This window comes from Mobula hypostoma, chromosome 25 (assembly GCF_963921235.1).
Source record: "Mobula hypostoma chromosome 25, sMobHyp1.1, whole genome shotgun sequence".
Taxonomy (NCBI): Eukaryota; Metazoa; Chordata; class Chondrichthyes; order Myliobatiformes; family Myliobatidae; genus Mobula; species Mobula hypostoma.
In genome coordinates, this window is record NC_086121.1 from 20,410,408 (window position 1) to 20,482,496 (window position 72,089).

Genomic DNA, 72,089 nt, shown 5'->3' on the forward strand with positions numbered 1-72,089 from the left:
GTCAATCACAATTAAAGTGTTTCAAAAGTCATTCAGAAGGAAACTCAATAGGCGGAAAAACTGATAACAGAAAGGGCATATGAGATTAGGAGATTGATAAGATTAAGTGGAATGAGGGAGAAGTGACCTCATAAATTGAGAATTCATAGGCAGAGATGTATGGAAGAGATTGTGCAGACATTAGCAATGATCTTTCGAGGATCAGTGGATTCTGACATGGTTCTAGAAGACTGGAAATTTGTAAATGTCACTCCACTCTTAAAAACCTAGAAACATAGAAACATAGAAAATAAGTGCAGGAGTAGGCCATTCGGCCCTTCGAGCCTGCACCGCCATTCAGTACAATCATGGCTGATCATCCAACTCAGAACCCTGTACCTGCCTTCTCTCCACACCCGCTGATCCTTTTAGTCACAAGGGCTAACTCCCTCTTAAATATAGCCAACGAACTGGCCTCAACTGTTTCCTGTGGCAGAGAATTCCACAGATTCACCAGTCTCTGAGTGAAGAAGTTTTTCCTCATCTCGGTCCTAAAAGGCTTCCCCTATACCCTTAATCTGTGATCCCTCGTTCTGGACTTCCCCAACATCGGGAACAATCTTCCTGCATCTAGCCTGTTCAATCCCTTTAGAATTTTATATGTTTCAATAAGATCCCCCCTCAATCTTCTAAATTCCAGCGAGTATAAGCCTAGTTGATCCAGTCTTTCTTCATATGAAAGTCCTGCCATCCCAGGAATCAATCTGGTGAACCTTCTCTGTACTCCCTCTATGGCAAGAATGTCTTTCCTCAGATTAGGGGACAAAAACTGCACACAATACTCCAAGTGTGGTCTCACCAAGGCCTTGTACAACTGCAGTAGAACCTCCCTGCTCCTGTACTCAAATCCTCTTGCTATGAACGCCAACATACCATTTGCCTTTTTCACTCTCTTCAAGAAGGGAGGGAGGCAGAAGAAAGGAAATTACAGGCCAGTTAGCCTGGCCTCAGTGGTTGGGAAGATGCTGGGGTCAATGGTTAAGGATGAAGTTTTGGGGTACTTGGAGGCACAGGATAAAATAGGCTGAAGTCAGCAAGGTTTCCTTAAGAGAAAATCTTGCCTGACAAATGTGGATAGTGTGGATAGTCAGAGGCTTTTTCCCCAGGGCTGAAATGGCTGCCACAAGAGAGCACAGGTTTAAGGTGCTTGGGAGTAAGTACAGAGGAGATGTCAGGGGTAAGTTTTTTATGCAGAGAGTGGCGGGTGCGTGGAATGGGCTGCCGGCAACGGTGGTGGAGGCGGATACGATGGAGTCTTTTAAGAGACTTTTGGATAGGTACATGGAGACATGGAGCTCAGAAAAATAGAGGGCTATGGGTAACCCTAGTAATTTCTAAGGTAGGGACATGTTTGGCACAACTTTGTAGGCCGAAGGGCCTGTATTGTGCTGTAGGGTTTCTATGTTTCTAAATCTGTTGGAATTCTTTGAAGAAGTAACAAGCAGGATAGACAGAGGAGAATCAGTGGATGTTGTGTATTTGAATTTTCAGAAGGTCTTTGACAAGGTGCCACACATGAAGCTGCTTAACAGGTTAAAAGCTCGTGGTATTATGAAATATACTAACATGGATAGAGCATTGGCTGATAGGCAGGAGACAAAGAATGGAATAAAGGGGGCCTTTTCTGGTTCTCTGTCAGTGAATTGTGGTATTCCACAGGTGTCAGTGTTGGGGCCGCTTTTTACGTTATATGTAAATGACTTAGATGACCGAATTGATGGTTTTGTGCCAAAGTTACAGATGAAACGAAAACAGGTGGAGGGGCAGGTAATGTTGAGGGAGCGGAGGGACTACAGAAGAAGTTAAATAGATTAGGAGAGTGGGCAAAGAAATGGCAGATGGAATACAGTGTTGGGAAGTGTGTGGTCATGCACTTTAGCTGGAGAAATAAAAACAGACTATTTTCTAAATGGTCAAAATTCAACTATCTGAAGTGCAAAGGGACTTGGAAGTCCTTGTGCGGGATTCCTGAAAGGTTAATTTGCAGGTTGAGTCTGTGGTCAGGAAGGCAAATGTGATGTTGGCATTCATTTCAATAGGATTAGAATATAAAAGGAAGCATGAAATGTTGAGGCTTTATAAAGCACTGGTGAAGCGTCACTTGCAGTATTATGAGCAGCTTTGGTGCCCTTATCTCAGACAGGATGTGCTGACATTGGGGAGAGTTCAAACGAGGTTCAAAAAACAATTCTGCTCCTGTATCTTATGGAGGGTGAGACATTTAAATTTCAATTACATTGTAAGGATAGATAAGAGCATCTGGGTTTGTTCTTGGAGAGGTGAAATCAGTGGGATTTGTTAGAGGTGAGCAATACCATGATACAATGATACAATCATAACACTATGTTATTTGAACTTTATGATTTCAGGATTGTTTCATACATCTTGGAAAATGGTGAGTTCCTGAAATTAGTTTGGCATGAGTGTTGCTCAACTCTTTTCAGCAGAATTTAAAAAATGCAGCAAGTGAGGTTTGGGAAACAGAATGAACCAGCTGCAAGTGATTAAGATATTAAGTCAAAACACACATTTGGTATTCATTGGAATTTTAATGGCTTTGAATCAATTTCAAAATTTGGAGTATTGCATTCAGTTCTGGCGGCCCCATTATGGGAAGGATGCTGTGGCTTTGGAGAGGGTGGAGAAGAGGTTTACCAGGATGCTGCCTGGTTTAGAGGGCATCCACTATCGTGAGAGGCTGGATAAACTTGGGCTGTTTTCTCTGGAGCACCAGAGGCTGAGGGGAGATCTGATAGAGGTTTATAAGATTGTGAGAGGCATAGATAGAGTAGACAGGGAGTATCTGTGCCCCAGGATTGAAATGTCTAATACCAGAGGGCATGCATGGAAGGTGAGAGGGGGTAGGTTGCTTGGGATGTGAGGGGTAAGTTTTTTTACTCGGAGAGTGGTGGATGCCTGGTATGGTAGAGGCAAATACTTTAGAGGCTTTAGAGAGGTGTCTGGATAGGTGCGTGAACATGAGGAAGATGGAGGGATATCAGCATGTGTAGGTAGGAGGAATTAATGTTTGGATATTTCTGATTTGCTTTTTAGCTAGTCGGCACAACATTGTGGGCTGAGTGGCCTGTTTCTGTGCTGTAATGTTCTATGTTCCACATCAGTCTTGCCAAGCTACATCCAAGTTTGCTGCCAAAATGGAAGATGTCTTGATGGTGAACTGGGCTGAAAAATGGCATATAGAATTTAATCCACACATGTAAGGTGATGCACTTTGGGAGTTCCAATGAGGCTAAGAAAGATAGAGTGAACAATGGGTCTTATGGGAAATTGAGGAAAGAGAGACTTGGGAGTAGAAGTCGATAGGTCCTTGAAGTTGGCAACTTGGTTGGTTGAAGTTGGTAGATAATGTGGTTGGAAGGCGCATAGGATAGTGGTCTTCATTAATCAGAGTATTGAATACCGAAGTAGAATCAGAATCAGGTTTAATATCACCGGCATATGTTATGAAATTTGTTGTTATGTGACAACAGTACATTGCAATATATAATAAAAACTGTAAATTATATTTTTTTGAGTTAAATAAGGCGAGGAGGAGGAGAAGATGGCGACGCGAGGCAGCGCGCGCGGCCTCTCCGGTGAATGATATCTGTAATCTGTCAAGTAGGGTACCGTGCACAATTCTGATTTGATGGAGACAGACGTGAGAGCACGGAGGAACATCTGGAGAAACTTCTGAAATGCCCGCTTCGCTGCCGCTGCTACTGTGTGGTAACCGGAATCTCCGGAGCAGAAGGCCCCGAATCCTCGGCTTTGCTTGTTTCGGCGGCCGGGGCTAGGTTGAAGGCGCTTGGCAGAGGATGGCGCTCGGGAGGCTGCATCAGAGGGGCTGGTCGGAGGCTCGAAGTTTTCGGATGGATGGACTCGGTGTCGGCTGTGGTCGGCTGTTTTCAAGGCATCGGCAGTTGTCGGTGCCTGGAGGTTTATGGCAGGGAGGTTCTCCCTTTTGCCGCCTGCTATTGGGGACTTGGGAGTCGATCGGGACTTGAGACTTTTTTTTACCGTGCCCATGGTCTGTTCTTTATCAAATTATGGTATTGTTTTGCACTGCTGTAACTATATGTTATAATTATGTGGTTCTGTCAGTGTTAGTTTTTGGTTTGTCCTGTTTTCTGTGATATCACTCTGGAGGAACATTGTATCATTTCTTAATGCATGTATGCACATTTCTAAATGACAATAAAAGAGGTCTGAGTGTTCTCATAATCTAATCGCAGTAGTGCAAAAAGAGAAAAAAAGTAGTAAGATAGTGTTTGTGGGTTCAATGTCCATTCAGAAATCGGATGGCAGAGGGGAAGAAGCTGTTCCTGAATTGCTGAGTGTGTGCCTTCAGGCTCCTGTACCTCCTTCCTGATGGTAGCAATGAGAAGAGGGCATGCCCTGAGTGGTGGGGATCCTTAATAACGGATGTCGTCTTTTTGAGACATCGTTCCTTGAAGACAACTTGGATGCTGGGGAGGCTAGTGCCCAGGATGGAGCTGACTGAGTTCCCAACTTTCTGCAGCTTATTTCGATCCTGTGCAGAGGTCATGCTCCAACTTTATAAAGCCCTGGTTAGACTTCGTCTGGAGTACTAAGTGCAGTTCTAATCACTACACCACAGGAAAGCTCTGGGAATTGCAGAGAGGATTCACCAGAATATTGCCCAGGATCAGTTCAGTTATGAGAGAAACAAGTAAAGTTAGGGTTGTTCTCCCTGGAGTGGAAAGGGTTTAGAGAGGACGTGATCGATGGAGAACGGGTAGACTACAGTGTACCCTTTATCAAGTGTCAGAGGCAGATAAAATCAGAGGGTATACAGCATGTTTACAAAAAACAGGAAGAAATTTAGAGGCGATATGAGGGTGACCGCCTTCACCCTGAGAGGGGTTGAAACTGGGTCACCGACAGCATTTAATGAGTGTCTTGATGAACATTTGATTCACTTAGGTACAGAAAGCTATGAACCAAGTACTGGGAGATGGATTTAATAGCAAGCTTTCTCACTGGTCAGCATGGGCACATTGGGCCCAGTGGCCTGTTTCCATGCAGTACAATTCTATTGACTTATTCCTGACTCTATGATCTCTGCCCCAAAGTTAGTTGGAAGGCAAGTTGAATGAGCTCATAGTGGAAAAGATGAGTCAGATAAATGAAACAGGTTTATTATCTCTGATATACACCATGAACTATTGTTTTGAAATTGCGGTCTGGTGAAAGACTTAACATTATCTTAAATCCCACCAATGAATAAGTAGTGCTAAAGAGAAATAATGAGGTAATGTTCAAGGCTTCAGAAATCATTCAGAAATCTGATGGTTGGGGAGAAAAATGTTCCTAAGTTGTTACATGTGGCTCCTCAGGCTCCTATACCTTCTCCCTGATGGTAGTAAATTAGTACAGTATAGTACAATACAGGAACAGGCCCTTCGGCCCACAATGTTGTGCTGAACCAATTAAATTAGCAATCAAAAGGCCAACAAATCTCTTCAGCCTACATAATATCCATACCCTTTCACTTTCCTCACATTTGTGTGCCTATCTAAACATCCCTTGAAAGTACCTCATGTGGACACCACGGTGGTTGGTCTGATCAGAGGGGATGACGAGACGGCCTACAGGGACGAGGTCTGGCACCTGGCCGCGTGGTGTGCCGACAACAATCTGGCCCCTAACACCCAGAAGACCAAGGAGGTCATTGTGGACTTCAGGCATGCTAGGAGCCACACTCACGCCCCCATCTACATCAACGGAACTGTAGTGGAGCGTGTATCAAGCTTCAATTTCCATGGTGTCCACATTTCCAAGGATCTCACCTGGTCCCTGAACTCCTCCATCCTGATCAAAAAGGTGCAACAGCGCCTTTATTTCCTGCAGAGCATCAAGAAAGCTCACCTCTGTCCCAGGATACTGACGGACTTTTACCACTGTACCACTGAGAGCATACTCACCAACTGCATCTCAGTGTGGTATGGCAATTGTCCCGTATCAGACCACAAAGCACTCCAGCGTGTGGTGAAAACTGCCCAGCAGATTATCAGCATCCAATAGCCCACCATTGAGAACATCTACCATAAATGCTGCCCAGGCAGGGCAAAAAGCATTATAAGGGATGCATCTCACCCTAACCATGGTCTTATCGCTCTCCTCCCATCCGGTAGGCGCTACAGGAGCCTCCACTCCCGCACCAGCAGGCACAGGAAGAGCTTCTTCCCTGCTGAACCTCTCATCACAGCGCTAAGCAGTATTGCATCTGTATTATACTGTCTCAGTACTTTTATATTTGTGTGCTGTAGCACTTTTTTATTCGCAGTTATTTTGTAAATAACACTATTTTTTGCATTTCTGGTCAGATGCTAAATGCATTTCATTGACTTTATAGACAATAGACAATAGGTGCAGGAGTAGGCCATTCAGCCTTTTGAACCAGCACCACCATTCACTGTGATCATGGCTGATCATCCACAATCAGTATCCAGTTCCTGCCTTATCCCCATGACCTTTGATTCCTCTATCTTTAAGAGCTCTATCCATCTCTTTCTTGAAAGCATCCAGAGACTTGGCCTCCACAGCCTTCTGGGGCAGAGCATTCCATATTTCCACCACTCTCTGGCTTTGTATCTGTACTCGGCACAATGACAATAAAGTTGAATCTAATCTAACCTAATCTAATGTGTCTACCTCTATCACCACCCCAGGCACCCACCATGTTCGGAGAGGGCATGTCTTGAATAGTGAGGGAGCTTAATTATGGATGCTGCCTTCTTGAAGCACCAACTCTTGAAGATGTCTTCAATGGCGAGAAGGTTTGTGCCCGTGATGGAGGTGACTGAGTCTACAGCCTTCTTCTGATCCTGCCATTGGAGTCACCCCCCCCGCCCTACTGACAGACACACCAGGAAACCAATCAAAATGCTCTCCACTGTACGCCTGTAGAAATTTGCAAGAGTCTTTGATGATTACAAAAACTCCAACTAGCTTGCCTTCTTCATGAATTCTTCAGTGTCGGGCCCAGGATGAATCCTCTGAGACGCTGATGCCCAGGAATTTGAAGCTGTTCAGCTTTTCCACTGCTGGACCCTCAACGAGGACTGGGTGCGTTCCCTCGGCTTTCCCTTTCTGGTCTACAATCAATTCCTTGCACTTGCTGACGTTGAGCACAAGGTCGTCTTTGTGCCACCAGATAGCAGGTTAATCTCACTCCTGCGCACCCCCTTGTCACCACCTGAGAATCTGCCAACAACAGTGTCGTTTGGTGAATTTATACTTGGCACTTAAGCTGTGCCTAGCCACATAGTCATGAATCTAGAGAGAGTAGAGCAGTGGGCTAAGCACGCGTTTTGAGGTGAGCCTGTTGATCGTCAGCGAGGAGGAGGTGTTATTACTGATCTGCACTGACTGTGGTCTCCCGATGAGGAAGTCAGGGATCCAGCTGCAGACAGAGGTACAGAGGCCCAGGTTTTGAAGCTTATTGATTAGTACTGAGGGGATGGATGGAGCTGAGATGTAATCAATAAACGGCAGCCTGATGCATGTTTTGCTGTTGTCTAGGTTCTCCGAAGCTGAGTGGAGAGCCAGTGAGGATGCATCTATTGTAGACCAATCATGGTGGAAGGCAAACTGCAGCGGATTTAGGTCCTTGCTCGGACAGGAGTTAATTCTATCCATGACCCATCTCCCAAAACCCATTATCACGGTAGATGTGAATGCTACCCTACAATAGTCCTGGAGGCAGCTTGAGGCTTTTCATAGGCACTGGTATGACGTCCTTTTGAAGCAAGTGGGAACCTTCAACTACAGCAGTGTGAGCTTGAAGATGTCCTTGAACACGCCAGCCAGCTGGTCAGCAGAGATTTTCAGTTTCCTACCAGGTACACCTGCGGGACCTGATGTTCTTGCAAGGGTTCACCCTCTTACAGGATATTCTAACGTCCACCTCCAAGGCAGATCACCAGGTCGATGGATGCCGGGGGGGCGGGGGGCATGCATAGGTGTAGTGTTGTTCTCCCTCTCGAAGTGTGCATGAAAGGTGTTGATCTCATCCGGGAGTGAAGTATCATTTCCATTTATGTTAGGCTTCACTTTACAGGAAGTAATGGGATGCACACCCTGCCACAGCTGTCGTGAATCTGATTGTGTCTCTGTCTTCACACTGAATTGCCTTTTTGAGCAATTTCAAGTTCCTAGGTGTCAACATTTCTGAGGATCTATCCTGGGCCCAGCATATCGATGCAGCTATAAAGAAGGCACAGCCGCAGCTGTATTTCATTCTAGGTGAGGCGACACTTCACCTGTGAGTCGGCTGGGGTGATATACTGCGTCCGGTGCTCCCAATGTGGCCTTCTATATATTGGCAAGACCCGACACAGACTGGGAGATTGTTTGCTGAACATCTACACTCTGTCCGCCAGAGAAAGCAGGATCTCCCAGTGGCCACACATTTTAATTCCACATCCCATTCCCATTCTGATACGTCTATCCACAGCCTCCTCTACTGCAAAGATGAAGCCACACTCAGGTTGGAGGAACAACACCTTATATTCCGTCTGGGTAGCCTCCAACCTGATGGCATGAACATCGACTTCTCAAACTTCCGCTAATGCCCCACCCCCCCCTCGTACCCCATCCGTTATTTATTTATATACACACATTCTTTCTCCCTCTGTCTCTCTGACTATACCCCTTGCCCATCCTCTGGGTTTTCCCCCTTCCCCCTTTTCCTTCTCCCTGGGCCTCCTGTTCCATGATCCTCTCATATCCCTTTTGCCAATCACCTGTCCAGCTCTTGGCTCCATCCCTCCCCCTCCTGTCTTCTCCTATCATTTTGGATCTCCCTCTTCCCCCTCCCACTTTCAAATCTCTTACTAGATCTTCCTTCAGTTAGTCCTGACGAAGGGTCTCGGCCCGAAACGTCGAATGTACCTCTTCCTAGAGATGCTGCCTGGCCTGCTGCGTTCACCAGCAACTTTGATATGTGTAGCTGTATTTCATTAGGAGTTTGAGAAGATTTGCTCCGTCACCAAAGACACTCACAAATTTCCATAGATGTACCGTGGAGAGCATTGTGACAAGATGCATCACCGTCTGGGATGGGGAGGTGGGGGGTGCTGTTCGTGCTACTGCACAGAATCGAAGTAAGCGGCAGAGAGTTGTAAAGTTGTAAACTTAGCCAGGTCCGTCATGGGCACCAGCCTCCATAGTACCCAGGACATCTGTGCCTCAAAAAGGTGGCGTCCATCATTAAGTGCCCCCATCACCCAGGACATACCCTGTTCTCATTGCCACCATCAGGAAGGAGGTACAGAAGCCTGAAGGCACATACTCAACAATTCAGGAACAGCTTCTTCCCGTCTGTCAACAGATTTCTAAATGGACATTGAACCCATGAACACTACCTCACTACTTTATATTTATCTATTTAATGTATATACTTACTGTAATTCACATTTTTTCCTGTTATTATGTATTGCATTATACTGCTGCTGCGAAGACAACAAATTTCACGACGTGCTGGTGACATTAAAAGTGATTCTGATTCTGAACTACAGCTGAAATCTTCTTGTAATCAGTCTGTGACGAATGCTCTAAGTACAACTATTGCCAAATCAAATGGTGCACTTTAAAAATTCCTTTTTAATTAAATTCAATTGCTAAGCAAGTGATTTCAGCAGCAGTAACCTCTACACTGCCTAATGAGAACTAGTTTCTCTCACTAAACCTCTGCATACCAGTTTCTCATTTTCAGTTCTTCCCATCTCTAAGCTAATATTAACATGCTCACAAAGGCCAAACAGCACTTCATTGCCAATCACTCCAATCAATCGCAAACATACAGAACAACTTTTAGAAAACACAAATAGCAAATATGTTTTACTATAAAAGTTTTTATTTTGACATTATATGAATGACGATTAGGGCCTCACAATTTATCAGATTTTCCTTTCCACCTGTTTTCCTCTGTTCATTTCCCTGGAAAGAACCTACCCACCCTAAACATCAGGGGATTTTGTTATTGCGGAGATTTGGGTGCACGGCCAATTTTTATAACCTGCTGAAGACAAATTATTTCAACTTCCAGGGCTGGTGCTTAAGCCTCCTACATTTCTCAATCCTGTAAAAAGTCTCAGTTGAAATACTCTACAAATGGAAACAAGAAAATCTGATATTTGGAGGGAAGTCCTAAAGACTGTCGGTTTTTACGCGTTCAAACACCTCCGCTCTTCACAGCTTCCCCATCCAATTTGTTTCTGTCTCCATTTATTTGTAAGTTTTCCAATGACGTTATAATTCTTACTAACTCCCATAAACTGCTTTGCCAGCACAGCTAATAAAACTGGATGAATACTGAAGCTCTCAGCGCAGCAGAACACTAGTGTTAGCATTTCAGTGCAAAGCGGGGAGTCTGAAACTACACCTTCAACACTTATCTTCTGCTTAGAGGTGAAACCACTGATTTCTGTGATGGGAGGTTTCAGAAACAAAAATGAAAAGAAGGTAATAATGATTGACGAGTCTTCGACTGTAATAAATGAAACCAAGGCTAGAGATTGGCAGGCAAAAACAATATTTGATAGTGTATGCACAACGCTTGAAATATTCTCTAAACGTACTAATGCTGAACAATAGTTCAGAGAATCTAGAGGCAGTAAACACCAAAAACCTAATGACAGATTGTTAACAGGGTGCTTGGCAGTTTACACAGAAAGAGAACCAAATTACCTTCTTGGCCTTTCTCCATGCACATCTAACCTTCATTTCACAAGCAATTATTTCTTTTAACACTTTGCAGCAGTGGCTGTAATGTTTGTGATCCTTGCAAAATTTATGTGAAGAGGTAGTTCATGATTTCTTGTACTACTGGCTTAATCAAACTTTGCTACCAGTTATTCGCAAAGTAAGTGCAATGCACAAGCAGATCCACTGCCCAACCCCTTCTGCGAATCATAATAATCAAATCTTTTGGTTTGCTATCCCATTTCCTGGGTTGCTGCTCCATGGATGGTAAGAGTACAAACATCAGCAGGAAAAGTGAAATATCACAGCTAATGATATCCTGTCATGCCATGGTCCACAAGCATGTCTTGTAATCACACAATCAAAGCCAACTACATTCACTCCTCGTTCACTCCAACCACATTAAGTTCAGCAGCATAGACTGGGGACTGAAACGCAGGACTGATGCAGAGCTAAAATCTGACTGCTCCATTACTACTGATCCCAACCCTCCCTCAACTCAAACCAAAATGGGATGAACTCATGGCATCGGTACCTCCAGCATCTATTGGATTCAGATCTGCTAGTTACTATGCAAAAGTTGGCCTACGCCTCCAGAACTGCTAGATAATATCCTCCGGTTATGATGGGATGGTGGAGTTGTGTACCTCCAGGATCTCCAAGTTAGAAACTCACTGATTATTATATGATGGCATGGACCCAGGCTCCATGATTACATACTCTTTGGTTATAATTGGATGGAGTAATCTCATACCTCCAGGATCTCCTGGTTACCACCCCTATGATAAGTAATGGGATGTGGTAGACTCCGGAATTCCTACATCATTGATCTTAATTCAAGATCCTTGATTGGTCAGGGTATGGAGGGATATGGGGAGAAGACAGGAGATTGGACAAGAGAAAAATTGGATCAGCCATGATGAAATGGCAGAGCAGATTCGATGGGCCAAATAGACTAATTCTGCTCCTATATCTTATGGTCTTATCATATACTGTCGGGTTACTATCGGATGTGGACTATCTGTGTTACATGTCACTTTCCTGGGATTTGATTATTATTATTCAGATCTGGACCTTCACAACTGGCAAATGCACCTGCATATAACTACCCCTTAGAACATAGCACCTAGAGAAATTTATTAACCACTATATACAGAGCAGGGACATGAACTGTCCATGCTGTAATACCTTAAAGAACAATAGGTTGAAGTTTGTTGCAAACTGACATCGTAACAGCTTCCACTGCATGCAATTAGGCGCTAAGCATTTTTAAGGGTCAACAAAAGAGACAGCAATGTATCGTGTTCCACTGGTGGTTGGAAGACCCTCATGGTAATGCGTCAGTCTTCCTGGGTGCATGAGGGCCCAGCCCTTCCGAGGCGCTTGAATGGAACAGTTATACCTGAGGAACCTGCAGCCACCTCCCTGAAAAAGACAGAACGATCATTTTAGTTTCAATAGCAACGTCCACCACTTAGGAACAAATGCAAAATGCACAATGATCAGGTGTCACTGAAACTGGTGTACTGCTAAAAGTACCTTGGTTACAGACAGGGGATAAGGAAACATAACAAGAAATGTACCAGTGTTGACTCCTGTTATACACTGCTAGGACGATCAGTCCTGCGGTACGCAGTGTACACACAGTAAAATGTACACTCAGAACCTTACAGAACTAACTTGTACACTGAGTTAGTTCTGTAAGGTAACACCGGGCAGGCCAGAATAAAATCTGGATGCAGTCTAACTGGCTGAAGTCAAATAGCAAGAGGAAAACCTGAGGAAATGTGTATTTGGACCCTTAATACAATTATTCTCAATAAAAATGTAGGCAATTAATAAATTAACAATCATCATGAACAGATATCCACAGGTAAAAATGGTGATGTAGGAAATAGTTGGCTGAAGGGAGGCAGGATCTTCAGCTACACTGGTCTGAATTGGAGGCAGAATAGTAATTCCACCTTGTGAGTCAAATTTCTCCTTAAAGATGAATCAGTGTTATTTTATCAGCCTTAGAAATATCAATGAGTAGCGGAACTTCTTCCCAACATGGTGAAAATTCGTGGAAAGATCAGATGAGCAACGTTGGCCTTTCCTAACACAACACCACCCAACCATGAACTCAGCACATTCCCTCTTCATGTTTCAGATACTTGCAGCTTTCAAAAGCTATAAAAGAACATTGCCCTTCAGAATGTCACTGAAATTGAAAAGCATCCTCATAAGTAAGTTATTAAACAGATCAGCAATTTCCAAAGTAACATGGAGGAGTTGACCTTCAATTTAGAATTCTTTGTCTTCTGGCTCACAGAAGTGAACCTCATCCTTTTTTTCATGTTTTCTTATAACTGGAGTGTCATATTTTATTTCCTTGGGGATGCTGGCTGTTTGCATGGTGAAAGTATTTGCCTGCAGTAATCCCTCAGTTAACTTGAAAGGATAATTAGAGGGCCATCCCAAAGTTCAGGTACAATGACAGGGACACACCAAGGGTCATATGGACAGATCACAGCTGTCATCCTCTTCGAAAGGCAAAAGTTAACTCCCTAACTATTCCACATCAAATAACAGTTGTTAATATTGGAATGAAAACCAGAAATACTTTATTCATTTCAGTCCTCACAATCCGTATCATCCTGGAAGGAGAAGGGCGAAGTTCATCTGATCAACTTTAGTCCACCCGGATTGTGGTAGGAGATGCAAGAGGGCAGAAAAAGGGCAGAACTGGATGGAAGAGGAAGTTCTGCAAATGAATTACACATTACAAGTAAAAAGGTCACAAAATGATGTTATTTTCACAGATAACATATGTGGCTGCACGGACGCATTCGGTGTCAGAACCCAACATCAAAAAACTCATAGTTGGTTACAGGAGTTGTGAGTCAGTTCACCCTGTGGGGAAGATTGAGGGTGTCACAAATAAATATTAACAATTACCTATGAAAATCAAGGGGTATGCATTATCAATTGACTGTTTACCAGCATTATACCGTTAATGGTCTAAACCTGAATCATGACATGTCCTTAGCTTTCCCAGTGTATTAAAGACACTCATTAGTTGGACAATCAAACATCAGTCCTCACTGAACATTAATGATTAGGAAAACCATGCATTCGTTGAATTTGGTACATTCCACAGCTCAAACACATCCTCGGAAAGTTAAACATGCAAGACCAGAACAAAGAGGGAGAATCAGTTTAATACTGATTTGAGAACTTTGCAGGGAGCCACACAATAAATGTCAGTGTAACTATCAGAGCCATGCTTCAAGTCCTAGTGCCGGCTCCTGTCGAGCAACCCATGACACATGCTCCTTACTCGTACAGAGTGATCAGATTGGTCCATCCCTAGCATCAACTTACAACTTACCTGATAGTCAACTCCAACCTTGTTGAGCGCAATGTTTACAGTAAAAGTAGAAGCGTCATGATGTGGCATTAAAGATGGCTGTTCATCAGGTTTATATCTAACTACAAAGGCCAGGTCAAACAATGCCTGCAAGAAAGAAGAGGGGTGTGAAGCAATATCATGCAGCATCCATTAAAGAGCGGGTACTGGTTAGAAAGAACTAAATCTCATCTTACAAAGCCCTGTGCTCCCAGGTTGTGTCTGCACCTGGGCCTCAGCTATCTCCATTGTCATGACAGCCCGGGCCTTGCACCTCTCCTGTACCTAGGTCTCAGGTTCCTCCAGCATCTCAGGCAACTCCTCCTGACGTATTCCAGTGAGACTGAACTGGTTTTACCTCATAATCAACTCCTGCCCTGTTTAGAGCTACGTTAACAGTGAAGGTTGAGGCATCGTGATGAGGTTCAAGCGAGGGCTGCTCCTCAGGTTTGTATCTCACTACAAAGTTCAGAAACGAGTTGGCCTGAGAGCAAAAGTTTAACATGGGAGAAACAAAACCAACATTAGTAACCATGGTGACAACAATCATCAGTTATAACAGTTTTATTATTAATTTATAATAGGCTTTTATTGAGTCCTTTTGATCTCTGTCCTTAATTGCAAGTTTATAAATTTACTAGTTCAGTGTAATACTAAACTGGAATAGTCTGGCCATAGATTTCTTTATTATTTTCACAACTACTTTCCCACTGTCTCCTCTGCTCAGACCCACAGATGTTTTCTCTTCTGTTCTCTATTCCACTGCTGAGAATGCTAACAAACTACAATCATCCATGCAGAATGCACCAGAATCGAGTCCAACCTGGGCACGGGCCAGAAGTTCACAAGTACTTTCCATCAGAGCTAGTGGGAAAGGTCAGAAGATCACCACCCTTTACATACTCTTGGGAAATAGAGAAAAGAATGTGTGTTTATGTGTGCACGTGAGCACGCGCGCAGAGAAGAGATTTTGATCATTCTTTTAACTGACTGGGTACTCCAGATGATTGAAAGTGAATCTCTTGATCCACAGCAGAAAACCAGAATGAAAAGCCTCAGCAGTATTGAAATGTTTCTTCCATTTCTTATCAACTATTTTCTCACTAGTTCTAAAAATTTTGAAGGAAAGGCTGGCTAGATCAGGCATTTTATGATTAAAACACCCGATTTCTTTTCTTTCAACTTGGGCCTCAACATCCCAGCCTGTATGTAAAATGCCCGATAAGTAAAATTGGGGTCACAGGCAGACTGAAAATGAAATTATTTTGCTGCATGTTAGTCAGTCCAATAGTCAAGATTTATAAACAAACACCATTTAAGAGGAAGATCAGGAACTTTAAACAGATTTATATGTCCCTGCCTCAATTCTGCAGTTCATACCCTCGGGTGCTGATTGACTTGATAATCCCAGGCTCTCCTGGAACAAGCACCTCCTCACTTATCGCCATCTCTATGTTTACAGTTTCAGGCAGGCTTTATCATTAAGCCTGGTGATGCTGTGTCATCTGGAGAGATCACTTACCGATCTGCTTTCCAAGAAACTTTTAATCTCACGCTTGTTCCCACATGCCTCCCCTCTGCAACCTGAAAGCACGTCTGCCTAGAAATTCAATCACTTAATCCCATTCTTTTCAGGTGAATTTGGTAACAATCGTTACCAAGTTGTTTCATGTCACCCCAGGCCATTTCTGCGTGAGAGCACCTTTCTGTCTCCAATGTGAATTCCACATCAGAGATGTATTGGATATGTCAATCTCCATTTGGAGAACTGGGGGGGTGGGGAGTGAGCTTGGACGATATTGTCCCAAGACTAACCACTGTCGGGCATATCTAAAACAAGCTGGACTTAATCCCATACAGAGCTTTCATCCTTCTACCATTCCCACAATCAAGCCTTCCCCCTCCAAATCACTATCCCGCCTCTGCATCTACTCAAGGCCTACCACCTTGAACCTTCAATCCCTGACTCCCGAATTCCTGCCTCCATAATCCATGCAGGGTTTAACAAGAGGCCTCAATCTCCCATTTCCAGCCCATTAACTAATTCTGGACACAATTCCTCTTTCTATCACACCCAATCCCTTCTGCCCCATCAATGTAAAAGCTCTCAATATTTCTTCTCCAATCTGAACCCCCACAACTAAACTCCTGACATCTCTTCTTCCTATAAGAGGATGCAAGATCTTCATACCTATCGATCCCCACCACCCCAACCGTTACAGGGAGAGTACAGCCTCTGAAACCAATATGTCCTTTCCAACATGGGCCTGGGCATTTCTGATCACCTGAATCTGGCCTCGGAACCGGCAGCTAAACAACATCTTTAGGGTTAAGAATACTGAGAAGACCAAAGCCACTGTCTTCAATTCCTACCACAATGTCATCCCTCATTGGAGATCCCAGCCGTCTACCAGACTGAAGCAGAGACATGGCAACCAAGTCAATAGTTGATCTAAGATTAACTTTGGACCACAATACTAACCCTACTTTCACCTCCATGACAGGCTCTGCCTCAGCTCTCTTGATGAAACTTGATCACATCCTTCTTAGTTCCAGAATATTCCAAATATCCTCCTGGGCCAGCCTCCCCTCTTCCACTCTCCACATGCCAGTTTATCCACTGTACTGAGTTCTGCTCACCCATGTTTATTAGTACCAGGTTCAACAAGACGTCAGTATTAACATCCTAACACTGCTTGCGCACTCCATTTTGATTTTATTCCTCCCCTACTCCCTGTAATCTCCTCCCTACCAACCATCTGCGATCTCTATGCTGCAGTTCTAACCTCTTCTGCAACCCTAATTTCAGTTGCAAATTTTAACTTGACGGTCGATATTCAGTAATATGGTTGCTTTCTGCGTTTAAACAGAATGATACTCTGATGGCAATGTCACCCAAGTGTTGGAGCAGCAAACAAGCACCCAACCCAAAAGGTGGACCACAATAGGGCAGATAAAACTGACCTTGGTGTAGTATCCTGGGTAGAACTTTTCTGTTAAAGGTGCAATGTACTCTCTTAAAAACTTCTGCCATTGTTTCTCATATCCAATCTGATTCATGTGAATGTCGATCGTTGGCACATTTTCATATCCACCCTGAATACGTACGTCCTAGGACAGAGATGAAAATGACATTGGAAACATTTCGCAGTCATGTTCAGATACTCTCAGTCACCTCATCCTTGATTGTTGTTTCACTGACCTCATTGCCTCCGGTTGACCATTGCCCGTAATTTTCCATCTCCTCAACGAGGTCATCGCAGGCTCGGTCAGTAAAAATAGGGAACCAGTAAACATCTGGACAAGGCTGTAAAACATCGTGAAACAAGTGTACTGCTTTGAATCTGTACCATACAGGTGAATGTATCCTCATGCCCACGGCACCCACTCCATTGCCCATTTATTAATCCTCTCTTCACTACGGTACAGAACTGGATGGTATTGACAAGACTTCATTGTGGCGAGAGTATTTACACCCATGACTGTGTGGCTGGGTGTAGCTCAAACGCCATCTATAAATTTGCTGATGACATAACTATTGTTGGCAGAATCTGAGATAGTGACAAGAGGGTGTACAGGAGCGAGATAGATCAGCTAGTTGAGCGGTGTCACAGCAACAACCTTGCACTCAGCGTCAGTAAAACCAAAGAACTGACTGTGGGCTTCAGAAAGGGAACACACAACAATCCTCATAAAGAGATCAGAAGTGGAAAGAGTGAGCAATTTCAAGTTCCTGGGTATCAATATCTCTGAGGATCTATCCTGGGCCCAACATATCGATGCAGCAGCAAGGAAGGCTATATTTCATTAGGAGTTTGAGGAGATTTGGTTTGAAACTAAGAAGGACACTCGCAAATTTCTACCGATGTAGTGTGGAGAGCGTTCTAACTGGCTGATATAGGGGCGAGGGAGGAGGGCTACTGCATAGGATCAAAATAAGCTGCAGAAAGTTGTAATCCTAGTCAGTTCCATCATGGACACTAGCCTCCATGGTATCCAGGACATCTTCAAACAGCAATGCCTCAAAAAGGTGGCATCCAGCATTAAGGACCCCCATCACCCAGGACATGTCCTTTCCTCAGTGGAGGTACAGAAGCCTGAAGGCACACACTCAACGATTCAGAAACAGCTTCTTCCTCTCTGCTATCCGATTTCTGAATGGACATTGAACCCATGAACACCACCTCACTACTTTTTCTTTATTTTTATTTTTGCGCTACTTATTTCATTTAACAACTTAGTATTATATATATGCAAGGGGTTTCTTCTTTTATGTTACTGGTAAGGCTAATAAAAATGGCTTCTTTGTTACGTTAACTGCTGAGAAAGTGCTTCCCTCTCACAGCTTGTTTGGGTTAAAATTACTGATAAGAAAATCGTATTCATTTGCTAACCAATTGGGATAGATGTTATTCTTTCTTGTGTGTCTGTAAGCTATTGTTTTTCGCAGGCTTTGAGGCGGAAGGCGCGATGGGGACAGGGAGAGGAGACACGATGCTGTAAGCTGGGCGGCGGATGGACCCCGAGCGGGAGTCCGAAGCCCAGGGTCTTCAGCGAGTAGAGGAGACAAAGACAGACTCGTGTAGAGCATCTGGTTGACCACCGTGGATGGTCCCAGGCGGCGGGTCGAGGGGGTCGGAGGGGATCGAATGGCGGAAAGAAGTCTCCACTAATTGAGCTCCAACTGTTGTGCACGAAGTGGTTGAACTTTGATAAGTTTGGCACCTTTTACCTTCCTTTTATATTTTATCTCTATTAATTACATAGTTCCAGTAAGTTCTATAAAGTGTAATCTTTTAATCGCATATGGTGTCCTGTCTGTTATTTGGCGGGGTGGGGTACATCACACAGCATCCACACAAACTTGATTACCCAGTCTGACGGGGCTGAAGGCTGCTCCCCCCAGATGAAAGCGAGCTGAGCGAGCCTGAGGCTTACCGGGGGCCACATATACTTACGATAACTCACATTTTTCCTTCTATCATCATGTACTGCTGCTGCAGAGTCATCAGATTTCATGACATATGCCAATGATATTAAACCTGATTCTGATTTGTGCAACTGTCATTGGAGATTAACTGTACTCTAGAAAACATGCATTCATTCCTCAATCACACTTTATTTACATGTGCACAAGGAGAATTATGTGGCACATGTCACCAAATGTTTGATCAAAGAAATGCCATTTTTACACAGCAATTGACTAATTGGATACAGATATTGACAAATTGATAACCTTGTGGTTAAAATCCTTATTTGCATAATCAATCACACTACAATAACACCAATTTAACTAACCAGTAAAATCTACATGCTAAACACCAATAGCTTACATTACAAGGCCGTATGCCTGGGAAACGCAGGAAAGGAAGGCAAAGAAGAAAATATATGGACACTGTGAAAGAACTAACAGATCTAAGTGTGCAAGATATCGTTGACGTTGCGAAGGATTGTTTGATGTGGACAGCCATGATTGCCCAAGCGTGTAACGCGCAAAGCACATGAGGAAGAAGAAACACTAATAATATTTCAGAATTAGGAAAGCAAATTTTATTCTGGGATCCTTCATTTTCATCTTTGTCTTGATATGTTGAACTTTTCTGGCCCCAAACAGTGCAAAGGGAAGCGATGCTCTTCAAAGCTATGCCTCGCTCTACTGCACATTATTTGTGAACTACCCTTGCCTGCAAATTATTTTAACCCTTGCCTTGCTGCAACTTCCACATTACCATCCACATTGATTCCAAAACGTGTGGAATATCAATGGCTATTCAGCATTTGTAGTTGGTGGACGCCGGGCAGTCTCTTCAACGTTGGAATGTAAACGCAGCACTACACAGGTTAATGATAACACATGCTGATGGAGACTACTGCTACACCAAAGCTTTGCACACTATCATCGTGCTGTACTGAATTTTATGAAGACCAGAATGAAACTATGTTTGCAATGTGATAAACTGTGGAGGTGGGAGAGAAGATGTAAAGTATCAATGTTGGAGCAAATGGGCAACAGGGACTTACATTGAACTCAGTTTCTCCAGAGCAGATCACACTTTACAGTTAATTCATTTTTCTTCTCTCTCTCTCTCTCTCTCCCCTCAGCAATGAAGGTCTTCCATCTCTGTCAGTGTGCATGGCTTCCTTCACAGTGTCAGTAGCTTCCAATTACTTTATCAGCTCGATTGGAATGGGAAGAGTTCCCAATCTGGACTCCTTACACCACACTTTGCAAAAACTTCAGTCTTCTTACCTGTAAGAAGATTTTCTCTCTGAAGGTTTTGCTCCAGTTGGAATGAATGTACTTTTCCTCCCAATCCTGCAACGTCACAGAAAGAGAGGTGAGAGGGACGCCGTGTCTCCTGTGCCCTGCCCACTGCTCCTTCTGAGATTTACTGACCTAGGTCAGTGTGCTCTTAGTGTGTGGCTACATCATGAGCACATCCAATGCAGGAGGAAGATGCTTGCAAACATTATCCATTTTCACAAAATTCATTTTAAATTGCATCTTTAAAAAGAAATTACCTAAATATTACAATAATTACAGCTCAATGCTCCAAACTCTATTGTTTCTTTCTCTATGGTCCTGTTCTCCAAGTGGCCACAAGTTCCATACACTTGTTCCCCATTTCTCTCAACAATAGGTCCTGCTGGAAACCGACTACCCGAGCTAAAAGTTACTGGTCTTAAGGACTCAGGCCCACAATTTATGGGGGATCAATATTAAACCAGCCACAACATTCACCAGCCAGTCCCATTATTCCATATGAGAGTCAAATGACTGCGCCCTGCCAAACTCTTTCTTCGAGTCCCTCCCATTAACGTACCTGTTGGTTTTCAGAGATCTGCCAGAGGTCATTGTGGAGGCTACCAGTGTGACAGTTTGCCACGGAGAGAATGTGTCCAAACTCGTGCCTGTTGGTGACATACATGAAGATTCCCTGAAGAAACGACGAGTGGATTAATACCGAAACTGAAGGATATCAAAACATCACCAGTAATCAGAGCATCAATTAACATCCGTCACATTCTTGCAGTTTTGTTATCCTTGGTAAGGAAGAAATTGCTTCACGACAAGGAAATTCTCATTGCTGTGGTAAGCTGAGACTCTCACCTGCTCTCTGATGTTGTGACAGAAAGCCATGTCTGTGTCCAGCTTGTTGCTGTGATAAAGATCTTTGTCAGTCAAGTCTGACCGCAGCAAGGTGCCTCGAATCAGGTACGCACTGGAGATATAAGGGACATTCCACACACCTCTGCATAGAAAACACCAGAAGGAAGCAATTTAAACTCTACATATTTGCAGCTCCCAGCCCACACAGAGAAGTGCACAAGCATTAAATCCTACATCAGTTCCAGTTTGGCACCGTGCATGCCCAGAGCCTCGGCGATCAGCAACAATGCTTCAGAGAGGTTCACTGTTGCCCCGCAGGGAAACTGTTCCATTCCTCGGTAGCAATATTGCCATGTGGGGCGTGTCCTAACACCTCTGTTCTTCACTGGAACCTGGGTTAAAATCTAGCCCAGAATCCTGAGATGAGAACGTTCTTCTGCCAGACTCAAAGAGGGCAGACGGGGAGCACCATGGAAACAAGGAGTATTGGCAGTGTATCCGCTTGGATTACCTGAAGAAATGGGCGGTAGCAGAACATTGCATATGCAACGATACAGGATTGACTTCAATGGCACCAAAACTACTGCGCCATGCCAATGGCTTTTGGAACTGCCTGGTAAAGGAAACCATTGAAATAAGACCAGAGAATAAGAATTTTAACAAAGACGAATGTCTCGCTCTAAATAAGAACTGGAATACAATCTTAAACAAGGTGGGACAGCAGAAACCTGACTGGTTGAGGAGTAACCAATCAGGAGTGACGGATGACAGGAGTTGCGTATATATATCACCGAACTAGAGGTGCCCAGGCATCCCCCTTGATGAAGATGATGGAATTTGTCAAAGAAACATTGGTTAAAATCATCACCTGTACCCGGCTGGCAGCCTGAGAACAGGCTTGTGTGTCATATACGTCAGGAAAGCACTAGGTGCTTTTTCAAAGAGGAACACTCAGATTGGATTCATTTCAGTTATTATGCAAACCTTCTTGGACAAGTTAAATAAAGGAACATGGAAACAGGGAGCCCCTTGTATCTACTAAATCTTGAATTCATGGCTGATGTGAATCCTAAATCTACTTTCTTGCATTCAGACTGCAGAAAACTAGAAACCTCTGCACATCAAGCGTTATCACCTCACACAGAGCCAGTCGCAGGACAAGGTGGGTGTTTTTACCAAACTAAGGACGAGAGTAGAATGTTATTAGCATGACCCAATTTGGGACTTTTCGTGGACAAATACCTTGTTCACAATCTCATGGTAACTTTTTTGTAGATCAAATTACAGTGGGGTCAATTCCCTCCAAATCCCCTCCTCACTAGACCAATATAACTAGAAAAGCACTTAGAAGCACATTACATAATAGGCCCAAGTCAGCATGGTTTCCTTAAGGGGAAATCATGTCTGACAAATCTGTTGGAATTCTTTGAGGAAATAACAGGCAGAATAGACAGTGTTAGTGGATGTTATTAACTTGGATTAAGTAGGCTTTTGACAAGGTACCACACATGAGGCTGCTAAACAAGAGAACATGTAAAGATACTAGCATGGAAAGATGGCTGGCAGAAGGCAAAGAGTGGGAATAAATGGAGCATTTTCTAGTTGGCGCCTGGTGACTAGCGGTGTTCCACAGGGGTCAGTGTTGACTTCATTACCTTTCAGATTGTACAGTGCATTGAAGAAGTATTCAGCCCCTACAACTATTTTCACATTTTACTATCTCATTTTCTAAATTTAAAATATTTTGAAGTAGGATTTTTTTGAGCGAATCTACAAAACATTGTGCATCATGTCAAATCAAAACAAAAATTGCAAAACCTGTCAACAACTTACTAAGAATTAAAAATCAGAATTGTGAGGCTGACAAAGGATTCATACCATTTGCATTACTGTGCTAACTTTCTTCAGGTGCAATACTGTATATTACCTTACTAACTCACCCAATTTGTTGATGTAGAAAATTGGAGGATCACCTGAATAAATACCCCTCTCTCTGGAAGGTCCAACAGTATGGTAGATTTTCAACAAACCAAACCAAAATGAAGACAAAAGAGCATTCAAGGCAAGTCAGGGAAATGATAATAGAGAAACACAAATCTCGGGAAGGGTACAAGACCATCTTAAAGGTACTAAACATACCTCAGAGCTCAGTACAGTCCATTGTGGAAAAAGTGGGAAAAATAGGAAACCGTAACCAAACTGCCTGGGTCAGGCCATCCCTGTAAACTTAATCGCTGGAGAAGAATGGCAATTGTAAGAGAGGCTACTGTGACACCAACAGTCACTCTGAGTGAGCTGCAGAAGTCAGTAGCTACAACTGGAGATGAACTTCACGGCTCCACAATCTCTAAGGCCTTGCACAAAAAAAGGGTAATTATGGAAGACTGGCAAGGAAGAAGCTCTGGCTAAAAAAAAAAGCATCACTTAGAAGATACCGTAAAGATGTGGAAAAAGGTCTTGTGACTAAAGGATGAGACTAAAGTGGAAATTTTTGGCCTCAACACTAAGCAGTACATGTGACGTAAATCTAATACTGTGCACCAGCCAGGTAACATCATTCCTACTGTAAAGAATGGTGGAGGTAGCATCGTGCTATGGAGATGCGTGGACTGGAAATCTGGTCAGGATTGATGGGAAGATGAATGCTGCTAAATCCAGAGAGATCCTGGAGAAAAACCTTCCAGCCTCTGCCAGAAAACTCAAACAGGGGAGGAAGTTCATCTTTCAGTAGGACAACAACCCAAAGCACACTGCCAGAGCAATCATGGAGTGGCTTCAAATGAAGAAGACTGATGTCATTGAGTGTCCCAGTCAGAGTCCTGATTTTAACTCGATCAAACTTCTCTGGCAAGACCTCAAGATTGTTGTGCACCACCGCTCCCCAACTAAACTGGCTCGGCTTGAGCAACTTTGCGAGGAGGAGGAACGGGCAAATCTTGCTCCATCACATTGTGCAAAGCTAATAGAGACTTATCCAAAAAGACCACTGGCTGTAATAGCTGCGAGAGGTGTTCAACTAAGTACTGGGTAAAGGGGGATAAATACTTTTGAACTGCTGAAATTTCAGTTTTTGAATTTTTAGTTTTTCTTGCTTTACAATTTTCTGTTTTTTGGGCTCCACTGTGAAAAAAGGAGCATGTGATTCACGAATAAAAATGATCAGTTAAGTCAATCAAAATGCCTAGTTGTAATACTCATTTCTGTGACCAAAGCTTTGGGGGCTGAATGCCTTTTACAAGGCACAGTATGTTATTAATATGGATGATGGAATTGACAGGTTTGTGGCCAATTTGTAGATGATACAAAGATAGGTGGAGGGGCAGGTAGTGTTGAAAAAGCAGGGAGTCTGCAAAAGGACTTGGACAGATTAAGGGAACGGGCAAAGAACTGACAGGTAGAATACAGTGTGATGAAATGCACAGTCATGCACTTTGGCAGAGGGAATAAAAGCATAGTCTACTTTATAAATGAGGAGTGAATTCAGAAATTGGATCTGCAGAGGAACTTGGGGGGTGCAAGATTCCTTAAAGGTTAACTTGCAGGTTGAGCTGATAGCAAGGAAAGCAAAAGCAATGTTAACATTCATATTCAGTGAACTAGAGTTTAAAAAGCAAGCACATAATGCTGAGACTTTATAAGGTATTGGTCAGACTGCATTTGGAGTATTGTGTGCCGTTTTGGACCCCATATCTAAGAAAGGATGTGCTAGCATTAGAGAGGGTCCGGTGGACATTTAGAAGAATGATCTTGAGAACGAAAGGGTTATCGGATGAAAATTGGTTGAGGGCTTTGGGCCCGTGTTCCCTGGAGTTTAGAAGAATGATCTCATTTAAACCTACCAAATATTGAAGGGCCTAGATAGAGTGGACGTGGAGAGGATGTTTCCTATCGTGGGGGAGTCTAGGACCTTGGGGCTCAGAATACAAATTTGTCCCTTTAGAACAGAGATGAGGCGGAATTTAGTTAGCCAGAGGGTGGTAATCTGTAACTCATTGCCACAGACATTTGTGGAGGCCAAGTCTTTTGGGTATATTTAAAGCAGATGTTGATAGGTTCTTCATTAGTAAGAGTGGGAAAAGGCAGGAGAGTGAAGTTGAGAGGAAAAATGAATAAGCCATTATTGAATGGCGAAGCAAGCTTGAAGAGCTGAATAGTCTAATTCTGTCCCTATGTCTTATGGATTCATAATTAAATTCATTCCATGGGAACAAAATATTACCCAATTTACAACTGTGTGAAGCAGATGTTGTCAGCAAAGAGACATATGTGGAGAGGAGTCACTCTGGAACATTCACAAGTTAATTAACAAAAGGCAAGATGTACGAGAGCGCGCAGAACCTGAATACAAGTTGGAATGATGAGGCTCACATTCTCCGTCGATCAACAATATCCACATAATCTTCCGACCGAGCGTAATATCCGTCAACGCTCATTGCCCCCCAGAAGTTAGACCACAGCTTCTTGCGACGGCTGACCAGTGGAGCCAGTATCGATCTGCAAAGACCAAAATTGTCAGCCACAATTATAATGAGGACGACCACTTCTGCACCAGAACAGGTTTAGAACTCCTCAGTTTTTGGTTTAAATAAATTCCTGCACCTAAGGGAATATGGCTCGTTATTCTTTACTAATTTAATCTGAATGTTCAATGTTTTTAAATCAATTCTTATTATTAATCTGCTTCAGCTGGTTAAGGTTCAAGTTTACAGGGACTTATCAATTCACCACTATTCCATGAAATATAAGCCTCCTTATCATTATCTCACATCGAGAAGACAGGTAACAAAATAATTAGAATTCCAATTAATTCTGAGAAGTGTGCTACAGCCCGGGGCTGGCTCTGTAAAAGCTTCCTGCACAAATCAATATGGTCATGGCAGGTCCTGACCTTAGTACGACTTGGATATGTTCCTTATTATGACAATCTGATAAAATTCTACTTATTTCAGATTTTTAATCAGCATCAGTGTTTTTAATGAGACCTCCACACTCCTACTGTCTTTTGTTTGAAGGATGGCTTCTTACCTTGTCTTCTGGCTTGGTAATGTCTCATTTTCTAGATTCCCCACCAATATAAGTTCAACTCTTTCTTTCTCACCAATTAATTCCCAAAACCTCTTTGACCCTCTAGCTTCCAGACAGAGAATTTTAACCCTCGGAGCCCTGGTATCATTCTGTTATATTTAGGTTATGCTCTTTGCATAACCTGTATGTAATTTATCACATGTGATGTTCCATACCTGTATGGAACAATCCATATTCCAAGCCTATACTGGTATCCGTCCCCCACTTTTCCTTCACAACATCTATGATTGCATTGGCGCTGCTTCCTGCACGCATGCTGAGCTCGTTGACTTCATTAACTTTGCCTCCAACTTTCACCCTGCCCTCAAATTTACCTGGTCCATTTCCAACACCTCCCTCCCCTTTCTTGATTTTCCTGTCTCTATCTCTGGAGACAGCTTATCTACTGATGTCTACTATAAACCTACAGACTCTCACAGCTGCCTGGACTATTCCTCTTCCCACCCTGTCTCTTGCAAAAATGCCATCCCCTTCTCACAATTCCTCCGTCTCCGCCGCATCTGCTCTCAGGATGAGGCTTTTCATTCCAGGACGAGGGAGGTGGCTTCCTTTTTTAAAGAAAGGGGCTTCCCTTCCTCCACCATCAACTCTGCTCTCAAACGCATCTCTCCCATTTCACGCACATCTGCTCTCACTCCATCTTCCCGCCACCCCACTAGGAATAGGGTTCCCCTGGTCCTCACCTACCACCCCACCAGCCTCCGGGTCCAACATATAATCCTCCGTAACTTCTGCGAGTTCCAACAGGATCCCACCACTAAGCACATCTTTCCCTCCCCCCACCGCCTTTCTGCCTTCCACAGGGATCGCTCCCTACACGACTCCCTTGTCCATTCGTCCCCCCCATCCCTCCCCACTGATCTCCCTCCTGGCACTTATCCGTGTAAGCGGAACAAGTGCTACACATGCCCTTACACTACCTCCCTCACCACCATTCAGGGCCCCAGACAGTCCTTCCAGGTGAGGCTACACTTCACCTGTGAGTCAGCTGGGGTGATATACTGCATCCGGTGCTCCCGGTGCGGCCTTCTATAATTAGTGAGACCCAATGCAGACTGGGAGACCATTTCGCTGAACAACTACGCTCTGTCCGCCAGGGAAAGCAGGATCTCCCAGTGGACACACATTTTAATTCCACGTCCCATTCCCATTCTGATATGTCTATCCACGGCCTCCTCTACTGTTGAGATGAAGCCACACTCAGGTTGGAGGAACAACACCTTGTATTCCGTCTGGGTAGCCTCCAACCTGATGGCATGAACATTGACTGCTCTAACTTCCGTCAATGCCCCTCCTCCTGTTCTTACCCCATCTCTTATTTATTTATTTATTTATTTATTCATTCTCTCTCTGTCCCTCTCACAATAACTCCTTGCCTGCTCTCCATCTTCCTCTGGTGCTCCCCTTCCCCTTTCTTTCTCCCTAGGCCTCCCGTCCCATGATCCTCTCCCTTCTCCAGCCTTGTATCCCTTTTGACAATCACCTGTCCAGCTCTTGGCTCTATCCCTCCCCCTCCTGTCTTCTCCTATCACTTCGGATCTCCCCCTCCCCCTCCCACTTTCAAATCTCTTACTATCTCTTCTTTCAGTTAGTCCTGACGAAGGGTCTCGGCCTGAAACGTCAACTATGCTTCTTCCTATAGATGCTGTCTGGCCTGCTGTGTTCCACCAGCACTTTGTGTGTGTTGCTGTAATTTCTAAGGTAGGATCCCTGGCATTGTATCCTCTGCCTCTGTATTCCAGTCTTCTAATTAGGAAAATTAAATATTCTGAATTTACTGACACCTTTTAAACTTTTTTTTTTCTTTAGTATTCTCTGTTAATATTTCTACATACTTTGCTGCAACAGAATTTTGAGGACTATAAAGTTGTATCTAAAGCTTCACTTTCAGAAATTTGAAATTGGCCTTTATACAAAACAGTTTTATTGACTCTCAAAATTATTTAAAATATGGTTTGGTAGACTAGTTAAGCAATAAAATCAGTTTGTACTTCAACCTGAAGGATAACATCTTTAATTTGGAGCCTTCCTGGAACAGATGAAGATTACGAAGAGTTTGACCTGACCTGTTCTGTTGAACAAGAAGCTTCAGGATGTCACGGTTCTGAAGCACAACTTCCATGTCAACACTGAAGTAATAATCACAGGTCACATCTTGACGGCACATATCACTGAGGGAGACAGGGAGGTAATCACAGTTATGTATTTATAATATCTACTGGGCAAATTGCAATTCCACTTTACACAGTTGCAACAGCATGTTCAAACACGACATTGATAACAAGAAAAGCAGAAAACGTGAAATCATCTTCAAGGAGCGGTGCCTCAGAAAGGCGGCATCCATTATCAAGGACCCTCACCCCCCCCCAAGGCACGGTCTCTTCTCATTGTTACCATCAGGAACCCAAAGGCACACGCTCAGCGATTCAGGAACAGCTTCTTCCCATTCTGAAATGGACATTGAACCCATGAACACCACCTCACCTACTTCTTTTAATTATTTCTGTTTTTGCACTACTATCTTTAATTTAACTATTAAATATACATACTGTATATATTTACTGTAATTCATTTACTGTTTGCTATATTTATCAAGTATTGCATTGTACAGCTGCCGCTAAGTTAACAAGTTTCACAACATATGCCGGTGATATTAAATTTGATTCTGAAATAATCAGCAGGTGTTGCAACTTTTAAAAACTTCTATTCTTTCTTCCCCTGTCCAGTTTCTTCCCATTTATAACTGTGATTAGCTCTGACACTCCACGCCACTTTGACATTTCCTAGTTCCTGCTCACAGCCTTAACAGTTTCACCGTGAACATTTAACCCCATCACGCCTCCGGCCCAAATCAGAATGGCCTGGGGTCCCTTTGTTTCTTCTCTCAACCAGATCATACCGCCACCAGCCCCCTGCACTGGGCTGAACTCATTCTCACATCGAAAAGCTTCTCGTTGAACTCCAATCGCATTATCCAAATCAAAGATGTTCTTGTGTCTCCCTTTTTGGAAAAGAAGTGGAATAGTCCTTACTTCAGGCCAATGACGGCCCTCCCTTGCCTCTTTTCCTGGTGCACGAGTGATTGTTAGTGTTGGTCCTCACTTTTGTACAGGGCTTGGTTGCTTCATCAGCTCGCCAGATTACATCCTTCCCTTACTTTCACTCTTCCCTTTCTCGACTTATCTATCTCAGGAGGTCAGTTAGTGTCCAATATTCACTGCAAACCCACAGCTACCTCGATCACACTGCTCCCCACCCTGATTCCTTTAAGAATTCCACGCCATTTTCTGTGTTACAGCATCCATTGCTTTTGTGACGCTTTCTTTTATTCCTTAACTGCAACTTTATCTCTGCCATAGTTGTCACACTTTTCAAGCCCATCTATTCATGCCCCCCTCTCCTCTCGCCTCCTTCCCTGGTCCACACCATTTATCCTAACAGCCTCCATGTTCAACAGAAATTCCTCAATTATATCCACCTCTCTTAACAAAATGCCACTACCAGACACATCCTCCCTTGCCCTACCCCTCCCACTTTAGTGCCAGAGCAACCATTCCCTCCAATGATGACCTGGTAACACCCTTATCCTTCCTCACGGTCACTTCCCTTGCAACTACACGAGAAGCCACACGTGTCCTTAACTTCTTCACTTCCTACCATCCAGGGATCCCCACGTACCTTTAGGTGAAACAGCAATTTGCTCATGACTTCTTTCCAATTTAGAGAATTGGATTTGTTCTCATAAAAAGTTGTGAACCTCCAAAATTTCCTCCATTGTTTTTTTGCCTCTTCACAAAGGTTGCTTGACCTGCTAAGTATAGACTTGTATTTTTTTTCAGTCTTACAGTTTTTATATTCTGTGTTTGCGCCCATTCTTTCTCATTTTCTTTTGTGTGTGTGTGTGTGTGTGGGGTGTGTGTGTGTGTGTGTGTGTGTGTGTGTGGGGTGTGTGTGTGTGTGTGTGTGTGTGTGTGTGTGTGTGTGTGTGTGTGTGTGTGTGTGTGTGTGTGTGGGGTGTGTGTGTGTGTGTGTGTGTGTGTGTGGGGGTGTGTGTGTGTGTGTGTGTGTGTGTGTGTGTGTGTGGTGTGTGTGTGTGTGTGTGTGGGGGGTGTGTGTGTGTGTGTGTGTGTGTGTGTGTGTGTGTGTGTGTGTGTGTGGGTGTGTGTGTGTGTGTGTGTGTGTGTGTGTGTGTGTGTGTGTGTGTGTGTGTGTGTGTGTGTGTGTGTGTGTGTGTGTGTGTGGGGGTGTGTGTGTGTGTGTGGGGGGTGTGTGTGTGTGTGTGTGTGTGTGTGTGTGTGTGTGTGTGTGTGTGTGTGTGTGTGTGTGTGTGTGTGTGTGTGTGTGTGTGTGTGTGTGTGTGTGTGTGTGTGTGTGTGTGTGTGTGTGTGTGTGTGTGTGTGTGTGTGTGTGTGTGTGTGTGTGTGTGTGTGTGTGTGTGTGTGTGTGTGTGTGTGGGGTGTGTGTGTGTGTGTGTGTGTGTGTGTGTGTGTGTGTGTGTGGGTGTGTGTGTGTGTGTGTGTGTGTGGGGGTGGAATTGGGGGTTGATGTTCTTGTTGCATTTTGTGCGGGGGGGGACAGGATGGGGGGGGTCAATATTCCTGTTCCAGTTTTGTTTGTTTATAACATGGGGAGAGGGGGATTTGGGGGCCAATGTTCTTGTTGCATTTCGTGTGGGGGGCTGAGTTTGCCGTTTCTCGCTGAACTAGCTTCCATGTTTTTTCTGTTTCATGGCTATCTGGAGAAGAAGAATCTCAGAGTTGTGTACTGCGTACATACTTTGAACCTTTTTGAACCTTTAAGTTCTTCCAGCACTTTCCTGTGTGATGAGAATACACATAAAATTAAGATGTTTGCTGGCCTGGGTTAGCATCAGTGACATCAGCAAGTGGTCTGCCACCTGCCCTCAGGGGAAGGAGAGATAAGGAACAATGGAGCAGCGTCTGGAGATGTGTAATGAAGGGACGGGAGAGAGAGCTGTCTGGAGCGGCTCCCCCTTTGAACCCTGAACTGTTTGAAGTGATGGACAGGCGATACCCCAGCAGGGGGATAAAAAGGGACCGGTTTGCTAAGGCGGACACACACGCCACCCGAGGTAACGAGACCCTGGAAGCGGTACGCTTCTCACGAGTCGGTGGGAAGTACCAGACAACGGCCAGGGTGGAAAGGTACAATCAGCAGGAACCCGGTGTGTGTCCGCCCTTGCCTGGGTGCCGGGTTCACTGCAGAGGATCGACCGCATCTGGAGGAGGGGTCACAGTCGGTGACCTCAGGTGACATCACCAAGGACCCGCCCAAAAAGTTGCTTGTGAGCCATATCGCCGGTCTGTGAGTGAAGCCATGTCTGAATGATCAGTTGTTCCTGTTCTCTCTCTCTCTCCCCCCCGTTGTCCATCGCCATGGCAACGATTACTGCGAACTGAACTACTAAACTGGACTGAACTTTGAGTCACTTTGAAATTTGGTCATTTACCCCTAGACAACGATAGAGCTTGATTGATGCTGTTATCTTAATTCTGTGCACATGTGTGTTTATCATCGCTGAACTGTTGCATTTATTATCCTTTCGATTACGGTGTTGCTTGTTTCTTTGATAAAACTTTCTTTGTTCTAGTACTCCAGACTCCAACTGAGTGATCCATTTCTGCTGGTTTGGCAACCCAGTTACGGGGTACATAACACCTGTTGCATCTCAGATTTCTGACTTCTGCAGCTTGTTGCCTTTCAGCTGAATTAAAACATCTTCCACTTGACATATGTACAAAAGGACACAAATGAAGACATCCATCCAGTAATATCATACAAATACACACACGTATGTGCAAGTAAACCAACAAGTCACACAGATGTGAAAAAAAAATTCATGCCCCAAGGAAATAAGTGCACAGTTAAGGTAAAACTTGCCACAAAAAAAAATTCACACTTCCATAGCCCCTAAAATGATTCAGAGACATCCCAAGTAATCTTTGAACTACTGGCTTACATCAGGATGCATAGCATTGCTGTCGTACGGGAAGCATAGCAGCAAATTGGCTCACGGCATGTTCTCAGAAATGACAAGCCACAAATAATCAGAAAATATGTTGGATGAGCACATCCCAGGACAGTGAGGAAAATCCCTACTGTTTCCAAACAGCCCTATAAAATTAATCGCAACTGCTTGAGAAGACAGGCAGAACTTCAGCTAGACATCACTTACAAAAGTCAGCACCTCTTTGAGTGCCTCACTCCCTCAGAATGGATGATGTGTATGGCAGCGTGCATGTTAGTCCAGATGTGGGTTTCAGCTTCTGGAGCCAGGCTTGAGCAGACAGCCTTCAAATCCGAAAGAACACAATACTCTGGTTTACTCCCCACACTGTTTCTTACTCACAGTCCCATGTTGCGAGCATCTGCGTTGTTAATCTCCTCCTCTGGGCCAATCACTTTCACATTCCGATACTTGATCCCATATTCCTGTACGAACTGCCACACATACCTCTCATACTCAGCTTGCTATTAACAAGGAAAGAATGTCTCAGAATAAATCAGAATCAGACAGCCCTACTCTAGTTACCGATACTTCTCCTAAAAGTCAAACTTGGAACTCATTAGGATATCAATCGCCTCCACTGGCCTCTATTTGAAAGTGTTCTGGAACTAATCTTGCTCTAGCAGTTCATAGGCACCGGCAGTAGAGTAACTATCTGAAAGGTCAGTCAGTACCACCACCCGTCCAGACCACCCACAGCCCTCATCCCCTCCTTCCAGCCTCCCTTTATCCCTGCCCCACCCACACTCACTGTGTTGTGGATGAAGATTTGAAGGTGCTCCTTCGGGAAATTCAAATTCACTAAACGTTCAAAGAAATCCTCTACAAAGGGAGTAGGCTGCTCGATGAAGATCCCAATGAGGACAGTGGGAAATTTGTTATCCTGAATTAAAAACATGAGAAAAGTCACAGAATTGCTCATGAAATATCAAAATAGTTGACAAACTGGCCTGCTGGTCCCAAGTGAAGGCTGATTTATACTTGTGCGTAACAGCTTACGCCATAGCCTACGCAAGTGGGCTACGCCGTTGTGAGCATTTATACTTGTGCATTGGTGTGTCTGCGTCACTCTGCAATTCGTGCACGTCGTGCATGCGCACACACCAGCCCGTGCAAGTCTTCATGGTCATGGTAGTCTTCCTCGGGGTAAACAAGTTTAAAGGGAGCGTCTTTTTTCGTAAAAGCGAAATGTGTCCTCCTTAATTTCGGAGGTCTGTAAAGCTTTATGGAAAGCATTGCAGCCAGAGTTCCTTCCCTGCCCTTCAGTTGCCCAATGGAAAGCTATTGCAGCGTAGGAGGAAAGGCGATGCTACCAAGCGAACCAATCACAGTTGCTGTGGTATGCGTTGCCGCGATGCGTAGTTACATTTTGGCAGAGGTGCGCGTCAGGCTATGGCATAGGGATCCGTGTTGGCTCTGCGGCTACGCCGTACCTATGATGTCGATTTGACGCACAAGTATAAATCAGCCTTGAGTGTCAGAACACCAGGGTACTGTGCAAGGTCAGACTACTAAATGGATTTTACATGATCCATTTAGACCCTGGACCAAGCGTGGTGGCTGGAGTCACAATGAAGAGGGGGAAAAGATTCTTTGTCCCAGCTGGCCTTTTGCAACAGGAGCTTATTTACTCTAATAGTTCCCTCCCTCACCCGGGGAGGGGGGAGGAGAGTGGGGGGGAAGAGGGGGAGAGCAGGTCAAACTACCAGGTAAGCAACAGTTTCTCTTGACTGCAGATCACGGTCTGGTCTTTGGGTGCTTTGCACTGACACGTTTTGGTGAAACGTGCGGGGAGGGAGGAGACATTGATGCTTGCTGCAGCTCGCACGGGGGGGGGAGTGGAGGGAGAGGGCTTTGAGGTTCTAATGCTTTTCCGTCGGTCATTCTTTTGGGGTCTTCTGTTTATCAAAGACAAGTATTTCAGGCTGTGTATTGTAGACACTCTCTGATAATAAGAGGAACCATTTGAGCCATTTCAAATACTTGGTCCAGTTACTCTGTTGGCACATTCAGACCGACAACCTCTACCAGCAAGAAGAACAAGGGTGACAGGTGCCTGAGAACACCACCCCTTGTAGGCTCTCGACTAAGTTGCACACCATTTTAGTGTGGGAATAAATTGTTGGCCTTCTTTATCACTGGGCCTAAACTCAGGAACTCCCTTCACCAAGACAGCAGCAATTCAAGAATATAGCTCAGCAGCACCTCCTCCAGGCCAATAAGGGATTGACAGCCAAAATGCATTAAAAATTGTGTGAATAAGCGATATTCCACATTACCAGTAGAAGAACAGCACATTACATAATGCCCCTTACCTCGTACACCAGCCCTCCAAAAACCTCACCTTTTCCGGCAAACTTATGGTGTCTTTATCACATTCTGTGCAGCCAGTTTCAAAGGTCCAAACCTTCGGAATGTAGTTCCCCAAATAGTTCAGCTGCATCTTAAATGTAAAAAAAAAATCAAACAATTAAAATAGTCTGAGAAGGACAGAGGAAATGAGCAAGTGAGGGGTGTGGTGAGAGTGCCTGAACGACGGGCAGAAACAGTACTGACAGTGGCACAGAAAGTGACATCCCAGTGAACTGGCAACAAAGAGAAAGGGAAAGACACAGAGTGAAAGGAAAAGAAACAGAATGAAAGGAAAAGAAACAGAATGAAAGGAAAAGACACAGAATGAAAGGAAAAGACACAGAATGAAAGGAAAAGAAACAGAATGAAAGCAAAAGACACAAAGTGAGAGCATCAGGGTAAGGGAGCAGATAAGGAATGATAGAGAGTGAATGACTGCCAGAGAAAATGACAGAAAAAATAAACAGTAGGGCAAGGAGGAAGAAACAGATATCATTAGTTAATCACATCAATGTCAATCTCGTCTAAATGTCCATCTTCTGGAATATATTTTCTTTATTATTTGTTAATTTATTTGTGTTAATATTACGTATAGTGTGTGCGTTATATGTCCTGTGTTGGGCACCTTGGTCCGGAGCAGCGCTGTTTCACTTAACAGTATATGTGTATATGGTTGAACGACAATAAACTCAAACTTGAACAAAGTGAAGAAACACTACAAAGATATATGACAGAAAATTGAGAGATAGGGAAATTACTGGTATCATTTATAGAATTACTCAGAGCTGGCAACAAGGAGAGAGCTCATTCACCAATTCAGACCTGTACTTGTTCTTTGAAACATCTGTCCCATTTCTCTTTTGTCCAAAGCTCTCCTACTAAAATGAACCACTATAAAAGAGCTACACTTAGCATTGATTCACCTATTTAACAATACTGTCTGCATCCTCCTGCTTTTCATGGCTCTTTCTAATTACTAATTATATTTTAATCCTCATTTATTATCTGAAAACCTTGACCCCATATCCTCAATCCTCATCTAAATCATCTATGGTGTATCAGTGTTGTCTAGACAGACAGAAAGTGGCACTACTTCTGACTCAGTGCAAATCTGAGAAGTTTCCTACCTAACCTGTGTTTACTGTAGGGGAGCCATCCCTCACAACGTTCTGCTACCCAGCTCGTAATGCCCAACCTAGCAAATGCCCCTTACGTTACTCCTTATGTGCAATTCTAAATGTCCAAAAATATCAAATCCTCTGCACTAGTCTAGTCTGTGCTATTATCCTATGGATATCTAATCAAGTTATTTATAGAGTCATAGATAAGTACAGCACACAAACACGCCCTTTGGCCCATCTAGTCCGTGCTGAGCCATTTGAACTGCCTACTCCCATCGACTTACGCCTGGACCACCGTCCTCCAGCCATGCTCCTATCCAAGCTTCTCTTCCATGCACCACTTGCACTGCAAGCTCATTCCACACTCTCACGGCCTTCTGCATGAAGAAGATTTCCCCCATGTTCCCCTGAAACTTTTCACCTTTCACCCATGACCTCCAGTTATAGCCCCATCCAACCTCAGTGGAAAAAGCCTGCTTGAATTTACCTTATCTACACCCCTCAATTTCCTCTATCGAATCTTCTCTCAATTTTCTTCATTCCAAGGAATAAGGCCCTAATCTAGTCAATCTTTCCTTATAACTCAGGTCCTCCAGACCCGGCAACATCCTTGTCAGTTTTCTCTGTACTCTTTCAACCTTACTTATATCTAAGATCCTTCATCTGGAAATTAGCCATGATCATTGTTTAACACATTCTCTTTGTTTAGATCAACACACACATAAAAGTTGCTGGTGAACGCAGCAGGTCGGGCAGCATCTCTAGGAAGAGGTACAGTCGACGTTTTGGGCCGAGACCCTTCATCACGAAGGGTCTCAGCCCGAAACGTTGACTGTACCTCTTCCTAGAGATGCTGCCCAGCCTGCTGCGTTCACCAGCAACTTTTATGTGTGTTGTTTGAAATTCCAGCACCTGTAGATTTCCACGTGTTTGCGCTCTTTGTTTAGATGTTTTGTTGTGTTATCTTCTGGAAATAATTAAGCCAAATGGTCTATAGTTCACTGGAATAATTGCATCTCCTTTTCAGAGGTTGGAGTATTATTTATTGTTCAGCAGTCCACTGGCATTATTTTGTGAAGACTGGTACCTTTCCTGTCATCCAAGTTTCTATTCCCCCCCCTAGAGTAATCCATTTGGAGCCTGATCTTTAACAATCTAAAGTTTGTCAGGCATTTTTTTTTTCCAACTTAAGTGATGTATTAATCTTCTGTTCTCACTTTCTCTCTGGTAGAAACTTACTGCCCGTTACGCCACTGGCGTATAGGGCAGCAATGAAGGTTCTCCATCACTGGCGGTGTTCAGGGCTTCTTTCATCATGTCAATTGCTTCCTCTCGGTTTTCACTACTGTCAGTCATGCAAGTCCCTGGTGGAGACTCAGGAATACCGTCACTGTCAGATGTAGAAGTTTTCTTCATTGCTGTTTCCATAACAATTTTGTTTTACCAGTCTGAGTTGAACTCCCAAAACTGGACAACCAATGGACCACTCTTAGTCTGGCCTCTACCCTTTGACCTGTTTGGAATGGGGTGACCCGACCCAACAGCCAACGCATGAAGCCCTGACACCAGCCAATGAAGCTTTCTGGGTCTTTGAGGCGCGCAAGCCTCCAAACCCAACGACAAGGTTGTGGTCCTCTTAGAGGTTTGGTAGAGAACAGAATATAAACTATCTGCACAGTACCCTTCCTATATCAGTATTGTCCCCAGTGACAATGAGTTCAATCTTTAGTTGCACTGCCTTCATCTTAGTCACGGACAATAAATAACCTATAGAAAAAGTGTAAACATATTAACAACTGGATGCCACAAGTGAAGATGCTGGACTCTCACCAGATAGACCAAATGGCCTTCAGATCAGTAGTAAACATCACAACCTCAGTCCCGTCCCTACCTTCGTGGGCCCGTTGCCATGGATGATGACTGGCAGTGAATCGTACACCAGGTTACGTGCTCTCACTTGCGCTTCCTCGAATTTCAGAACCACTTCATCTGCCAATCAGAGACAAAGACAGCATGAGAAAGAGAGTGGGAGATAGTCCCTCCGTATAGGAAAACTACAAGATGAAAACATGAGGTAAAAACTTCAGGCTAAAGCAAAAAAAAAAATTCCATTGAAGTTATGTTTCTACTATTCTATCATACACTTTCCTTGCCGAGAGCCAACTGTTGCAGCAATGAGTATCATCTAAAATTTCAAGATGGCTGCTTAATAAACGAGGATTCCACCCCCCCCCCCCGCCCCACCACCAAACTTGTGGAATCTACTGCCAAGACAGACAAGAGCATGGAAATATTATCCACTGTAAGTTCTCCTTCAAGTTGGACAGCATTCTAACTTGAAAATGCATCACCATTCCCTCAGCATCATTACTCCTGAACCTTGGAACTCCCTACCCAATGGCACTGTGAGTGAGAGCTTCACCATGAGGACTGCCACCTACGCCTGCGGAGGCCAAGTCATTGCATATATTTAAAACAGAGGCTGATTAGTAAAGGTGTCAAAGGCTACGGGAAGAAGGCGGGAGAATGGGGTTGAGAGGGATAATAAAACAGTCACGATGGAATGGTGGGGCAGACTGGCCTAATTCCCATCGGTGCCTGTTAGGAGCTTGTACGCTCTCCCAGTGGCTGCGTGGGTTTCCTCAGGGTGCTCCAGTTTCCCCCCACAGTCCAAAGGCGTAGTGGTCGGTAGGTTAATTGGTCATTGTAAATTGCCCCATGATCAGGCTGGGATTAAAATCAGGGGGTTGCTGGGCAACACGGCTCAAAGGGCCAGAAGGGCCTATTCCATGCTGTGTCTCAATAGTATAAATATGAGTCACCCATGATGGAATTGTGGAGCTGACTCGATGGGCCAAATGTCCTAATTCTGCTCCTACATCTTATGGTCTAATGCAGTGCTGCATTTAAGAAAGGTTTGTTCAGCACCATCTTCTCAGAGGAGATCAGCGATGGACAAACAACACTGGCCTTGCCAGAGATGCCCGCATTCCTTAAAAATTAATAGACTGAGAAAAAGATAATATCTTGGAAGATTAAAACAAAAGAGGCAAAACTGTCAAAAAGGTAAAAGTAAAACAAAGCAAATTGCCTGTACTCAGATCTGTCAGTGTCTAGGCAGACAACCAATGTCCCCAGTATGTTTCACCCTCTACATACTGAGAGGATAGAGTGCACCACAATCAGTGGCAGCTGGAGTCCTAGTTCTCACGGGCAGCCAGCAGCACTAAGGCATTTCCAAATCCTATCTGTCCACTGAACCCGAACTTTTGTATCACCATCAACAATAGGGCAAGATGTCTTCAGAACGCTTAAGTTCACCAATTTAACAAAATCCATTGTAATACAAAGCAGCCAGCTATCTACCTGAGGATGCGGGGGGAGGGGTGCGGTGGTGGAGGAATTAATTGTTGATGTTTTAGGTTGAAACTCTACATCGGGGTTCAAACTGCAATATTAACAACACATTACCCCCTACAGATGCTACTCGAGCCAATGAGGTCCTCCAGTAGATCCAGATTCCAGCATCTGCAGTCTCCATCTATTCTAGTAGTCAGGCACCGCAACACACTCACTCACAATTACACTTAATGCTCAAGAAATCGACGGAATTCACTTTGAATTTTCATTAAGATGAGCTCATTGACACTGTCACAGAGGAAGGACCAGCTGATGGTTTGGGTTAAATGACTGAGTTATTTATTGTGTGCTTCCTAACAGTGATTCAGCTAATGCCATGAACACAAAAAATCTGAGTCAGAATTCCAACCCTCACCTACCTAACGCACCATTCAAATTCTGGAAGATCCGACACCTGTGATCAAGGGTGATATTCAAACTTGCCTGGAGAAAAATTGGAAAGATGGTGAGCACAGGAAGATATTGCATTATGGGTAAGGAGAGTTACTGCCTCTAAGCTTCCAACACTTTTCCACAATTACCCATTTGAATTCAATATTCAGTCCTTTTAGTTCCAACCACTATTCCCTCATAGCTGCGCGGCCACACAGTAAGAGAAATGCTCCCGTGCCCATAGCCTTTGTTGCCACACAGCTCGAATTTTCTTTTATATAATATTAATATAATTTTGAAATCTATGTTAATATAATTGTGAAATACCTTGCAATTAATGTGTTCATGAATATAATCCACAAATTTTCTAAATAATAAACGTACCACAACCTTTGCTTTGAAACATTTTAGAGCTTCAATGCATTTAAATTGTCAATGTTTCAAGTTACAACACTGACAAACTGTAACAATAAACACAGAATACAACATGCGGATTATATTCATTAACACATTAATTGCAGGATTTTTCACAATTATATCAACATAGATTTCGAAAGAATGGAAGACGGGTAGGGCTTGGCGATACAGTTTGTTGGAGTGACAAAGTGAACGATCTGCTTGCATCTATAAAGTTGATGTCAATACTGCACCTATTATTCAATTCATTCAATGTGTGTAATCACTTGGATGACAGATGAGTTAAGAGAATGGCAAGCTTTTGACCTTGTTGTTATTGCAAATGCAGCTAATTCTGAATTTGGAGAAGAGAAAGTTGTGCAACTGACAAAAGGAATACTCAGCTACTGTGACGAACTACGAAAAAAATGTTGCCTCAAAAATATCATAGCAATGCTGCGATATTAAATTTGTTACTTCTGAGAGAGTTAAGACTGGTTCAATTAATACGTTCACTAAAATGTTGAACTGTGTGCTGAGGAGAGATTAATTTGAAGGACTGTCAATTCTTGTTGACATCGTTGGAATATTTCAAAGTTCTAGTGCTGACTGAAAACTTGGATTCAGCCTTATGAATTCAATCAAATGTAAATCCATAAACAGACTAGAAGTGAAACATTCTGATGATCTAAAGAGGATTAAGCTGCATCTTTCATCTGGGTGTGAAACTGATCTGGATAGTGTTTATAGACAATGGATTTTTAATAAAGACAGATGAAAAAAGTTTATGAAACATGAAAAAAATCCCTTTTTTTACAGTATTTCTTTATACCTTTTAATTAATGAATAAAGTTAGAAGTATTTTTCTATTTTCATTCTAAATATTCATAGTATGCAAATTACAAAAAAGAATATTTAAAGTGCCATGCAGTTTTCAGGCCATGTAAAAATTTCCTGCTCAGGGCAACAGTTAGTCTGCGCAGCTATAAAAAAAATTAGATGGAACATTGCTTCTCACCCTCTTCTCTGGATCCAGATATACTTTTGTGTAGAAGAGCTGATCATCGTCTTTATCCTGCAGATCCCAGGGTTCCACAAGTTTGTAAACATTAGGAGCAAAGCCAATAAATCCTGAAATTCCCAGAAAAGAAATGAAGTTGCATGTTATCCTTACACTGTAATTCTCTCCTTGTCACAAGTGAATTTATAGAGAAACTAGAACAAAGTGGCATGGCAGAGTTATAAATATTCGTGAATACACATGAAGATAGATACACATGCACAGATACATTTTCATATAAATCTATACTGTACTGTGCAAAGGTTTTAGGTACAGATATATATATCTCGGGTGCCTAAGACTTTTGCACAGTAATAAATTGTCAATGTGGAGCGGAGAGCGAGTTTGTAAATCTGGCGGGAGCAAAGGATGTTGGGAATGGTGAGGGTGGGACACCGTGGGAGGGGTGTGGGACAGGTGGCAAAGAAGGAGTGCCAGGGTTGGGGGGTGGGGGGCTCGGGGAGTGGGACGGGTGCAGACCCACCCAGCCCTGAGACACCAGGCAAGGTCATTTGATTCCAAACAATTGGTTTATTGATCTTCACAGAATGCCTCTCTGGTGCTTCCCACTCCCTCCCCTCTCCCTTCTCCTTTTCCCAACCCTGATTCCCCTCTCCCTGCCCTCTTCCCACTCTCAGTCCACAATAGAGACCCATATCAGAATCAGATTCACATGTCATGACATTTTATCCTGCAGCAGCAGTACAGTGCAATACATATAATTACGACATTACCGCGCACCCTAGTGAGGGGCTGCATGCATCAATGATGCTGAGAGCTAAGCCATGTACTGGCAGGGTCTCCCATGATGGACAGATCTCAGCTGAGGTGTCAGACCAAGACAAACCACCCACCCGGGCAGCAGCGGTATCTGCGCGGAAGAAAGGCCTGGCAATCTACTTCCGTATCTTGTCGCAAAAACCCTATGGATAACTACAGTAAAACAAAAACAAAAAATGCTACAGTGCTGGAAGATGAGACCCTGCCCCCCCCCCCCACAGGTTGGAAGACACTCAACAAACTACTGCGGAAGAGCTGATAAGCCTCCAGAGAAAGACCGAGATGTCTGATGCAGTTGGAGTAAAGCCTTCGGGACTCCCAATTGCTGATGTTCCTGGGCACAAAATGAGGGCCAGAGGCTGCAAAGGCATGCTGATTTTAGGTACATGGAACGTTCGCAGTATGAAGCTGGAGCTGGTGAAAGATGAAATGGAATGCCTGCAAATTGATCTACTTGGAATTAGCAAGCTGAAGTGGACTGGTATGGGACACATACAGTCCGATTAACACTGGATATACAATACTGGAAGTGTACAGGAGGAGCAGTGTCACATTATTGCCAAGAAGAAACCGGCTGGAGCTGCAATGAAATACAACGTAGTCAGAGATTGCCTAATCTCAATTTTTCTACGAGGAAGATCTATCAACATTACCATCATACGAATCACGCACCACCAACAGATGCAGAGGAAGGTGATTTGATCAGTTCTATCAGTAAATGCAGGCTGAACTTGATGGAATGTGCAAACAAGAAAGATATACTGATAGATATGGGAGGTTGGAATGCAAAAGTTGTGAGTGGAAACGATAGTCAAGAAGTTGGGAAATATGTACTAGGTATCAGAAATAACGCCGGACAATGTTTAGTCAACTTCAGCAAAACCAACAACTTGTTCATCTCAAACACATTTTTCCAACCACACAAGTGCAGGCTATACTCTTGGACCTTTCTGGTATAATGACTCACGGTATTCCTTTCTTTGTTGTCTGATCTTCTCAGGTTCATTGAGCATGGCACCTTGTGCATCTTTCAGCATTCCCATGCAAGGCTGGAACTTTCTCTTCGGTTCCCATAACTTTAAGAAATTTGATCTTGCCCTTGCCTTCTTGTTTTCCGTTTCTAATTCTTCATACATGTTACTGTAGCAGTTTTCTTTGTTTCCCTAGCAGAATGTTGGAAAGCTCGATTGAAAACTGTGACTGCTACACTTTTTCCTTTAGCTTTGGCTTCTCTTCTTTCCTGTGTGATTTTCAGAGCTTCTTCACTCTCCATTTTGGTCTCTTGTGTTTTCGCCTGATGCAGATTCTTTTCACTCTCGTCGTGTGCAGTATTCTTGAAACTCTTCCCACGATCCCTCTGGCATCCTATCGGTTGGGAACAACACCTTATATTCCGTCTGGGTAGCCTCCAACCTGATGGCATGAACATGGACTTCTCAAACTTCCACTAATGCCCCACCTTCCCCTCGTACCCCATCCATTATTTATTTATATACACACATTCTTTCTCTCTCTCTCCTTTTTCTCCCTCTGTCCCTCTGACTATACCCCTTGCCCATCCTCTGGGTTTTCCCCCTCCCCATTTTCTTTCTCCCTGGGCCTCCTGTCCCATGATCCTCTCATATCCCTTTTGCCAATCGCCTGTCCAGCTCTTGGCTCCATTCCGCTCCCCCCCCCCATCTTCTCCTATCATTTTGGATCTCCCCCTCCCCCTCCCACTTTCAAATCCCTTACTCACTCTTCCTTCAGTTAGTCCTGACGAAGGGTCTCGGCCTGAAATGTCGACTGTACCTCTTGCTAGAGATGCTGCCTGGCCTGCTGCGTTCACCAGCAACTTTGATGTGTGTTGATCCTATCGGTTGTGTTTGGAGCACCAAAATGATTGTTCAGGCCATCTTTGAATTCTGGTGGAATATTTTGAAGATCATATTTTGCTACTCCGGTGAAAGCTTGCACTTCCTCAACTTCACTTCAAGCTTGCATGTTAGTGGTCAGTGGTCTGAGCCACTGTCGGCTCCAGGCTTTATTTCTGTCGACGTCATAGGAGTTTTCCATCACTGACTTCCCAGATATAATCTGTTTGGTTTCTGTGTAATCCTTTGGGAGGGGTCCAAGTGTATAGCCTGCGCTTGTGTAGTTGGAAAATTGTGAGGAAAGGTGATCTGACAGAGCGTGAAAATTATCGTAAAATCGCTCCCATTCCTCACGCCAGCAAGATTTTACTAAAGGTCATTTAGAAAAGACCTCAACCTTATTTAGAGCAGGAGCTTCCTGAAGTGCAAGCTGGTTTCAGAAAAGGACAAGGCATCATTGCAGAAGTGAAATGGATTCTCAAGAAGACATAAGAACACCAGAGGGGCATCAATATGTGCTTTATTGACTACAGCAAGGCTTTTGACTGCATCGACCGTGACAAACTATGGATCACATTAAGACGCGTGGCTGTACCGGAATATCTGATCGTCCTTATGCGCAATCTTTATCTCAATCAAGCAGCAGTACAAATGGAACAAGGAAAAACAGAATGGTTCAGCATCCATAAGGGGGTACGACAAGGCTGTATTCTCTCCCCCTGCCTGTTTAATTTGTACGCCAGACAAATCTTCAGAGGAGGAGGAGTATACGAGTTGAATCGAGGAGTGAGGGTTGGTGACAGAATCATCAATAACCTTTGACATGACAATATTGGCTGAAAACGAGGAAGACCTGAAGCAACTGCTAACCAGCATCAAGGAACATAACCTCAAGATGGGTTTGCATTTTAACCTGAAGAAGACTAAGATTATAACTGATGGCAGCACAATCAATTTCAATCTCGATGGAAAGGAAATTGGAGCGGTTGACAGCTTCAATTCACTTGGATCAATGATTAACAATGAAGCATTAAGCAGTCAAGAAATCCAATGAAGAATCGCCGTTGGCAGAGCAGCCATGAAGGATTTAGACAAGATCTTCGGGAACAGGAAATTATCTCTACATACAAAGATTTGAATTGTGCAGGCAATGGTGTTCTCAACGACATTATATGGATGTGGAAGTTGGACAGTAAAGAAGGATAGGAAGCAAATCGGCACCTTTGAACTGTGGTGCTGAAGCAAAATACTATGCATCTCGTGGACCTCTCACAGAAGAAATGAATCGGTCCTCAACGAGGTCAAACCAAGTCTCTCTCTCTCTGGAGGCTGAAAGGACAAGACTCTAACCTATCAGACTTCGGGCACATCATGCGAAGAAACAGCTCCCTGGTAAAGGAAATCATGCTTGGCAAGTGGAAGGACAATGGAAAGAGGATGGCCGCCAGTCAGATAGACGGACACAATCAGGACAGCTATGAACGCAACATTATCTACAATGAGCTGCCTTTGCGAGGATCAAAACTCATTTAGGGCAACTATCCATAGGGTCACCGTGAGTCAACAATGGCTCAATGGCACTTAACAACAACAAGACTTCTGCACAAGTACTATACAAGCATGTGAAAATTAGTACATGCAGACATATTTCTACACATTCACAAGTTGTTTTACAGAGAACAACACAGACGTACCATAAGCAGCTTTAAATATTACACAAATAATGCAAGGGGACAAATAAAATCTTATACACCGCCCTTTCACTCTGTAAAACACAAACAGTGAACCTACCTCCAGAATTGAGAAACCGTTTACCGTCATGCACGTGGGGATACTTGACCTCGAGGTGGCGATTGGGCCAGATAAAGACTTCAGCAGCAAAGACCAAACTGTGCTTTGTCTGCTGAAACTTCTTCAGTAATTCTTCGGGGCCTGAAGCAAATATCACATCATAGCTGCAAGATATCACAAGAGCAAACAGCAAAGAGGGCTATTAGCACAAAAACTTCACACCATCTTCAAAGTTTCTTTTCCCTCAGTCAGTTAATCTGATCAACCACCTTAGTTAGTCATTCCCTCTATCTGCACTGCACTATTAACCACTTTTATACTGTTGTTTACATTGTAAATACATGTTTGTATTTAAATATTTATGCGCTTTTTATTCCATATCTATACTTTAACATCTAAAGTCTCAGCCCGGACTATCATGACTAAAGCCTTCCCCACCACTGAGCCCAGCTACATGTCACCGTCACAGGAAAGCAGCATCCATTATCAAGAACCAACGCCACCCCCCAATCCAGGCCATGCTCTCTTCACACTACTGCCATCAGGAAGGAGGTACAAGAGCCTCAGGTCCCAGACCACCAGGCTGAAGAACTGTTATTATCCCTGAATCATCAGGCTGTTGAACCAGAGGGGATAACTTCACTTGCCCCATCACCACCTGTGGACTCACTTTCAAGGACTCTTCATCTCACATTAAAGATATTTATTGTTTATTTTGTTGTCTTTTTCACAATGGTTGTTTGTGTCCTCACAAATTGTGTCTTTCATTGACTGTGTTTCTTGGACTTACTGTGCCTGTCTGCAAGAAAATAAACCTCATGGTTGTATATAGTGACGAATATGTACTTCAATAATAAATTTACTTTGAACTTTTTATATAATTCTTTATTATTGTTTAATGTTGTCACATCCTGACCAATATGTCCCTGCAAATTCCTAATGCACGTAGGTATGTAATATGGTGTTGATTCATATCAGTTGATCCTCAAAACTTTGTAATCTATCGGTGTCTTTCATATGATTAGGACATCCAATAGACCTTTACAATAAGTTTATTTTTGTGTTCTTGGTGTTACAATGTATGAAACACGACAGACAACTTGGACACAGCATGTGTGAGCAGGTAGTGAAAATACGTAACGGTAGGTAATCTAGCTCTAGTGATGCCAGTTAAGGTGTCTTATATCACCTAGGAAACTGGTGGTAATTCCCTGTTCATCTTAGAAATGGTGGTATGGAACCTTTTATTTCATCCTGAAGGAGGAAAAGGACGAAGGAAGCCCACACTAGCCGGCCGTACCTGTCCACAAACAGAATGACCAGGTCCTTTGCATCCGCGTGCTCTTTCAAGGCTTCCTTCAGAAAACGAACCTTCTGCCCTCCTCCTGCAGTACGAGTCACATCTCCACCACTCCAATCCTCCCCCAGACCCAACACCTACAAAAAGAGAAACAACGTAAATACAAAATAAACACCCATATTCACCCCCCCAAAAGCTGCCGGGGATGAAATGGCCTCCCCCATTAGGGGCAGGGACTGGGTGCTCTGCTGAGGCTGGCTAAAGCACTTGTGTGAGCCTGTTATCTATTATCCCTGAAGTGGTTTAGTTATCCGAGCAATTATTATTCATGGCTCTCAGTTTGGGGAGGGAAGTTGAAAGAACCGATTTTCTGAGAGTTGTAATCATTTCCAAAAAGTTCAACACCCAGCTCTTGTGCCTGGCCAGGGCAGCCATTCACAGGTCTGAACAACAGGCTATTGAGAGGCCCTATCTAACTTCACTATACGTGAGTCAAGTGTCCTTAAAGAAATAATGCACAATTCTTCTCAGTTTTCTGCTGCCACTGGGCTCTGTAACAACTGGGACGCACCGTAATTGGAGAAAACAACATCTTAATTTTTTTTAGAATTCATTTTTTTATTCTTCGTGTAAAATAAAATTCTTAAACAATACAATAACAGACCAAGAGGTGAAACCATCAAGAAGTTTCCCACAGTCCATATGTAGCTTTTAAATAGCCCGACAACTAGCAAAGGCTCTGGAACCCTCAGCTTAAAATGCAGGTGTAAGAGGCAATTGAGAAGTCAAATGGTATGTTGGCTTTTATTGGAGAAGTAAAGATATCTTACTACAATTATGTACAAACGTTTGTACAGCCACAGTGAGATCACACATGGTGTACACTACCTTCTCTCTCTGGAGTTTAGAAGAACAAAAGGTAACGCAAGTTAAATACACTAAATCCTGCAAAAGCCCATAAGGTAGATTATGGATGATATTCACTTGAGAGAGGAGTCTAGAAATAAAGTGTCACAGTCTCAAAATAGTGGATAGGCTTATTGTAGAGAGATTTGTTCAGTCAAAGGGTGGCTAATCTTTGAAATTATCTGTCCCATAGAGGTTTGGAGACTTGGTCATCAGCAGCATTCAAAACTGAGATCAATAGATTTAAGAATATTGGAGAGTCATGGGAAACTACGAAAGATGGCAGAAGTTGAACAGAGGGATCTAGGAATAATGGTGCATAGTTCCCTGAAGGTGGAATCTCATGTGGATAGGGTGGTGAAGAAAGCTTTTGGTATGCTGGCCTTTATAAATCAGAGCATTGAGTATAGGAGTTGGGATGGAATGTTGAAATTGTACAAGGTATTGGTGAGGCCAAATTTGGAGTATTGTGTACAGTTTTGGTCACCGAATTATAGGAAAGATGTCAACAAAATAGAGAGAGTACAGAGAAGATTTACTAGAATGTTACCTGGGTTTCATCACCTAAGTTACAGAGAAAGGTTGATCAAGTTGGGTCTTTATTCTTTGGAGCGTAGAAGGTTGAGAAACGTATTTAAAATTATGAGGGCGATAGATAGAGTTGATGTGGATAGGCTTTTTCCATTGAGAGTGGAGGAGATTCAAACAAGAGGACATGAGTTGAGAGTTAAAGGGCAAAAGTTTAGGGGTAACAAGAGGGGGAACTTCTTTACTCAGAGAGTGGTAGCTGTGTGGAATGAGCTTCCAGCAGAAGTGGTTGAGACAGGTTCGATGTTGTCGTTTAAAGTTAAATTGGACAACTATATGGACAGGAAAGGAATGGAGGGTTATGGGCTGAGTGCAGGTCGGTGGGACTAGGTGAGAGTAAGAGTTCAGCACGGACTAGAAGGGCCGAGATGGCCTGTTTTCGTGCTGTAATTGTTATATGGTTATAAATGTAACAGACTAGCCACAGGTTTGAGTTGTTTGATCTACTCCTCCCTCCTTTCTAATGCACTTATAAAGTTAAATATCTCTGAATCATGTGCAAACAACTCACTGAAACTAACAGATCCCAATGTTCAGAGCCAGGATTGATCTAACAATGAAGAACCTAAAAACTCCAGTGACAACAAAGCAGCCAATCTGAATCTCAGTCACTGGTTGGAATACGGTCAGTTGGTTGAACTTCGGATCTGAAATTAACACCAGTAACACTGCTGGGTTAGAACAGGAATAGGTTCAATAACCACAGGAGTTAGTTTGACAGGGAAACATGCGGCAAAAATAAATTCAAGCCCCTGACACCATTTGGGCTACTTTCATTGGCAGTTGAACTTTCAGTTACAAATTGCATCACCTTAACCGTGTAATTGAAGTGGTTTGCAGATCTAATGAAACGCTTGAATCCATCTGTTTCCTTGGTGGCAACAGTGAAAACCAAGAGATTTTCTGCAAGAGGCAATGAAACAGTTTGGTTATATAAGAGTTACATCTCCTAATACCCTCCCCCATGTACCCTGCTTCCTGACTCGTAACCTGTTCTTCAACCATCCCCACTGCAACTCATTTCCAAACTAACAATCCCAACATCCCCACTATGGTCAATATCTCAATTCACAGTATGGTTGACACATCTCTCAGGCAACTGCAAAACACGTAACATTGCAGGGCCGACATGCTCTCCACACCACTCCCATTGTAGTCAGATCAACTCCAAGCTCCAATCCACACCCTCCCCATTGCATTGCACACCCTGACCAACTCACAGCCGGCACTCTCCCAACACGAGTCCTTCCTACTGTGATCATCGAACAACAGCGCATGCCCCAGCAATGTTGTAGAGCAGTGAGCTCTCCCCTCAACCTGCAACACATCGACCAACAGGCCCTCTCACACTGCTGGAGACCACAACAGGCCTGTCGCCCAGCAAGCAGACCTCCTCACTTGCTGGAGACTGTTACTCTGCTGCAAGCAGGCCTTTTGATTAGGAAGAGACTAATTCAGACCCAAGCTGACAAACTCTACCAAGTCTTCTGCAAATTTGATTCACTTCATGTAACATTAGAAAACAGCAGAGAACACTGAATACAGCACATACTACAATAGTAGACAATATCACAGTTAGACCATAAAACATAAGAGCAGAATTAGGCCATTCAGCCCATCAAGTCTGCTCCACCATCCCATCATGGCTAATTGTCATCGCTCTCAACTTCATTCTCCTGCTTTCTCCCTGTAACCTTTGACACCCTGTTTAATCAAGAATCTATCAACTTGCATATTAAATGTACCCAGTGTCTTGGACTTCACAGCCATCTATGATAATGAATTCCACAGATTCACCACCCTCTGGCTAAAGAAGTTTTTGCTTATCTCTGTACTAAATGGATGTACCCTCTGGTCCTAGACTCCTCCACTGTAGGAAATATCCCCTCCACATCCACTCTTTCAATGGTCGATAGGTTTCAATAAGATCCACCCCCCCCCCCATTCTTCTAAACTCCAGTGAGTACAGGCCCAGAGCCATCAAACACTCCTCATATATTAACCCTTTAATTCTTGGGCTCATTCCCGTGAATCTCCTCTGGATCACCTCCAAAGCCAGCACATCTTTTCTTAAATAAGGGACCCAAAACTGTTCTTAGTACTCCAAATGCGGTCTGACCAATGTCTTACAAAGCCTCAGTATCACATCCTTACTTTTTTATTCTAGTCCTCTTGAAATTAATGCTAACATTGCATTTGCCTTCCTAACCACTGACTCAACCTGCAAGTTAACATTTAGGAAATCCTGAATGAGGACTCCATGAATTTTTCCCCACTTACATAATAATATATATCCATATTCCTTCTACCAAAGTGCATGACCGTGTGTGTCCCGACTGTATGGGAAACATCATGTGTGATCCAGGTACTCAAGAAGGGCAAACCAAAAGTCTTGAATGACTACCGTCCAGTGGCCCTGAACTCACACATCATGGGGACCCTAGAGAGGGTGGTCCTGGCTCAACTCTGACCCGTGGTCAGATCAGCCCTCGATCCCCCGCAGTTTGCCTACCAGGAGCATATTGGGGTCGATAATGCTGTCATCTACCTGCTGAACAGAGCCTACTCCCATCTGGATAAGCAGAGCAGCACTGTGAGGACCGTGCTTTTTGATTTCTCAAATGCCTCAATACCATACAGCCCTCCTTGCTGCAGGAAAAGCTCTTCCCGAGGTTTGCACTTCCGTTATATCCTGGATAATGAACTACCTGATCACAGTTTGTGTGGCTTCAGAGCTGTGTGTCAGGCATGGCTACAAGCAGCACCGGGGTGCCACAGGGGACTGCATTGGCTCCCTTCCTGTTTACTCTGTATACCTCGGAATTCAGATACAACAGAGCCCTGTCATCTGCAGAAATTCTCTGATGACTCAGCAATCGTTGGGTGTATAAAGGGAGGATGGGAGGATGGATACAGGGCTCTGGTGGAGGACTTTGTGAAATGGTGCAGGCTGAATCAGCTGCAGCTCAACGTCAGTAAGATAAAGGAGATGGTGATGGACTTTAGGAAGGCTAAGCCTGCACTGCTCCCTGTTACTATTGATGGTGAAGATGTGGATGTGGTGAGGACCTACAAGTACCTGGGGGTGCACCTGGATGACAGACTTGAGTGGAGCTCCAACACAGAGGCTGTGTACAAGGGCCAGAGTTGCCTCTACTTCCTGAGGAGACTGAGGTCATTTGGAGTATGTCAGCCTCTCCTTCACATGTTCTACCAGCCTGTTCTTGCCAGTATAATCTTCTACGCAGTGGTGTGCTGGGGCAGTGGCATCAACATGGGTGATGCCAACAGGCTCAATAAACTGATTAGAAAAGCTGGCTCTGTTATAGCGTCAAACTCGATACACTGGAGGCTGTGGTAGAACAAAGGACCCTACAGAAAATCCTGGCAATTCTGGACAATGTTTCCCACCCTCTACATGCCACCTTGGCTGAACAGGGGAGCAATTTTAGTAATAGATTCAGACAACTGCACTGCTCTAAAGGGCGCTATGTGAGGTCATTCTTACCCTCGGCCATTAGGTTCTATAATGAGTCAACCTACAGCTAGCGAAGTAATGGCTCCCTCCTGTTACACTTTTTTTTTATCCTTTCCTACTTCTCTTCTAATATCTGTATATCTGTGCACTTGTAATGCTACTGTGACACTTTAATTTCCTTTGGATTAAAGTATCTATCTATCTGTTTCCATAACTATATTCCATCTGCCACTTCTTTGCCTATTCTCCCAATCTGTATAAATCCTTTTACAAACACCCTGCTTCCTCAACACTACCTGCCCCTCCACCTACCTGCAAAACCAAAAGTATTGTCTGCAAACTTGACCACGAAGCCATCAATTCCTTCATCCAAATCATTAACATATGACGTGAAAAGAAGCGGTCCCAACACCACCCCCTGCGGAACACCACTAGCCACTTGCAGCCATCCAGAAAAGGCCCCTTTATTCCCACTCTTTGCCACCTGCCAGTTGGCCAATCTTCTATCCATGCTAATATCTTTCCTGTAATACCATGGGCTCTTATTTTGTCAAGCAGCCTCATGTCAAAGGCCTTCTGAAAATCCAAATGTACAACATTCGCAACTCTCCTTTGTCTATCCTGCCTGTTATTTTCTCAAAGAATTCCAACAGATTTCTCAGGCAAGATATCCCATTAAGAAAACCATGCTGACCTTAGACTATTCTGTCAAGTGCCTCCAAGCACCCTGAAAACACATCCTTAATAAAAGATTCCAACATCTTTGCAATCACTGAAGTTAGGTTGACTGGCCTATAACTTCCTTTCTTCTGTCTCCCTCGCTTCTTAAAGAGTGGAGTGACATTTGCAATTTTCCAGTCCTCCAGAACCATTACAGAATCTAAAGATTCTTGAAAGATCATTTCTAATGCTTCCACAATCTCTTCAGCTACCTCTTCAGAACTTTGGAGTATAGTCCATCTGGTCCAGGTAACTTATCTACCTTCAGACCTTTCAGTTTCCCAAGCACCTTCTCCTTAGTAATAGCAACTACACTCACTTCTACCCTCCAACACTCCGCATTTCTGGGATACTGCTAGTGTCTTCCACAGTGAAGACTGATGCAAGATACTTATTAATTCATCGATCATTTCTTTGTCCCCTGTTACTAATTCTCCTGGGTCATTTTCCAGTGGTCTGATATCGACTCTCATCTCTCTTTTACTCTTTACACACTATAAATGAAAAAACTTTTTTGTATCCTCTTTAAGATTAATGGCTATTTTACTTTCATATTTAATCTTTTCTCCTGCTATGGCTTTTTAGTTGCCTTCTGTTGGTTTTTACAAAGCTCTAACCTCCCCCTAATATTTGCTCTATTGTATGGCTTCCCTTTTGCTTTTATGCTGCCGTTGACTTCCCTTGTCGGCCACAGTTGCATTATCCTCTCTTTAGAATACTTCTTCATCTTTGGATGTATCTATCCTGCACCTTCCGAACGGCCCCCAGAAACCCCAGTCATTGTTGTTCAGTCATTCCAGGCTGATGTCCCCTCCCAATCATGTTTGGCCAGCTTCTTCCTCATGCCTCTGTAATTCCCTTTACTCCACTGTAACACTGATACATCTCAAACTGCATAGTGAATTCTGTTATATTATATTATAATCACAGTCTCCTAAGGATTCCTTTACCTTAAGTTCCCTAATCAAATCTGGGTCATTATATATCACCCAATCCAGAATTGCTGTCCCCCTAGTGGGTTCAACCACAATCTGTTCTAAAACACCACACTGTAGGCATTCTAAAAACTACCTGCATATTGAAATCCCCCATGATTAATGTAACATTGATCTTTTTACACGTCTTTTCTACCTCCCATTGTGATTTGTAGCCCCCACATCATGGCTACTGTCCAGAGGCCTGTACATAGCTCCCATCAGGGTCTCTTTACTCTTGCAGTTTTTTAACTGAGCCAGCTGGTGGTGTAGTGGCATCAGTGCTGGACTTCGGAGCGAAGGCTCCCGAGTTCGAATCCAGCAGGCTCCCTTGCACACTTTCCATCTGTGCTGAGTTGAATGTCAAGCTAGCAATTCGGCCGCATAAAAATAAGAAAGCCTGCCAAAAAAAAACACCGTCATGACGGTGTCCCAATGACTCCACTCGGAGTTAAGGGCTTTCTTCTTCTTCTTCTCAGTTTCTTAACTCTGCCCACAAGGCTTCTACAACTTCCATTTCTATGACATCTCTTTCTAAGGATTTGATTTCATTTTTTAACCAATGGAGCCACCCCACCCTCGCTACCTACCTGCTTATTGTTACAACTTAACTGATCCCACTGACTGCAATTTTGCCCTAGCATCTACCTGCTCCTCCTGCCTCACTACACACTGCATCTACTTGTATACCAACTGCCCCATCACTCCAGTTCCTAGCTCCCTTGCTAAGTTAGTTTAAACCCATTTCAACAGCTCTAGCACACCTGCCCACAAGGATATTGGTCCACCTTGGGTTCAGGTATAACCCATCCTTTTTTGTACATGTCATACCTTCTGCAGAAGAGATCTCAATGATCCAGAAATCTGAAACCCTGTCCCCTGCACCAATTCTTCAGCCATGCATTCATCTGCCAAATCATCCTATTCCTCACCAGCATGTGGCACCGGTAGCAATCCAGAAATTACTACCCCGGAGGTCCTGCTTTCCCTATATTCTCTCTTCAGGACCTCCTCCCTATTCCTACCCATGCCATTAGTACCAATATGTACCACGATTTCCAGCTGTTCACCCACCCCCTTTAGAATGCTGTGCACCCAGTCCAAGACACCCTGACCCTGGCACCTGGGAGACAACATGCCAATCAGGTGTCTCTTTCATGTCCACACAATCCGCTCTCTGCTCCTCCAATTATGGAATCCCCTTTCACCTCTGCACTCCACTTCTCCCTCCCGCCCCCCCACTTTCCCTTCTGAGCCACAGAGACAGACTTAGCGCCAGAGATCAGGTCACTACAGCTTCCCCGACCCCCCCCCCCGGTAAGTCATTTCCCTCCCAACAGTATCAAAGCGTTATACTTATTATTGAGGGAAAAGGCCACAGGAGTACTTTGCTTTACCTGTCTATTCCCTTTCCCTCTCCTGACAGTCACCCAGATTTGCTTCTTGCAACTTAGGGTTGACTACCTTCCTGTAGCTCCTATCTGACACCCCCTCATTCTCCTGTATGAACCAAAGGTCAGCAAGCTGCAGCTCCAGATCCTTAACATGGTCCATTAACACAACTAGATGCACCTCCAGCCGAGCTGTTCCAACATAGTTACAACCCTGGTATCTATCCAACACCGGAAAATTGCCAAGCATTTCCCAGTCACAGCATGCAGGACACTTCCTATCTATCTACAGTAACTGACACTCAATCAGTCTAGTCTCAATCATCAGCAAAGTGATGGGAGCCATCACCACGAGTAGGTTTCACCACCGATAACCTACACAGTCTTTTGCGAAGATCCCCTGGCTTTGCACCATGTTTTAACCTTGGTCCAAAGACGGAACAAAGAGCTGAATTCTGGAGGCAACACGAGAATGACGCCTTCGACATCAAGCGGGACTTGACTGAGTACGGCACCAATCTATTACGAAGAAGAACAAGGAGGGCAGGCCCGTGTACCAACTCCCCTCCAAGACTCGCACCATCCTGACATGCAAACTAGTCCATCACAGTTACTGAGTCAAAGTCCTGGAACTCCTTACCCAACACATTGTGGGGGGGTCCTTCGCTGGAATATCTAAAACAATGCACCACCAGCTTTTCGAGGACAATTAGGGATGAAGATAATTGCTGGCTATGCAGCAATGCCAAATCCTGAAATGCAACTCCCTGCGGAATATCTGCTTTCTACCTGTACACCAGACTGAACAATGGTGTTCATGAATTCATCCAATGGTGAAACTAACTGTAGCAAAAAAGAGTAGTGAATGTCTCACAATCAGGGTTCCAGATCTACTGAATTTCTCTGATGACATGAGGCTTTTTTAAGTCAGACTCTTTTGCCCTCAGACTTCAGCCACCTTGATGGAAGAGCTCAGAAACCACACAAGGGCATACTCCTGCCCATTTGATATATTTCCCATTCTCTTTCATTACTTTTTAAATGGTCATTCTTAAGCCTAATTGCCATCTGAGCAAGTCTGGCTGCCTGGAGACTTATATCCAACTGGCAGAAAAGAAAACGTCATTTTCTACAGAAACAGAATTTTAATGAATGCCTTCTCAGTCTGTTTAATTAATGTCCTGATATATTAAGTCAGTCAGTCAGTGGGTGCCGTCCGGAATCCGGGGTTGGCGGCTATGCACCTCCATCTTCTTCGATCTTCTGATATATTGGGAAGACACTAATTAAACGGATCGGGTTTAAATGACATATTGTGAAGACATCGCTTTGGTACAACCATCCGGGAGTGGAATCCCAGTTCCGCCGAGTCAAATCAAAGTCGAGGAAAGAATGTGAAGAATTCGGGCCCTGACCACGGGAGACAGGGTTTTGGGCAGTGAGGAGTGAAAACCGGATTAAGAGTGAAGATGCGGATCCCAAAGTCCACACACCCCGCGGTTCTCGCACTGGCTCTGGGCTACACTGTGTTGCCGGGGCCCACCCATTCACAACCCCCACCCCACCCGCCCCCTCCACGTCAGCACCGCCACCCTCCAAAAGGGACGTCTGTAAACCCAGACAGCTACAGACGGAATACACCCCTGGCGCTGAAATAGAAAACTTCAAATTTGTACCCACATCCCCACACCCCTCCAATCTCCCTCTGCCCCTCCCTTCCCCCACGCCGGACTCTCCCACCGGCTCCGATCTACGGACTCTCCCAAGTTTCCATTACGCACTCCAGACACTCGCTCAGACCTCCCTGGTCCTCGCTCCCCCTGCCTCCCCAATTTCCACCAACACCTCAACCGCCCTCAAATCTGATTGTTCCCCCAGTTTCCGCCGGCTCTCCAATCCCACGCTCTCCCAACCCGATTACCTTTCGGGATCGGACCTTTCCTGGATTCACAGCCGGAAAACTGGGAGAATGAAATCAGAGTTAGAATCGGCAGGGTCAGAATCAGCCGACAAACTCTGCAAGTGTGCCCCATCGCCGCTGTCTCTCCTGCCCCGCGCGCACTCCTTCCTTCCTCCCTCTTTCTCTCTCCGGCTCCTCTCTCCCCCGCTCTACCTTTCGCGAGGCCGAGGAAGCGGCAGCCACCCCCTCCCATCACATCATCGCGCTGTGCCGGGCCTGCCCCTCCTCCGAGGGGAACAGCGCGACTGACCCCGCGCACGTACTCACCGGCTGTACACAGATGGACTGGGCACGCACAGCCAGCGGCAAGAAAGCACCCACACACACTCTGCGCCGATTCGCACCCAAACAAACCGACACTGCTGCTAGAGACCAAGCACGGAGTTACCCTGTCCGATCCAGTCAAAAAATGTTCAAAAATGTATTTGATCCTTTATTAGCAAGCAGCAAAACAAACAATATTGAAGCATTGAAACTTATGAAACTAAAACTAGCCATATTAAACATACTTAAGCGGACTTAATCGACATTAAATGGAGTTAAGCGAATTCCGATGTAATTAAGCGGTCAACAAAAGATCTGACATCTGGCGATCCCTTGCTCTAAACCAACCAGAATTATGCACGAATACGTAACAAAACCCTTCGCTTTTACCTCACCCCACCCACGTGGCTAACTACCATAATAAACACATAATCAATGTGCAACAATGCAGATGGAAAAAGATACATAGCTCGGACACACCCTTTCAGATTGAGTTCCAGACCCCAAACCATCTTCCAAGCGAATACTTTATTTTCACCTTCCCTCTAATCCTTCTACCAGTCTTTAAAGATCTTGCTCTCTGACCCCTCTGCTTAAGGAAACATATCTATGTCATGTTCCATATCTAAACCACTCAGAATTTTACAGGACCCAGTCATTTCTCCCCATACACTCCACTGTCCAAGGAAAAGAATTCTGCTACATCAGATATTTCATCATGTCCACAATTTCCCATTCCTGGCAACATTTATGTAAATCTCATCCTCTCCAGTGCAACCATACTTCCCCTCTGTTTGTATTCTGATTATACCAGAATCATTCTGATCATTGTGGATACTACAGAGAGACTGCAGAGGGGATTTACAAGGATGTTGCTTGGACCGGGGAGCATGCCTTATGAGAATAGGTTGAGTGAACTCGGCCTTTTTTCCTTGGAGCGACAGAGGATGAGGGGTGACCTGATAGAGGTGTATAAGATGATGAGAGGTATTGATCGTGTGGATAGCCAGAGGCTTTTTCCCAGGGCTGCAGTGGCTAATACGAGGGGGGATAGCTTGAAGGTGCTTGGAAATAGGAACCGAGAGGATGTCAGGGGTAAGTTTTTCACACAAAGAATGCACTGGAGGTGGCATTGGTGGAAGTGGATACAATAGGGTCTTTTAAGAGCCTCTTAGATAGGTACACGGAGCTTAAAAAAATGGAGGGCTATGCCGTAGGGAAATTCTAGAGTAGGTTACATGGTCGGCATAACATTGTGGGCCGAAGGGCCTGTAATGTGCTGTAGATTTCTATGCTCTATGTTTATCAATGTTGAGTACAATTCCAGGGTATTTTCTCTTATTCTTACAGTGTTTGCCTTGGCCTTAAAGGAATACATCCTCTATACTGTATATTTAACAACTCTATTGACCTGTCCTACTTTTAAGGATTTATAGATATACGGTGTATCCCAAGGCCCTTTTTATCACACTGCATTGCTCAGCACCCTCACATTACTGTGTAATCCTATGCCTTTAAAAGACGTACTACGTGGACTACATCAGATACCTTGCCCTCATCAACTCTCCTTGTTATCTTCTAATGAAATTCAGTGAAGTTAGTCAGAAGTAACCTCCCTCACTAAACCTATGTTAGACATAAAGATACGGAAGGCGCTGGTGTGGAGGGCTATGAACGACATGAAGGAAATCTGGAAGTCTAACCTGACCAGAGGGCTTAAAAAGAGGATCTTCATAGCAGTTATAGAGTCTATTCTCACGTACGGATGTGAGACATGGACACTCACCAAGACGATGCGAAAGTCTCTAGGTGGTTGCTATAGACGAATGCTCCAGATGGCTCTTGACGTGAGTTGGCAACAGCACATGAGAAACGTCGAGCTCTATAACAACCTACCGATGCTCACCGCTAAAATCGAGGCGAGAAGACTGCAACTAGCGGGACACTGTTTACGCCACCCCGAGCCACCTGCCAGCCTAGTCGTCATATGGGAGCCCAAGCACGGGAGGATGAACCCTGGGTGCCCTCCCAAGACTATGGTCAACAGACTCCTAGAAGACAGCAGCCCGGCTGATGTAGATGAACCGAACACACTGATGAGGGAGATGGAGAAGTGGAGAGTCCGTCATCGTGCCCAACGCCGGCGCTCTAGGCCCAAGTCGACGTAGTAGTAGTAGTAGATGTCTCTGATCTTTGTCTGTAGAGTCATTCCTCACAATTTAAAACAAAATCAGAAATCGGTGGAAATACTCTTAATAATTTCTCCTTTGGCTCCTCCCACTTCCTCCAAACTAAAGGTGTAGCTATGGGCACCGGTATGGGTCCTAGCTATGCCTGCCTTTTTGTTGGTTTTGTGGAACAATCTATGTTCCAAACCTATTCTGGTATCTGTCCCCCACTTTTCCTTCGCTACATCGACGACTGCATTGGCGCTGCTTCATGCACGCATGCTGAGCTGGTTGACTTCATTAATTTTGCCTCCAATTTTCACCCTGCCCTCAAGTTTACCTGGTCCATCTTCAACACCTCCCTCCCCATTCTAGATCTTTCTGTCTCTGTCTCTGGAGACAGCTTACCTACTGATGTCTACTACAAGCCTACTGACTCTCACAGCTATCTGGACTATTTCTCTTCTCACCCTGTCTCTTGCAAAAATGCCATCCCCTTCTCGCAATTCCTCCGTCTCCGCCACATCTGCTCTCAGGATGAGGCTTTTCATTCCAGGATGAAGGAGATGTCCTCCTTTTTTAAAGAAAGGGGCTTCCCTTCCTCCACCATCAACTCTGCTCTCAAATGCATCTCCCCCATTTCACGCACATCTGCTCTCACTCCATCCTCCTGCCACCCCACTAGGAATAGGGTTCCCCTTGTCCTCACCTACCACCCCACCAGCCTCCGGGTCCAACATATAATTCTCCATAACTTCCGCCACCTCCAATCGGATCCCACCACTAAGCACATCTTTCCCTCCGCCCCCCCCCACCTCTGCTTTCCGCAGGGATCGCTCCCTACGTGACTCCCTTGTCCATTCATCCCCCCCCATCCCTCCCCACCGATCTCCCTTCTGGCACTTATCCTTGTAAGCTGAACAAGTGCTACACAAGCCCTTACACTTCCTCCCTCACTACCATTCAGGGCCCCAGACAGTCCTTCCAGGTGAGGCAACACTTCACCTGTGAGTCAGCTGGGGTGATATACTGCATCCGGTGCTCCCGATGTGGCCTTCTATATATTGGTGAAACCCGACGCAGACTGGGAGACCGCTTTGCTGAACATCTACGCTCTGTCCGCCAGAGAAAGCAGGATCTCCCAGTGGCCACATATTTTAATTCCACATCCCATTCCCATTCTAATATGTCTATCCACGGCCTCCTCTACTGTAAAGATGAAGCCACACTCAGGTTGGAGGAACAACACCTTATATTCCGTCTGGGTAGCCTCCAACCTAATGGCATGAACATTGACTTCTCAAACTTCCGCTAATGCCCCATTTCCCTCTCGTACCCCATCCGTTATTTATTTATATACACACATTCTTTCTCTCTCTCTCCTTTTTCTCCCTCTGTCTCTCTACTATACCCCTTGCCCATCCTCTGGGTTCCCCCCGCCTCCCCCTTTTCCTTCTCCCTGGGCCTCCTGTCCCATGATCCTCTCATATCCCTTTTGCCAATCACCTGTCCAGCTCTTGGCTCCATCCCTCCCCCTCGTGTCTACTCCTATCATTTTGGAACTCCCCTTCCCCTCCCACTTTCAAATCTCTTACCAGCTCTTCCTTCAGTTAGTCCTGACGAAGGGTCTTGGCCCAAAACGTCGACTGTACCTCTTCCTATAGATGCTGCCTGGCCTGCTGTGTTCACCATCGACTTTTGTGTGTGTTGCTAATCGATGGAAATGCTCAACAGATGCCCAGGCAGCCATCTGCAGAAAGAATAACCGTTACTTGTTCAGGACGATGTCCTTTCACCAAAACTGTAAAACGTTAAGAGACAGAGAAAAGCAGAAGAGAGGGGATGTGATAGGAAGTCAGGTGAGTTTACGTTAAAAGCGGCATGATAATATGTACCAGGAGGATAATAATGCTGCTGTTAAAGCTGGGAGTCCATGGATCTCCAGATATACTGTGAATAAAAAGTTATGGAGAAGGGCATGGGCTGTATTATATGGTTGAGATTACCAATTGATCAGATGCCGATGCACAAAGTTCAGCTCCACTGTTGTTTACATCAGACTCTTAATTAATCTCAAGAGGTCAAGAAGGTGGTGCCGTTGGCAGCACCTCATAATTTAATCCTTGCAGACCATAAAACATAGGAGCAGAATTAGGCTATTTGGCCCATCAAGTCTGCTCCAATATTCAATCATGGCTGGGGCCTTTTATCCCCCGCTCAGCCCCAGTCCCTGGCCTTCTCCCAGTAACCTTTGATTCCGTGTCCAATCAAGAACCTATCGAACTCTGCCTTAAGTACACCCAATGACCTGGCCTCCACAGCTGCCTGTGGTAATAAATTCCACAAATTCACCACCCTCTGGCTAAAGAAATTTCTCTCTTTCAAATGGACACCCGTCTATCCTGAGGCTTTGCCCTCTTGTCCTAGACTTCCTGGTGTTACTGTGGTACCTCTAATTCACAGTGCTCCTTGTCTGGCCTAAGAGGGCTTTTATTTTATATTCACAAGATCACAAGACAAAGGAGCAGAAGTAAGCCATTCGGCCCATCGAGTCTGCTCTGCCACTCCACCATGAGCTAAACTATTCTCCCATCTAGTTCCAGTTTCTGGCTTTTTCCCCATCTCCCTTGATACCCTGACTAATTACAAGATCATTGGTAGTCTATTTTCTATTTCCAGTATACTAAACTTTTTAAAATCATTTTCTGCACCTGCTCACCTCATTTTAATGATCTGTGTACACAAATCCTTTAAGTTCTTTGCACCAATATTAGCATTTCATTATATACTTCATTATCTATCCAGATCCTGACCCCGATCTGGGCCATACCCTCCAAATATCCGGACCTGCCTCTCGGTTTTTTTGCACTACCTTACTTTCCCTTTTCTATTTTCTATTTATGATTTATAATTTAAATGTTTAATATTTACTATTGATTTGTACTCCAGGGAGCACGAAGAGCAGAATCAAATATCGCCGTGATGATTGTACGCTCTAGTATCAATTGTTTGGCGACAATAAAGTATAAGGTACTTTGTTCTATATATTTTAATCCAAATCTTCACATTTGCCAACACTAATCCACTTGTAACAGTTTTGTCCATTCATCCAATTTACTAATACCTTCTTAATTTAATTACCTGCTAAGACCCTCTCAAGCACAGTTCGTAAGAAGCATTAAATTTGAAACACATGAAGGAATAATAAAATATACAGACTGCTCAAAAAGCAGATTACACACCGCATAGATGCACCCTACATATATTTAAAAGCATGATAGATGACGGGAGGTCGTTTCTTCGTCTGAAGAGCCTAAAGCTCCAGGTCAGAATAAATAGGTAGTGAGTTTACGACTGAATATAGGGAATACAGTATCTCTTTCAAAGAGTTAAAAATCCTTGGAATACTGCAGAACGTAAAATCGTGTTTGCTCAGCAGCTCAGAATATGAAAGCTGGGTATCGATGGATGTCTGGATACACTCCAAATCAAAAGTTGTGAGAAATAGCATTGGGATGTGTTACGTTTTGAAGTTACAGTCGGATCACAGAGATCAGTTGCACAATTGTCACTCTTGTTTAAATCAGCCACTGAATTCAATCTGTCCCTCAACCAGGGTACTGTCTCTGAACCCAGACACAGACTGGAAGCGTGGTGCACAGCAAAACCCAACATTTTATTGGAAGAACCTGGATCAGTTTGTCTGAAAATCCCTTATCCTTTTGTAACGACTCGACCCGAACCCGCTGTTGGTCCGGATCCTGCCCAGGGAGAAGACACTCGCCACGGTGGACCGGCGGCGCGCCCCTCCCGGGGGCGGGGCCTGCGTGCGGGGGGCGGGGCCTGAGGAGGGGGCGGGGCCACCGCGCTTGGTTTTCATCCGGCCTCCCATTCGCTCGCGAGAACTGCTGTCGCGAAACATCGGCCCTATCGCGGCACTTCCGCGTGAATCTCACCAATGGCAGTAAATCCAACTGACGACAGTGTTGCTGCCGGAGTAACAGGAGCAGGAAGGCGAGCAGAAGTGAATAGAATTTGATGTGAAATCTGATAGCCCCACTGAGGTAGTTTAAATAACGAGGTCGGGTGGGTATAGATGGTATTGAGATATTGGGCGATGAGAGTGAGAAAGAAACAGAGTGAAACGCTGAGGGCAGCTCAGGTGGAGATTTATTGAGAGTGGGGTTGAGCCAGGAAAAGGACAACATAATTAGGGGAAAAGCAAACTTTCTCTTGTACGTGCAATATATGGAAGGGGGAATAGATCAGGGCTTAAATCGCAGTAAGTATAATTAACCAAGTTCTCTTCGACCTACTAAACAAGAGAAAGCACTTAAATTAGTTTAAGAAGAGAATAAAGGGATGGTAATACTGTAACTGACATCATTAGGGTGTCCTTAAAAGTGGAGCATAATTGTCATGTGGAGTTGAGGGGGAATTAAAATAGGAAAACAAAAATAGGTTTATTGATGTATTTTTCATACATATTCTCTCCTGAGAGCTGACAGGAAGGTATCACAGAGTCTGTGGAATAGCAGACAGTTTGGGTTGGAGGCTGGAAGGGATAGGACAAAGGGAAGGAGCTAGCAGCCTCAAGATGTGGTTTCAGCAGCGTCTGAAGGGGCTGCCAATGCTACTGTCCAGCAGCTGGGCCAGGAGGATGCTGGCAGGTCTAGGGTTCCTGCTAATCTTTTACTGGTACCTGACTTCAGAAGGTGGATTCAAGCTGTTTCCCGGGTCAACAGATCCCAAGACAGTGACAGACGCTTGTCTTCAGAAAGAAACCCAAGAGTGGAAGTTAGATGTGGACCACGGCAATGCCATGATCAGTCATATTGATGGAAATAGCCCAGGACAGTTATCTGGCCCAGCTGTGGTTGGCAATGGTCATTTAATCGTGGATGCTCTCTCTAATCAGCTTTGGGTGGCATCGTCTCCTGCCTCCTCAGGTGTTGCAGCTGTTCACCTGACAGACTATGTACCTCTGGTGTCTCTGAAATCACTAAATGTTCGCTCAACGTCCAGAGCTGCACTCGTCCGGTTCCAGGAGGGAATGGTTCACTTACTACAGTGCATCCAAACTGGGTCATCGCACAAATCCCGGGAGTGTGTCACACTTCGCGAAGACGTGATTGTGCATCGGAGCCGGCCCCACCTGATCTTGCAACGGATTCACATCTCCAACCCTAGTGAGAGAGCGACCGTCTTGGAAGTCAACGCGCCACCCATCGTGGGGAGCAAGTTCTCCTCCAGCCTGGAGAAGCAGAACGACCAGGAATTTGTCCTCTTAGCCGGGAGAGTACTGACAGAGAAGAGGGAAACCATCCTGGTGGTTGTGGCCACGGAGAAAGTGGCACCCAGGCTGCAGGTGGCTGTTAAGTCTGAATTTACGGAGCACGTCCTCTCAGTGGTCTACACCCTCGAGTTGTTGGACTTGACGAAGGTGGAAGAGTCGTTCAGCAAACTGCGGAAAGCAGCCAAAGCAGAAATGTCCGAGTTGCTGAGACTGGGAGCAGAAGCACTCTACCAAGATCATCAGAAGGTGTGGGGTGATTTAATAAACTCAGGTAGGCTCCACTGTGACAGCTTCAATAATTCATTGCCAGGTACCTAATCTTCTGCAGTGTTGCCCTCGAACAGAGAAAAAGGGCCAGTCTGGCCATGCCCTGTGACGCTTTAGTCTAATTCCATCTCTTCTCCAATTAATTTATTTTTGTATAAGCAAAGAGGCCCTTTTGCTGAGAACAGTTTTAATCAAGTTGGTTTATTTCTGTTCGAATGGGCTAATATGGTGCCATTAAAAAGTATTCAGCTCCCAACCCTTTGTTCACATAAGTGAGTATTACAACCAGGGATTCTGATCAACTTAACTGAGCTTTTTTTAAATTTGTGAAACCTGTGCTTCTCTTTTTTCCACAGTACAGCCCAAAAAAAACCAGTGAAAATTGTAAAGCATGAAAAACTCGCATTTCTAAAACTGAGATGTCAGCAGTTCGAAAGTATTTTCCCCCCTTTGCTCAGTCCTTAGTTGGACCACACCTCTGTTTAGATAAGTCTCAGTTAGCTTTGCACAAGGAATGGAGCAAGATTTGCCCGTTGCTCCTTGCAAGTTGCTCAAGCTGTGCCGGGTCGGTTGGGGAGTGGCGGTGCACAGCGATCTTGAGGTCTTGCCAGAGATGTTTGATCGGGTTACGGTCAGGAGTCTGACTGGGCCATTCAAGGCCATCAGTTTTCTTCAGCTGGAAGCCACTCCGTAGTTGCTCTGGCAGTGTGCTGTGGGTCGTTGTTCTGCTGGAAAGATGAGCTGCCTTCCCAATTTAAACTTTCTGGTAGAAGATAGCCAGGATCACCTTAGCAGCATTCATCTCCCCAACTCCACATGACAATTATGCTCCACTTTTAAGGACACCCTAATGATGTCAGTTACAGTATTACAATCCCTTTATTCTCTTCTTAAACTAACTGGATTTCCAGTCTCTGCTGCTGAAAAATATCCCCACAGCATGATGCTACCTCCACCATACTTTACCCGGCCGATGCACAGTAGTAGATTTAAACCACATGTACTACTTTAAAAAAAAGCATATCCTTGCCCGTGAAGACTTTGCAAAGCATCACTTAGACGATACTGTAAAGATATGGGAGAAGGTTTTGCGGTTGGATGAGACTAAAGTGGAACTTTTGGGCCTCAACACTGAGCAATACATGTGGTGTAAATGTTACACTGTGCACCATGCTGTGGGGTTCTCTGGAACCATTCCAGAATCTAGTGATTCTTGAAAGATGGTTATTAATGCCATCACAATCTCTTCAGCCACCTCTTTTAAAATCCTGGTGCAGCTTGAGCAATTTTGCAAGGAACAATGGACAAACTGTGATCCTTCACGTTGTGCAAAGCTAATAGAGACTTATCCAAAAAGACTAGCTGTAATAGCTGTGAGAAGTGGGTCAATTGCGCATTGAGCAAGGGGGATGGGTACTTTTGAACTGTTTCATTTCAGGTTTTGAATTTTTAGTTTTTCATGCTTTACGATTTCCCCTGATTTTTGGGCTCTGCTGTGAAAAAAGGAGCATATGATTCACAGATAAAAATTTTCAGTTAAATTGGACAAAATCCCTAGTCGTAACACTTGTTGGACAAAGGGTTGGAGGCCGAATACTTTCTCAAAGCACTATAATTCTGACTCATACAGGGAAGTTCTCTGATGGACCGGTCACTTTGGCTTCAGTGGAAGGAGCAATACAAAATGGAGCCATTGATATTTGTATTGAACTTGCCATGTGGAGCCAGAACTGGGAAAACATTCTTATCCCTGTAAGCATAAGTACTACACCTGTCCCTACACCTCCTCTCTTGCCACCATTCAGGGCCCCAAACAGTACTTCCAAGTGAGGCAACACTTCACTTGTGAGTCTGTTGGGGTCATCTATTGCATCCGGTGCGGCCTCCTCTACATCGGTGAAACCCGACGCAGATTGGGGGACCGTTTCGTCGAGCACCTCCGTTCTGTCCGCCACAACAGACAGGATCTCCCGGTAGCCACCCACTTCAACTCTGCTTCCCACTCCCATTCGGATATGTCCATACATGGCCTCCTCTACTGCCATGATGAGGCTAAACTCAGGTTGGAGGAGCAACACCTCATATACTGTCTAGGTAGTCTCCAGCCCCTTGGTATGAACATAGAATTCTCCAACTTCCGGTAATTCCCTCTCCCTCCCTTCCCCTATCCCTATTTCACTCTGCCCCCTCCCCCAGCTGGTTACCACCTCCCTCATGGTTCCGCCTCCTTCTACTACCCATTGTGTTTTCCCCTATTCTTGCTTCACCTTTCCTGCCTATCACCTCCCTGCTTCCCCTCTCCCACCCCTTTATCTTTCCCCTTACTGGTTTTTCACCTGGAACCCTACCAGCCTTCTCCTTCCCACCCTCCCCCCACCTTCTTTATAGGGCCTCTGCCCCTTCCCTCTACAGTCCTGACGAAGGGTTCCAGCCCGAAACGTCGACTCATCGTTTCCACGGATGCTGCCCGACCTGCTGAGTTCCTCCAGCATGTTGTCAGTGTTGCATAGGAGCAGAATTAGTCCATTCGGCCCATTGACTCTGCTCTACCATTACAAGCTCAAGATGTGAAGCTTTGAAAACCAATAGACCTCTGGTTCCTACCTTTCCTATAATCTAAACCAAGGCCTGTCACATCCTTCCCTGCTCCAGTCTGTGCTCTCCCTCTATCCACCCCCGACCCTGAAAGACTCTCCAACCCAGACAGCCCTCCCATCCCCACGGTTTAGATTGGACGCCCCCATTTGCGGAGAGCTGAGTCTTTGTCCTGCTTCCTCCCAGAATAAATGTGACTCGTGATGCAATAGGTTCACATCATCATTTGGCGATTCACCTCCAGACAGCACTGACCCAAGAAGTTTCAGCTGGGCTGGTACAAATCCATCAGTGTTTTTGGGCTCCTGGCCAGGGTGTTGAGGTGGGGGCCCTCCTGCAAGGGGGCTCGTTCGAATATTTAAGGCCTACACTTAAAGAGCCCTTGATGTTTATGCATGAATTTTATTGTTTGGGATTGAGTTGAAGGTAGATATTGGAGTATGTTTCTGCAACAATCCATTCCAAGAACCGGTATATACCTGGACTTGGGGCGTCAATATATTCACAGCCCCTGCCATCTTTTTACTTCACCCTTCTGCTTTTTTCTCCCTCCCCCGCCCCCCTGCTTCCACTTTCTCAATTTCTCCTCGTTCCTCTTGCTAGTCCCAGATTGGGTCATGCTGCCTGAGAAATTTACCTGCTGTAGTTGTCAGTGTGCTGATTCAGTGTAGCCCGGTAATGTTGAAATATCCGTGGTGAGCTGCCTCTTTCTGTTGCAGGCGTGGAGATGAAGAAGATTACGGATTCACACACTCCCTCCAGCGTGATCGTGAACAGGACGCTCTTCTACGTCCTTTCCACGTCGCCGGCTCCCCTGCTGGACCTGCAGAGCGGGGCCGAAGAGCGGGAGAAGCTGGAGGCCAGCCTGAACTACGCTGACCACTGCTTCAGCGGCCACGCCACGATGCACGCGGAGAACCTGTGGCCCGAGCGGATCTCTGACGTGGCTCACCTGCTGCAGCTGTCCAGCCTGTGGAGGCTGACCTTGCAGAAGCGAGGCTGCAAGAGCCTGGTGGCCGCTGGCGCCCACGGCATGATGCAGGGCATGGTGATGAGTTTCGGGGGACTCCAGTTCACCGAAAACCACCTCCAGTTCCAGGCAGACCCCTCGGTTCTGCACAACAGCTACCTGCTGCGAGGGATTCATTACAACAAGGACCTGATCAACCTGGCTGTGTTGCTGGATGGAGACGCCAAGCCGTTCCTCCACGTCTCAGTCAAACCTCAGGAGAAGCAAGTCAAGCTCTATGGCTGTGAGGCGGGCTGCATGAACGACCCAGTGGAACTGACTGCTGAACTTAAGGGGCACGTGTTTCCCGTCATGGTGACTCGGCCAATCACTCCCTTGTTGTACATTTCAACTGATTTGACTCACCTGCAAGCACTGAGGCACACTTTGCACCTGAAGGCAATCCTTGCCCATGAGGATCACATGGCCGAACAGTATCCGGGGCTCCCCTTCCTCTTCTGGTTCAGCGTGGCATCACTCATCACCTTGTTCCACCTCTTCCTCTTCAAGCTCATCTACAACGAGTACTGCGGCCCAGGTGCCAAGCCGATATTCAGGAGCAAGGTATAAACCTAACGCGGGTGCCCTGTCTCTGCTTGCTCACTGGGAGCAGTCCTACGTTTGGACTCCTATAATCTTTCTCTCTGAGGTGGGGTTACCCGTGAGTCTCTGGTGCTAAGCGGGACTTGTTATTCTTCTTCGGTGACATTTTTCACCTCTTCAAAATTATCCTGATTCAAAGAGGAACCGTGCCCTTCCTGAGTGACATGTATCAGCTTCTTAGTTCGCAGTAGATCTAAGCAAGGTTTGAGCCTTGTGTTACTGTAATTAAGTGTGCCAGGCCCTCATTAAGTACCCACACTGATCACACGCTATCACTTTTATTCCAGCTCATTGTTCGGAGTGTTTGTGGTGTGCACACAGTTTGGCGAAGGGTATTCTCTACTTAACAGAAGTTATGTTTTGGGTGATTTTTGTGCAAAGGAAGTGGGAAGACAAAACCGGATGCTTGAGTCCTGAGGGTGATGAAACAATGCCTGTGTCCTGTGTCACCAGTCTGTCTACCGGGAGTGATTATGTGCAGAAAGTGCAAGAGTCTCTGTGGATCCACAAAGACTCTGCACTGGGGTGGGAGTCCCGCTGAGGATAAAGACAGACAGAGGGAGCTCAGTAAGGTCAGGATTATAGAACAGCATCCGAGTGGGTCAGTGAATGAGGAGCAGAACCCAGTGGATCCAGTAAATGTAGAAAAAGATCTTTGTTCTAATTGTGCAGAGTTGGGCCTCAGTGCCTCCAGAGATCTGGAGCAGAGTCTCCATGGAGTGTAGTATGGGGCTCAGTAGAAACTGCATTTATTCAACGTTAGCAACTTTCTGTGCGGAAAAAAAGTTGTTCCTTCTGATTTGAGGAAGTAAAGTTTTGAAGAACTTACAGCATAATTTCCAGTAGGTGGGTGAAATGCCCATGTATTGCTGGTCCTGTTATTGTAAGAATCTAGTCAGCTCTGCAATATGTCTATTATTGAAAGCATCACTTCCAGTAGGTGGAACTTCCCTCATGTTGCTGCTCCTGTTATCGTAGGAATCTAGTCAGCACTGCAGTATGTCATTATTAAAAGCTACACTTCAGACCAGACTCGTTTCATAAATGACCCTGTTCATTTATCAGCAGGTGGAAGTAGACTGGCCTTTCGGTCAGTTGAGATTAATTTGCCAGAAGGATGTTGATATTTTTATTGTCTTGCATGTAGTGCCTAAGTGTTATTATCCAAAATGGATGATGGACTGGCCCTGCAACTAATCCTACTTATCACACAGACTGCGGCCAGGATATTGAATGAGGTCTGATTATGTTATGGTGGAACTGTGCTCTAAGTATACTCTACGTGCCTGATTCAAGAATTAACAAGATGTGAAATGAGTGAACAGTGGATAGGTTACACTGAGGGAGAAGATTTGGTGCTCGGGAATTCATCAAGTGATTTGTAAAAGTTTGTATATCCTCCCCAGGGAATGTGTGGTTTCTTCCAGGTGCTCTGGTTTCCTCCACAGTTGAAAGATGTATTGGTTAGTGCAGTGGTCCCCAACCTCCGGGCCGCAAACCAATACCAGGCCGCGAAGAATGGAGCGGTGCGGCGGTAGCCGGAATGCACCCTGCAGATCTTTAAGAAAAAAGCCAAAATAAACAAGGTAATGAATTAGGTGCTGCCCGGCATGTAATTAATTAGCTTGTTTATTTCGGCTTTTTTCTTAAAGATGTGCTGGGTGCGTTCTGGCTACCACTGCATGCTTTGCGGCCCGAAGGTTGGGGACCTCTGGGTCTGTGTATTATTTGGTTATTGTAAATTGTCCCATGATTAGGCTAGGGTTATATTGGAGCTGGCAGTGTAGCTCAAAGGGCCTATTCCAAGCAGTATCTCTTTAAAAAAAAATTAAATTAAACTGCTGAGATGCAGGGACCACTAGGTTCCATGTTCATTTCTAAAAGCAGATGCTCTCTTTCTGATTGCTAATATGTTTGGAAAATGTCAGCTGTCCAATTTGTGTGAACATGTGATGTTGGTTAGCTGGCTTCCACTGCTACAATTGCAATGTATGAAACTAATACCATTTGCAACAAACCAATAGAAAAAGGCCCTAAAGGCCAGCTAATGTCTAGGAGACTGCATGGGGTGATACGTCAGAAGCCTTGTTGAGTAGGATGGCAGAGAATCGACAACGAGAAAGACAAGTTGACAACCTTATTCAAAAGAGTGGTTCTTCCCGGCTGTACTTGTATGGGAAGCCCCTTTCATTCTTCCTGTGCTTAGTATTAGCTGGGGATAAGTGGCAGAAGCGAATGGTTAGAATCTCCCATGGCTGTTTGTCGGTGGGGTTTTGTTGGTTTTATTTAAAGACTGAGCTTATTTGTGAATGTATTGTGTGCGTCATATTCACTGTATTTCACAGGGGCCCTCAAGTAACTTTGAATCTGATCAGCCCAACAAATAATGAGACCAATAGCCAGCCTCTCCTTTACAAGTAAATCTTGTTCTGACATTGTTCTTGTTTAAGGAACTAAATGGATCTTGGCTTTACCTGAGTGGCTTTATAAAGACTCACGTTCCTTTATGCTGCTATTAACCATGACATTATTATTGCCCAACTTCAGCTTGTGCTGTTATTAGAAGGCCACACTGTTCGTGAAATACTCATTTCAGATCGGGTTCATATCACATTCTGATATTTAGCAGCAGCTGGCAATGAATTGTCCTTCAAACTAGATGTGAGATACATTTATGAGGATATTATTTACTTTTATTGTCCTGCATTTAGTACCCAAGTGTTATTTTCTCAAATTGATAGAGCACAAGCTGCATTCTGCTCAGCTGTGTGTGTGTGTGTGTCCGTCTGTCCGTCTGTCCGTCCGTCCCTGTCCACTCCTGCCCACTAGGTGTAGGCTGCATTCTCCCTGTTCTGTTGGCTTGCTTAAATGAAAGTCCCAATCACAGGCTCACCTTCTGCTGCTGGGTTCAAATGGTGGTTTACAAAGCAACATCCACAAAGCCTGGGAGCCAGCTTAGTCACTCTGACTGTAGATAATGTGTGGTATAAAATGTATTTTTAAATTGCTAAAGCCACACTAAAAATAAATTACTGTATTA

The 72,089-nt window shown here is 44.5% G+C and overlaps 2 protein-coding genes across 4 annotated transcripts in view; one reads left to right on the forward strand and one right to left on the reverse strand.

The window, feature by feature from the left end:
* Nucleotides 1-9,910: 9,910 nt before the first annotated feature.
* Nucleotides 9,911-57,066, reverse strand: plod1a (procollagen-lysine, 2-oxoglutarate 5-dioxygenase 1a). Of its 3 annotated transcripts, XM_063033527.1 has the most exons (20): nucleotides 56,809-57,066; nucleotides 49,136-49,227; nucleotides 46,831-46,967; nucleotides 45,531-45,694; nucleotides 41,065-41,177; nucleotides 39,638-39,701; nucleotides 37,750-37,847; nucleotides 34,730-34,828; nucleotides 33,137-33,268; nucleotides 32,728-32,849; nucleotides 28,424-28,528; nucleotides 25,641-25,766; nucleotides 21,273-21,414; nucleotides 20,986-21,099; nucleotides 20,412-20,477; nucleotides 17,364-17,468; nucleotides 17,126-17,272; nucleotides 14,520-14,645; nucleotides 14,144-14,269; nucleotides 9,911-12,195 (listed from the first exon to the last, which is right to left on the reverse strand). In XM_063033527.1, exons 1-20 carry the CDS (start codon nucleotides 57,038-57,040, stop codon nucleotides 12,040-12,042), a joined length of 2,466 nt encoding a protein of 821 aa, XP_062889597.1. In that variant the 5' UTR covers nucleotides 57,041-57,066; the 3' UTR covers nucleotides 9,911-12,039. The 3 variants fall into 3 exon arrangements, with proteins under 3 accessions (XP_062889597.1, XP_062889599.1, XP_062889598.1); XM_063033529.1 differs by lacking the exon at nucleotides 14,520-14,645; XM_063033528.1 differs by lacking the exon at nucleotides 14,144-14,269.
* A 6,197-nt stretch (nucleotides 57,067-63,263) lies between these two features.
* kiaa2013 (KIAA2013 ortholog) overlaps nucleotides 63,264-72,089 on the forward strand; it is a 9,980-nt gene continuing 1,154 nt past the window's right edge. The window contains exons 1-2 of the mRNA XM_063032998.1: nucleotides 63,264-64,846; nucleotides 68,157-69,010. Of these exons, the coding sequence (XP_062889068.1) occupies nucleotides 63,877-64,846; nucleotides 68,157-69,010 (1,824 nt within the window). The 5' untranslated portion in view covers nucleotides 63,264-63,876. The remainder of the gene's footprint in view (nucleotides 64,847-68,156; nucleotides 69,011-72,089) is intronic.

Coding starts and splice junctions, on each gene's coding strand:
- plod1a (XM_063033527.1), bottom strand. CDS start 57,040: ATGGGAGGGGGTGGCTGCCGCTTCCTCGGCCTCGCGAAAGGTAGAGCG. Junction 21,415..25,640: donor ATTGTTGATCGACGGAGAAT/GTGAGCCTCATC, acceptor TTTTCTATGCAG/AGGTGTGTGGAATGTCCCTT. Junction 14,646..17,125: donor ACCCAGGATACTACACCAAG/GTCAGTTTTATC, acceptor TTTTGCTCTCAG/GCCAACTCGTTTCTGAACTT.